Genomic DNA, 72,089 nt, shown 5'->3' on the forward strand with positions numbered 1-72,089 from the left:
AAGCTGATCTTCCGTTTGGTTCGGAGCGGATTGATGCGATGGGTTATTGAGGGCTGAGGACCCAGAGTTGGTCCCTCCGGAGGCTCTCGGGTTATTTGCCCCCGGAGCAGTGCGATTCGGTGAGCTATTGCTCTGGTTCGATTGATCGGGGTTAGATGGATTCGTTCCGTCTAATGGATTCATCCTTTAAGCTTTAGAGAAAGGGATTCGATTATTTGTCCCCACAGACGGCGCCAATTGTGAGAGACAAGGTTTCACTTCTTAGATTTAGGTTAGGTCAAGAGAGATGAATGAGAATCGTGGGCTGAATCCCGTAAATAAACTTGAAGAATGAATATGATTTTATTGATGAGTTGAAAGATGATGAATACAAAGAAATGTATCTTGAGATGATTGCTAAAGAATACGTAATGCTTTTAATCTAGTACAAAAGTTGATATATGGAAAAAAGATCCTCCTTGTCTTTTATCTTCTCCATCTTTATATAGTCTAGGTTTCGTTGGCAACCCTTCAACTGTTCTCCTAGATATTTGGCTTCAATTACGGAGCTCGCTTTAGGCTCCTCTTGACCGAGTCTCTTAAGGTGTTAGCTCACTTTCTGTCGTGACCTCTGCTATGATGTCTCCCAGGTCCAGTCGTCAGCTCGGCTTTCAGCTCCCTTTGTTATGATGGGCTTATCGCAACCCACATGCTAGCTCACGCTTATCGGTACCTCACCTGAGGGTCATATTCGGGTCCAACAGTCTTATCAAAACCGAATCTTTTTTGCCTGAGGAAGACGAAGCCCAAGAGGTTTGCTACATAACCAGTGTGGAGTCAGAGGCAGGAAGACTGCCTTCTCGGATGTGACCGAGGGAAAAGAAAAGCATAAGCCAGCGAGCCGCATGGTTCTTCATAAAGCCTGTTATGTTAACTTTAAAAAGTTTCTTCGTAAGACTTGGTCTGATTGTACGAAGGATTTTTCGCATAAGTAACGGGGACCGGTTTTACGAAGGTTGTAGATCAGTCATATGTAAACATATGTTAAAGTAGCGTTATTTCTGTGGGTTTCACGAGAAACGTTTCTGCTGTGATTTCGATCCTAGGTGAAAGTTGCTTGGAGTTACTCATGGAGTGTTACCGAAGTTTATTTCATTACGATCTAGTCGCAGAACGTTTTTCATAGGTTTTATGAAAGGATTCTCATGACACATTCCTTTCTGGAACGAATTGGTCGACCAGAGGTGGATCTAGCCACCATCGGGAGGAAAGCGCGATGCTACATCTATTCTCGAGTTTTCTTCGTCACAAACGTTTTCGATGCTTTTCCGTGACTCACTTGGTACAACGGAAACTGAAAGAAATGCTTTGGTGATAGAAGATTTCTCGTAGAAATTTGGCTAATCGTCGAGTTTCAGTTTGATATTGGTATATGTTTTTTGTACGCATGATTGCGACAAGAAATGATGTATAGTCTATGAGATTATATTCATGATCGTCTGGATATGTTGCTAGCGTTTAGACGAATTTTAGATTGTCGTTTGCCTATTTGAGACGATTTACAAAAGTTTTTGAAGTTTGGGAGTATACGAGTATAGTATACGTACCTACTCCCCTTTTTTTTTTACGAAAGAAAACAGTTGAACCGATACTTTGAAGGGTTGTGTACGTTTCTTCTTCTAAGGTTTGAAATGATCAATAATCCTGGACGATTTAAAGACGACGCTTGGACAGTGATTTGGTTTGTTTCCACTTTGACGACTTGGAATATGTCAGTTCAGAGAAAATTGCTAGAAACGAATCGGTTTTAAGACGACGTTCATGTCTCTAGTTTTCCCTCTCTTTAGGAAGCGAGCTTGATATGCATGGCGATCGTCTCTCGATTTTTGGAGAGTTTAGATCGGTTTGCAAGATCTGGCTGAACAGTTATGGAACGATATATCGAGACAAGAAAAATCGCCTAAGACTTAGTTCGCTAGACTGTCCACCTAGGTTTTACGTTCCCTAAAATTCTATGGCAGTCTCAAAGGCGTTTTTATTTCTTAGTAATTTCCTACGAAAATTCCAAGTCTGATTTCAAAAATTTCAAGTCGGAAATACCTTAGTTCTCTCGAAGACGCAGTTTTGTCTCTTCTCAGTTTTGCTTGCTTATTTCCCCTTCCTCTTCTCGTGTATGTTCGCCATTTTCGATATTGGTCTTTATCCTTTAAACTTGACATTTATCTTCCGAACTTGGCTGTTATCTTCTCCTTAGATACGATGTCAAGTTTTATAAAAAGGTTCAACGTAATCGTATAGTTGAGGCGGCTAAGGTGTTAAATTAACCGTTGCCGTTTTATACGATTAATCTGAATCCAAGAGAGAAAACAAGTCTTTGCGGTTTTTTTATCGTAAAGTTTCAATGGTAACTCCAATCAAGACAAAACAAGAGATGTTTCGATTGAGATTTGAAGGAGAACACAAAGATGGAGGTAAGGGCGAGTAGGAGCAAGCGAATGAGTTTAGACGAGTCTTACTTGCTTTTGTCGTAAAATCTCAACGGAAACCCCGATTGAGACGAAACGAAAAGCGTTTCGATGAGGATTCAAAAGAGAACCTAAAGGAGGACCTTTCTTAGGCCTGACAGGTCGCTATGTAGTGAGTGAAGGTCTGACAGGTCGCTACGTAGCGAGTGGAAGCAAGCCAAGAAGAGTCCTACTTGTTTTCGTCGTAAAATCTCAACGGAAACTCCGATTGAGACGAAACGAAAAGCGTTTCGATGAGGATTCAAAAGAGAACCTAAAGTAGGACCTTTCTGAGGCCTGACAGGTCGCTATATAGCGAGTGAAGGTCTGACAGGATGCTACATAGCGAGTGGAAGAAAGCCAAGAAGAGTCCTACTTGTTTTCGTCGTAAAATCTCAACGGAAACTCCAATTGAGACGAAACGAAAAGCGTTTCGATGAGTATTCAAACCATAACGCAAAGGAGGACCTTTCTGAGGCCTGACAGGTCGCTATGTAGCGAGTGAAGGTTTGACAGGTCGCTACGTAGCGAGTGGAAGCAAGCCAAGAAGAGTCCTACTTGTTTTCGTCGTAAAATCTCAACGGAAACTCCGATTGAGACGAAACGAAAAGCGTTTCGATGAGGATTCAAAAGAGAACCTAAAGGAGGACCTTTCTGAGGCCTGACAGGTCGCTATGTAGCGAGTGAAGGTCTGACAGGTCGCTACATAGCGAGTGGAAGCAAGCTAAGAAGAGTCCTACTTGTTTTCGTCGTAAAATCTCAACGGAAACTCCGATTGAGACGAAACGAAAAGCGTTTTGATGAGGATTCAAAGGAGAACGCAAAGGAGGACCTTTCTGAGGCCTTTCAGGTCGCTACGTAGCGAGTGGAGAGTTGGCTTGAGCTCGGTCGCTACGTATCGACCGAGCCGTGTGCGTGCTTGGTCGCTACGTATCGACCGAGCCGTGTGCATGCTTGGTCGCTACGTAGCAACCGAGCCGTGTGCGTGCTTGGTCGCTACGTAGCGACCGAGCTGTGTGCGTGCTCGGTCGCTACGGAGCGACCGAGCTGTGTGTGTGCTCGGTCGCTACGTAGCGACCGAGCTGTGTGCGTGTTCGGTCGCTACGTAGCGACCGAGCTGTGTGCGTGTCCGGTTGCTACGTAGCGACCGAGCTGTGTGCGTTCTTGGTCACCACGTAGCGACCGAGCTGTGTGCGTGCTCGGTCGCTACATAGCGACCGAGCTTGGCTAGAGCTCGATCGCTACGTAGCGACCGAGCTGTGTAATCGATTTGCTGCGCTTCCTTTTTCCGTGATTAACCTAGGGGTTTTCTGTGGTTTTTGGGAGAACAAGTTTTACCTTCCGAAGAGTTTTCGGAAAACGTGTTTTGGTAAAACCCTTACGCGTTGAAACTTCTTTAGCTCGGAAATGAGCCAAACTTACGAGATTTGATAAAATTTATCATTTTCCTTTATGTTTAGATAGAGAATTCGAAGCTCGTCTCGTAGCACTTCCTGTTGGCGAAAAGTCGCGGCTAGGTTTTTTTTTATTTTTTTTAGGCACTATGGCATTTGCGTAATCGTTGGCCATATGCGCAGTGGCGGCTGGGGTTGTCTTACCAGCGTTGTTGCGAGCTGCGATTTTGTCTTTCGTGTTTCCAGACATTGTTTTGATCAAACATTTTGTGGCTGAGAGTTAGATTGATCCGTACCCCCTCCTTCAAGTGCCAAACTGTGGGAACCGAAATTCGCACTGTTGATTTCCGTTTAAATTAGGAAAGTTAGGAAAACCCTAATTTCCCAGTGGTCCCGGATATCTGTTAAACCACACACCAAGCAATCAGAACACACAATTAGAGACGAAAAGATATAAGAAATCGTAAAAGAGAGCAAAAGGAGTTTTATTCCGAATCCGCGTATGAGCGATACAACAAGGTAGAAGCCTTGGCTACGAGAGCTGTCAGTGAGATTCCTAATTCTAACAACCTAAGACTGCAAAACCTAGTTGAGTCGCAGCTCGAAATAACAAAAACGGAAAGTTGCCCAATTGCTCTAAGTGCTAAGTTTGCTCTGAGAAAAGTCCTCCCATGACTCTCGCCTAGGACTCCTTATATACTGGCTCCTAGGTCAGTTTACGCTTTTCCTCTTCTGCCCTTAAGTCGTCATAGCATAAAAATGGAGATATTCCATTTTTTCCGATCTTCGTAATTATCTTCAAAATTTCGTATTTATCCGCGGAAACTTGACATTTATTTTTCCTTGCGAACCAAGCATAAACCGTCCTACGGTTTATGGGCTTTTGGTTAAGAAATCTTAAGTGGGTTTCGAGTCACGTCTTAGGTCTCTTTGGGCCGTTGTTTGACTCGAAACGTTTATTATCGTTTTTTTCGATAAAAACGAACTTTCTGCGGTTTTTATCGTAAAGTTCGATTGATGACTTCAAATGACGAGAAACATGAAATGGGTTGGCTACGGTCTTCGGGAGATAGCATTAAAGAGTAGACAAGAATGCATGGATTCATGTCGTATCGATTTTTAAGGAAGCACGGTAGCTACGTAGCGACCGAGCCGTGTACGTGCTCGGTCGCTAAGTAGCGACTGAGCTTCGGTGATAGCTCGGTCGCTATGTAGCGACAGAGCCGTGTACGTGCTCGATCGCTACCTAGCGACCGAGCTTCGGTGAGAGCTCGGTCGCTACATAGCGACCGAGCTTCGTGAATGTGTTTTCTCCGCAAGATTCTTCGTAAAAATAAATCGTTTTCTAAGATTTAATTTTCGTAAAAACGTTCATGCCGATTTTTACGGACTTTCAGACATTGATTCCGTTGTGACGGATTTTGACCCCAACATTACAACAAGGTAAGAGCCTGGGCTACGACAGCTGTCGGCGAGATTCCTAGTTCTAAAACCCTAAGACGGCAATAACCTAGTTGAGTCGCAGCTCGAATAACAAAAACGGAAATGTGCCTAAATCGCTCTAAGTGCTAAGTTTTCTTTGAAAAACTCTCCTTCATGCCTCTCACCTAGGACTCCTTATATACTGGCTCCTAGGTCGGTTTACGCTTTTCCTCTTCTACCGTTAAGCCGCCATAGCATAAAAATGGAGATATTCCATTTTTTCCGATCTTCGTAATTATCTTCAAAATTTCGTATTTATCCGCGGAAACTTGACATTTATCTTTCCTTGCGAACCAAGCGTAAACCGTCATGCGGCTTACGGGCTGTTGGTTAAGAAATCGTAAGTTGGGCCTCGAGTCATGTCTTAGGTCCCTTTGGACCGCGGTTTTTACCATAAAGTTTGATCGATGACTTAGAATGGCGGGAAACATGAAATGTGTTCGCTACGGTCTTCGGGAGATAGCATCGAAGGGTAGACGAGAATGCATGGACTAATGTCGTATCGACGTTTCGGAAGAGCTCGGTCGCTACGTAGCGACCGACTGGAACACGCGTTTGGTCACTGCGTAGCGACCCTTTTCGAGCTCTTGTCCGATGTCTAGTGTTTCCTCCGCAAAGCTTTTCGTAAGGAAGAATCTATTTCGAAAAATTATTTGTCGAAGAAGGTTTTTTCGTTTTCTTCTTCGGGAATTGGGACGTTAACTTCATCGTAACCGTTTTTGACCCCAACAGTTAGCACCCCAGCTCGTTAGGATCGTGGATTTCTAGTGAGATCCCAATGTGCGGTATGTTGAGTTCGGACAAGATTGGTGTATTTGGGGGAAGTTTGTGTTCGATAATCCGCAAGTAAATAGTAATTTCTCATGCCTATACGAAGGAAGGTAATTTCTTCACAATCTTTACACCTACTCATTCTCATAGAGAGGTTTCTTGAAAAATTATTTCTTCTTTCTCTTTCTCTCTATCATTTCCTTCTTGACAAAAAAAAAAGAAAAACACGAGATGTCGAGTAAGAAGAGGAGTTCGAAAAAAGAGTCCTTGCCCGCGAACGTTTCTTAAGAGCTCCGTGTACCAAAGATGGAATTCGATCCTCATTCGGTAGACCCGGTCGAGAACGAGGCATGGTGGGTGGCGTGTTATGGTTCGATCACGCCTCCCAAAGAGAAATCGTTCCCGGTCATGAACCGTCGCCCGGTGGAGGAAGGTGCACCAAGTAGGAGTACTAGCTAATTCCTCGAGGTCATGCGGTCGTTCTACCATATTTCGGATGCAGTGGAGTTCAGGGTTCAAGGAGAGCGCGCTAGTAGTCCCCCGGAGGGTTACTTTACTTGTTACAAAGCATTCGTAGTGCGCTGTCGTTTGTGGTTCCCGATTCCCGAAATTATCGTCCGTGTGTTGGATCGTTTCGGGGTGGCGATAAGCCAACTGAATCCTCTTGGCATCCAACACCTCATTGGAGTCCTGATCCTGAGCTACGAGCATGGTCTCTCCCTTACCGTCGATCACTTCGAAGCGCTTCTTCGGTTACAGATCATCAAGGATACGGACACGTACAGGCTGGTTCCTCGGAACTTCATGTCAGTGGTTAAGGGGTTTACTTCTAACTTCAACTTGTGGAAGAGGTTTTTCTTCTTTGTTCGTGTAGACGCAACGTCCGTTGAGGAGAGTTGTATCCCATTGTTCCGGAGGTTGCCGAACGATCGTCCCTTCATCAATCCTCTTGCTCCGTTTCCTGAGGACATTATTGCGGTGAGGGATCTGCTCAGGAACGGTCCTTTTTTCTGGACTTCCTTTACGCCGAAGAGAGTTCGAAAGGCGCTGAGGATTGTGTATCCTAGTCCTGCTTTGGGCAGAGAGACAAGGAGTGATTCCGAGCCTGATGACCAAGGTCCGGCCGCTGCTCCCACGATTGCGACGGGGCTGAATTCTTCGAAGGGGAAAGATATTGACCTCGGTGACCTGGAGTTTTCGGTGGACGATTGCATGCTTCCAAGATGGGATCCGGACCTTGCTTTCGGCGATGGAAGCGGTACGAGCGAGGTCCCTATTCCGGACTTCGATGATTTCTTCGCTGGTCTTCCGTCGGGCTTCGATGCTCCTCCGGCCACGAACGAGTCAAGGAGGCCGAAAGTCATCGCGGAAGGATCTCGTATCATCAACGGGGTATAAGCTTTAAGAATTTTGACGATCGTTATTATTATTTTTTTTGCTTATAACGTGTCAATCGGTTTTACAGGGCTTGAACTTGCTTGGATCGGCCATTGAGGCGAGCCATACAGAGGCCATGATCTATCGCTTTAAAAAGGAGAAGGCGGAAAAGGATCTTGCTCGCATGCGAGACGAGATGTTGGCGTGAGATGCTCAACTCGCTCGTGATCATGCCAGGGCTGTTCGAAGGGTAGAACGGAAGGGCAAGAGGGAAATTGTCGAGGTGATGAAGACTCACGTCTCTCAATTCCAGGTTGAGTACGGGAACCTCAAGGACGCTTTCAACTCGCTGGGAGACTTCTGTGAGTGTCGCGGCTCAGTCGAGAGCCTTTGGAAGACGCGGGCGGATGACTACGTTTTCGAGAGGGAGATGGAGTTAATGAAGGGTGGATGAAGGATCATGCTCACGCTGAGACGCTCATTTCTCTGATCGATGGGAAGATTCAGGGATTCTGGGATCCCATCCCGGTTTCTCCTGATACCGTAGAAACCACGACTGATTTTGCTGGTGACGATGAGGAAGTGAACTATCCCGCGGATGCATTCGGAGCTTCCTTTGTCTGGGAATTTTAACTTTGATCTGTGAGTGTTTGACGGGAAGAAGTTTTTCCCTTATCTAGTATTTTGCGGCCAAGTGTGGCACTTGTTCATATATGTCCGGCCGAGTGTGGCCTTCGAACTTTGTATGGGCCTGTTTTGGCCGTTTTTATCTGGACTGGCCGTTGGTGGCTTTGAACCCCTACCGCTATGCGGTTTATATAATGGATGTTTGTTTGAGTTACTTTGTTTCGAGTGGGTTTGAAGTAAACATGAGTTGTCTTCTCATATTTAACTTCGTTGAGGCGTTCAATCTGTTAGTTTGTTCGTGAGTTTTTTCGTAAAAATTATTTATTCTTACGGACTTTCGGAAATGTCAAGATATGAACGGAGAGACATGTTTTAGGATCTCGTATCGTTTAGATATCATGTCTTGAGATGTCTGAGATCAATGCGATGGGTTTAGGGCAAGACATAGGTTTACTCTCGGTTTTAAGGTTTGTGCGGTGACTAGCCGGCTATCGATTTTCCTGTTGCGATTTCTACCTGATTCGTACCGATTTAAAGTCTGCGATAGGTTCTCGGCTTATATGACTTGTATGGCATGAATCGAGCATCTTTCCAGCGACAATTTTTAAGCCAACTGGAAGTGCTAATCCAAAATTTCGGATTTTTTTTGTAGCGCGCTTTCGTCCTTGTGTTGGACGTTCGAAGATCAAAAGAGTGATCAAGTTGCGTTTGTTTAAGATGGCTGATGTGTTTGTCAGGGCCAATCGACGAGCGGAGTGTAAGGTTTTTGTGGTCGCGTTCGGACAATTTGTTCGTATCGTCTCGACTTTTAACTTGGCGACGTCTCGCAGTTATTTCGAAGACTATACGTATATTTTCAGTGCTGAAGAGAGATTGTTTTGCGATTTTGGGCCGTACGAGGCTGCTGACAAGAGTATTAACGTTTGTAGATTTTCTAAGCGTGTTATGAGACTTTTACATTAATTGAAGGGCAAGTGTCTTAAAAAGGAGCGACGCATATTGTAGTAAAAAATTTCGAAATCTCTAAAAACCTCGATTACAATAACGCATCTTTTCCTATATGGGAATATACGAGTATACGCACCCACTCCCCCCCCCCCCCTTTTTAGAGAGGGGGATAGCTGAACTCGTCTTTCGACGAGCTGCCTACGTACCTCTTTCGAGGATCAAGCCATCTCGTAGTTCTATTTTATGCCGCAAGCGTTTTCACTCGGTGATTGTCGCCGTGCTGACTGCCTTGATCGTGATGACTGTGGCCGGGTCAGCGTTCTCTTCCGGATGTTCCGGTTGAGTCGTAGTGTCAGCTTTGGACTCGTGCTGAGTTTCGACACCCGAAGCGTTTGCGTCAGCAGACGATGTTAAATCGTCTTTACTTGAAACATTTTCGGTCGAAGATTTATCTATCTTTGTGCATTTGCGATTTACCGTTGTAGATGTCGTCATCTGCCTTAACTTGTGCTCCGCGAGGAAGCACAGTCGCGACTGTTTCTGTCATCCCCAGATAGCTGCGACTCCGTTTGGGGTCGGAAATTTGATACCCAGGGGGTACGTTGATGGAACGGCTTGCATGGCGTTGAGGTATGGGGTTCCCATGATCACGTTGTAGATGGCAGGATGATCGACTACGCGAATTAGACGATTTTTGTGATCTCCTTGGCCATGACGGGTAGCTGAATCGACCCGAGGGTCATCGATACTTTGCCTGAAATTCATGTGAGCGGTTTCGGCGTTGGAGTTACTTCTCCAAGTTTGATGCTCATCCGATTGAGAGTGTCATGGAAAATTACATTGATCGTGCTTCCCGTGTCAATGAGTACTCTTCCGACTTCTAGATCTCGTATGACGAGGTCTATGACGAGCGGATCGCAGTGAGTTTGATCGATCCCTCCGGCTTCCTCCTTCGTGAAGGTGATCGAGCAATTCTGATCATCTCGGGTAGGAGACCATGTAGGCCAGTTTGCGCTCGACTCCGCCTTCCACTGGTAAGCCTTGATGGCCGAAACCGTATCGTTGCAGAATTGCAATCCTCCAATGATCATGTTGACTCTGTGACGATTGTTATCGTTCCCCTTGTCGTCTGGCCTCCTGCCGCGTTTATCCCCAGATCAGTTTCTTTGAGGAGATCTCTCCGCGGAAGGATTTCTGTCCGGCTTCGAGGGGCGATCGGTTTCCAGGATGAGATCTTTCACGCTTATCACTTCCGAGAGCTTTCCAGCTAGTAGCTTCGCGGCCAGCCTTGCACCCAAGACTTTGCAGTTAGTCGTGGAGTGTCCTCGAGACTGGTAGAACTCGCAAAAGGTGTTTTCATCGTATCCTTGATTGCGAGTCCACGAATTACTCATGGTTCGGCCCTGGTCTGAGCCGATCGCGTAATTGTGCGCTCCTTGGAGATCTTCCCCCTCGTGATGGACGTACTTGTCGTTACGAGGGTTCTTCTTCTTCGTTTTTGGATCTGCATCTTCCTCGATCATGATGCAGTCCGTCGCCTTGTGGAGGGCATCCTGGATCGTCCGCGGTTTGTCGAGGGATATCCATTTTCAGAATTTCAACTTGTACCAGAGCGCCTTTCTGAGCGCATCGATGGCCACCTTGTCGCTTATCCCGCTGACCCTGGACATTACCAACTTGAATCAGCTGATGAACTCGCGGAGCGGTTCGTCTTCCCACTGGGACAGACTCCAGAGATCGACATCGGAATTTTCTCTATCTATGAACATTGAGTATTGCTTGAGAAATTCCGATGCGAGCTATCGGAAACTTCCGATAGAGTTTCGCTTAAGGCACGCGGACCATTCGAGGGCTGCTCCTTCTAGATTCTCGATGAACAGGCGGCAGTAGCCGGCGTCTTTTTCGCCGTCCTTCAGCCTCGCTCTTCCCATCGTGATGTGGAAAGCCTGAAGGTGCGCTCTCGGATCGGTCGTACCATCATACTTCGGTACTTTGATTTTTCCTCGATCGGATACCCTCATATCTGAGATGCGAGTGGTGAAGGGGGTCTTCCGAGCCCCTTCCAGCAGCCTGTCGATTTCGGGGGCCACACTGGTAGTGTGATGGATTTGGGATTTTACGGCTTTTACTTCTGCCGCAGTCTTGGTGATATAGTCGCGAAGATCATGGATATCCGACGTCTCGCCAGCAGATTTCCGTGCTTGTCGGTGTTTACTACGAGTGAGCTCGGTTTGCTTTTCAGCCAGCTCTTCTTGTTCGTTCCAATAGAGGATTTCTTCCTCTTCTGTCATTGGTTTGTCGAACGGAGAGCTTTCCCGAGCGAATCGGCTTCTGGTCCTCCTTGGATGTCTGTCGACGTCCTCATCAGTATCGTTGGAGACTCGCTAGGATCCAGGTCGACTTGCTCGACTCCGTTGTCCTCCAAAGCCTTTGCGGGAGGCGGAAGACTTTCAGGGTTTCCCTTTTCGATGGGAGATTTCTCGCTAGGGTTTTGACCCGAAGGTCATTCCTGCGCGGCTCCAGGCCTGTCGAGTGGGGTTACGAAGTCGAGTCTTTTCCCGCGGACTTGAGTGGTTCCGCAGGGGTGGATTGCTCGAGTCCTTGCCGTTAAAGTTTCAACTTGTTTGGTCAAGGTGCTCACGAGCTTATCCTGTTCTTCCGACCTTTTTTCATAGGTGGCGAACATCATTTTAAACTCCTCGAGCGCCGCGGCGTTGGCTGGTGTGTTGGGCACGGATACATCCGCTGAGGGAGTGTGGAGGTCAGTGCCACTGCTTCCATTAAGAGGAGTTTGCACGTTATCCGCGTCGTTAGTTGACATGTCTGGTTGAGCGTGATGTGGTTGAGAGTTAAATTGATCCGTACCCCCCTCCCCCCTCCTTCTAGCGCCAAACTGTAGGAACCGAAATTCGTACTGTCAATTTCCGTTTAAATAAGGAAAACTATGAAAACTCTAATTTTCCAGAGGTCCCGGATATATGCTAATACCACACGCCAAGCAATCAGAACACAAGAATAACAACGATAAAGTATAAGAAATCGAAAAGAGAGCAAAGTAGATCTTATTCTGAATTCGCGTTTGAGCGTTACAACAAGGTAAGAGCCTGGGCTACGAGAGCTGTCGGCGATATTCCTAGTTCTAAAACCCTAAGACGGCAATAATCTAGTTGAGTCACAGCTCGAATAACAAAAACGGAAATATGCCTAAATCGCTCTAAGTGCTAAGTTTTCTCTGAAAAAGTCTCCCTAATGCCTCTCGCCTAGGACTCCTTATATATTGGCTCATAGGTCGGTTTACGCTTTTTCTCTTCTGCCCTTAAGCCGCCATAGCATAAAAATGGAGATATTCCATTTTTTCCGATCTTCGTAATTATCTTCAAAAATTCGTATTTATCCGCGGAAACTTGACATTTATCTTTCCTTGCGAACCAAGCGTAAACCATCCCGCGGCTTACGGGCTGTTGGTTAAGAAATCATAAGTTGGGCCTCGAGTCATGTCTTAGGTCCCTTTGGGCCGTCTTCTGACTCGAAGCGTTTATTACGGCTTCTTTCGATAAAGAACGAACTTTCCATGGTTTTTACCGTAAAGTTTGATCGATGACTTAGAACGGCGGGAAACATGAAATGGGTTCGCTACGGTCTTTGGGAGATAGCATCGAAGGGTAGACAAGAATGCATGGACTAATGTCGTATCGACGTTTCGGAAGAGCTCGGTCGCTACGTAGCGACCGAGCTTCAGCTCGAGCAGTGACCGAGCTTTGGCTCGAGCTCGGTCGCTACGTAGCGACTGAGCGGAACACGCGTTCGGTCGCTGCGTAGCGACCCTTTTCGAGCTCTTGTCTGATGTCTAGTGTTTCCTCCGCAAAGCTTTTCGTAAGGAAGAATCTATTTCGAAAAAGTATTTGTCGAAGAAGGTTTTTCGTTTTCTTCTTCGGGAATTTGGACGTTAACTTCGTCGTAACCGTTTTCGACCCCAACAGTGATATGAATAATCAAGTATCTCTCTTTCTCGTTTAACAATTGAATAATGGAAGAATCTTTTAATCATTACATGGGCATATATAATGATTAAATCACATATTGGTTGAGGGTGGGGAGAGCTTGCTGAGACCGGAGTCCTTCTTCCACTTCGTGAATCTTTATTCTTTCGTCCTTCGCATTTTTGTCCTTTTTTGGTAGAAGAAGATGCCTCATTTTTTAGATCCAAGGCCCCTTTTATCCCCCTCTATGGTTGTTGCAAGAAGCTAGTAATATAGTTAGTAATCTGTTGCACTTGCTCCACTTTTTTAGCTACGACTTATTCTTCTCCGAGATATGCGGAGGATGATTCTCTTGCTCTTTGACTAATTCACACTCAAAGAACCTCGGGCTTTATGGGCCCACTTCGGGTTACGAGTTCTCTTAGGCCTGTCTAAACTCAACTCGAGGTCGTCGTTAACCGGTTTCTTATCTTTTTGGTGGGAAGGATTTAGTGCTAAATTCTAGTTCAACATCTGTCCTTCATTCCTTCAAGTGAGGTGATGAGGTTGGAGAACGGTAAAGCTAATACCAATATGATTCTAAGTCGTTTTCCTGTAGACCGTTTGCGAAATCGTTTGCCTTTCGGTAGCGGGATCAGATCGTACAAGAGAATTTGCGTCGATCTTTTTTTTTTATCGTGATCGAAATAGTCATTGTATCCAAGCCACCAGATGCATTGAAGCTCGTTTGATGATCTCGTGATCAGTGTTGTTTATGTTTGTGGGTCGAAACAAGAGTTCGAGGTCGTCTGTTGTAAATGTCACGCCATGGATGAGAGTTGAATCGAGCTCGAGGTTTCGTAAATATGGGTCGAGCTTGTCACAGAGTGGCTGGTTTGAGAAGTGTGGAGAGTTACTTTGGTCTCTCGTGGTATAATCGATGAGCATTTTAATGGAGTTCGTTTTTTGTTTATTAGCTTTTGATGTGAATCTGGTAGTTTATTTTACGTCGATTCAGATTTATGTAAATATTTTGGTGTTTGTGTAAAGGTGTTGGAGATATATATATAGTCCCAACGAATCATTAAGTCAATGCAAAATGATGGGCAACACGTAGGGAGTAAACCGTTATTTTGGTTCAGCTATAGGAGCGATTTATATCACTCGTCCTCGAGATGTTTTGCGAGATGGAAGCTGATCAGGAATCCAACTCACGGACCAGTGATGGCCTAAGGACGTGGTCTATTAATGTTGGTTTTTTCGTTTTAATATGGAGGGTGGTTTAGGTCGATGAGAGCTTGGGTCGTTTGAGACCGCATGGTAAAACCCGCTAAGAGTTCGAGCTTGTGCAAGAAGAGTGTATAAAATGTTTTACAGCTGTATAAGTTTATTTATAAAGTTGTGATGCAATGTAATGAATCAATATGAATTTGATGACTTAGAAGATCGCAATAGCTATGCAAGAGTATGTATCATCTTATGCACTATATTGATATGCGTAAATAGATTATAAGGAATTGTTTACCGACATGGGTGTGTTTCGGTCCTGGTGACTTCGAGCTAACGGAGAAGTAAATGTGTTGGATGTTTGATCATGTGTTCCTCCTGTAGCTGATGAGAGAGCGAGGCGTCCGGGCTATGAATTTTTGATTTGGTTCGCATACAACTCGTACCATTGCGTATCATATCGAGCATCCTGTCACTTGTAAGTCTAGACATAGTTTGATTATAATCGTCTCAAGGAGACGTCGGGTTTGTGTAAACTGCATCGTATGGAGATGAGCTCATGTGATTGGCATGAGCTAGGTTCATTTTCGTTGTGTGAACGATTCTGGACTTTTAGCCAATTCGTGTTTATTTAATGAAATAAACATAAAGAAATACTCCTCGTGTTCTTCTCGTTCCATAATCAAATGGGGGAGGAATATTTTTGTCATTTCGCAAACGTAAATGATTTAATTATATAGAAGGATAATAATCTCTTTGGTCCCTCTTTTTCGTTTGGAAATATGCGTATCATTATGATTTGTCTAGATTCGTCGTTTGCTTTCAAAGAAAGTAACTTCATGGTTAGGTTCCTCTATGGAACACGTCCTTCGTCTACTATTCTTTCGTCAAGTTTGAACCTCGTTAAATAAAGTCGTTTCGTTTTAAGGAATCGTTTTTAGCCTTCCTCCAACGAATCCGAGTTCTGGGCTAAAATAGAGATGTCGTTTTTTCTTTATCAGAAGACGAGGCAGAAGTCTTGAGAGCTGTTGAATTTGTTGAGTTGTGTGTTGTTGTAAGATGGACCGAGCCGGGAGACTTAGGATTCGGTCAACATGTGGTTCGTAGAGGTAGATTGTTTTCGTCTTTGCAGAAGAATACTTCGAAGTTGAGACCTTCTAGTGGCTTTCTAGCTTTTTTTTAATTTTTCATGATCTTTTTTTCTGATGTTGGTGAGGTATGTGTTTTATAAATATCACATCCACCTCTTTAGTCGTCGGTGGAGGATATCGTCCTTCGGTATTCACTCTTTTCAATGTTACTTATGAAAAAGTTTCACATTGGTACTATTTCGCAAGTTGGTCGCTTCTGGGTTTGGGTTAGCGAAATTGTAGGAAACATCCTATTAAGCTTCCTCGGAGTCCCGTTATCTGGAGCTCGAAGGTTCGAGGGGTTTTCCTGTTTAAGTTCTCGGTCCGAACTTCGTCCAATCCTCTTAAAGTCAGGCTGTGGTGGTTTGAACCGGATCCAGGTGAGTCGTCTCAAAGGAGATGTCATTGTTTTTGAGCGATATGTCAGTTTCGTCATCTAGAAATGTCGCCTTCATCCTTCTTATTTGATACAAGGCAAATGAAGATACACTGTTTCATTATCGCGATCTCGTAAAGAGATCATGTAGCCCTCGTTAAGAAATAGGTTTATGGGCCAAGAAAAGCGTGTATGCGAGGCTTTAGTCTTGAGCTTGTCTTGAGTTCTCCTTTGTTTGAAGAGATTCTTAGCTTAGCAAATATGGACGTGGAATTGTTTTGTCGAGTAAACATAAAGAGTCACATGTCTTTTCTTTTTCTCGAACAATAAGTGGAAGAATTTTTTAATCATCATGTCATTTAGTGATTCGGTCACATGGAGATGAAATTGTCTTTTTCTCGGTTGTTGCTTTTCTGCTCGTTTTAATTATCACATGATGGTAAGCTGTGTCTTTGTTACACAATGAAGTAATAACAATATATTTTCTTTTTCATTGTCTCTCTTGCTGGGTGAGTGGTCTTTTGTTTGATTACATACGTGCATCTTTTTCTCTTTTGTATATAAGCTGTTTTTCTTTTTAAGTCTTTTGTTGATTGGAAAGTAGAACTCAGGTGCTTGCGAGAATGATCTCGTTATTCCTTTATAGGGCGATGTCACCTCCTATAAGTTTGGTGAGTTTGTTACACGTGTTCCTTACATTCAGCTATGACTTCTTTCTCGATTATTCGCGTTACGAGATACACAGCCAGATATGCGGAGTCTTTTTGACTTGGCCTTCGATCTAAGCCAAAGATCTTTTATGCGCAGACGTTGCTTTACGAGATTTCACGGGCCGGTTTAAGCCTAACTTGAGTTAATGCTGCCAGCCGGTTCTCTATTCCTTTTTGCGGGATGGATTTAGTTTGAAACCCAGTACTAATAATTATCCCCTCAGTTCTTCAAGTGAGGTGGCGAGGTTGGAGAACGGAAAATTCTTTTAGTAGCTGAAGCTCCAAGTCGACCTCGTCTGTTGCATTAAGCGTTTGATCTTGGCTCGTACATCGTGATCGAGGCATGAGTTTGATCTAAGCCACTAGATTCCGTTTGATAGAAGAACTTGTATCCTTGTCCATCTATCATAGATATAATATGATCTCGTCTCTTGTTGTACAAATACGGGGAAGTCCTTTCGTCATAGAAAGATCATAGCCAATGGTGTATCGCCAGCTCGAGATCTTGTTGGGCTGTGTTAACGAAGGATATAATGCATGTCCATGTCTTGTTTACTATGGTGATAGGAATATATGGTGATCTTTTTTATTGTATCTCTTGGGCATTGAGAACTCCTCTTCGCCGAAAGGTGAGAGACTGGTGCTTATAGTCGGGGCTCTCCAGCTTCTGAGCAGATAGTACCCTTAGATCATGTCTCATATGAGACATCGATATCATTGGTCTTGAACGAGACATCGAGTTTGGTTCTTGTCTAAAATGGGAAGTCGGTGTGTAGGTTATGAGTAAATAACGAACCCGAGACCTTGAGATGTCTATATTCGATCATGCTTCTTTCTACTTTTGTCGCCTCCTGTTCTCTTTTTATAATAATGGTAAGATATCTGGTGTTTATGGATTCTAAGAGCTCGAGCCCTTCTTTTCGCGGAGTTTATGTGTTCTCAGTCTTGAAACATTCGGTTTTGGATATGGTAAATTCGGGAACACCTAAAACTGTGTTCGAGACGTGAAGCTGTGGTCGAAGGGAGAGTAAATCTCTTCATATCAAAACACGTAAACTTATTTGGTTAATCGCATGTCGATCAGGATAGTAGCGACTTAGAGCTTGTAAGTACAAGTTCTTTTTTTTTTTCTTGTTTGGCATATCCATGGTGGAAGATCGTTTAGTCATCATATAAACATAATAGTGATTTTCTTCTTTGAAAGTGGAGAAGTCAACACATGGAAAGGGGTCTATCTTTTAGTTCTCGAGCTTGGCGAGCTCCGCTTCTTCCCTTCCATCAAACGGTGGTCAAGATATTTATGGTTCCTTTCTTGGTGTTGCTCCACTCGATAGATTCCCGTCTTAAAATGAGACATCGTTTGGTGACAAATATGTAACATGTTTGGGGCTCCTACATGTTTCAATACGATCTAGTACATCATGTTTACTAACAAAGAGAATTTTGATTTTGTTGGATACGACACGTAATCCAATTCGTCAAAGCAAGATAAATGAGTTGTCTTTTAGGAGCTCGTGGAATCTTGTGATTCCTATAATAATAATCAAAGCACGAAAGCATGATTGTGTTTTGAGATCGCAAGCCTAATGCTCTCTTATTTCGTGGAAAGTGTGGAAGTCTTGTTTATTGACGTCTCCTCGACCTCAAAATACAGATAATGAGATCTGGCGAATCTGGTGTATTTAGTCCTTGTGCACAGTCCGAGCGTGCTCGTGATATCGTGATATGGTCTCGTCAAGACTCTTTGTCACTTCTGATCATTTATTGATCAAGGACTCATGTTCGACGTGTAGCGAAGTCGTTTTCTTTGTCTTATTCTGAGCTGTCCAAGACAATACCGACGATTTCTTGCCTTTGCGATCTGTTAATCAGGACATTTGACATTCTTCTAACTCGACATTGATATTCGTTTGAATGCATTAGCTCGGTTGGCAAACTTTTCTCGTGTTGGGCAATTATTTGAATGGACCCGAGCTCGGGAGGTCGGGCTATCAGAACTCAGAACGTTATCGGTCAAACTCTACGGAGTGAATCATTTTTATCAGTAATAGAGATTCAATTTGGCTGATGTCGGGATCGAGTATCATGTTCTGTTTCTCGTTTAGGATCTAGTAAGATCGATGACATCGTGGTGTGATGGTTCGTTTGTTGCGGTACCTTGTCGCGGTACCAGACTCCATATGAGCTGGATCCATTTTCGTGCTTACAAGCCTTAGATCGGGTTCCTAGCAAGGATGTTTTTCGTTTCTCTTCCCCACAGTCGGCGCCAAAATGTAGAACCTAAAATATACATAAAGTATTTGATAGTGATCGGGGTTTGATCTAGGGAACAAATAACGTGGACAACGATATCCTCAAAACACAACGATATAATCAGGTCTGAGTCGTCGAAAATGGACTATATTCGTAGGTCGGATATCATAGAAATATCGGAAGAAAGAAGGATCGTGACTGAACTCGGGATCGAGTTGCCTACGTACCCGTCAAGGGATCAAGTCTAAACGTAGTTCGATTATCGTCATCTCGAATGAGATGTCGGTTTCGTTTTGGACGAGATGTCGTTAGCTTTAACCTCGGGAGAGATTCGTTTGTATGTTATAGAAAGACTCACAGCGGCTGATCTATAAACATGTCTTGAGATCGGTGTCAATCAATATGAACTCGCGTCTTTGTTCAATATAATCTTGTTGTTGGTGGCTTGAGAGACGTCCTAATTCAGGAGTGGCTTACGTCTTCGACTTGACCACGTGATATGAATAATCAAGTATCTCTCTTTCTCGTTTAACAATTGAATAATGGAAGAATCTTTTAATCATTACATGGGCATATATAATGATTAAATCACGTATTGGTGGAGGGTGGGGAGAGCTCGCTGAGACCGGAGTCCTTCTTCCACTTTGTGAATCTTTATTCTTTCGTCCATCTCATTTTTGTCCTTTTTTGGTAGAAGAAGATGCCTCATTCGTTAGATCCAAGGCTCCTTTTATCCCCCTCTATGGTTGTTGCAAGAAGCTAGTAATATGGTTAGTAATGTGTTGCACTTGCTCCACTTTTTTAGCTACGACTTATTTTTCTCCGAGATATGCGGAGGATGATTCTCTTGCTCTTTGACTAATTCACACTCAAAGAACCTCGGGCTTTATGGGCCGACTTCGGGTTACGAGTTCTCTTGGACCTGTCTAAGCTCAACTCGAGGTCGTCGTTAACCGGTTTCTTATCTTTTTGGCGGGAAGGATTTAGTGCTAAATTCTGGTCCAACAGAGATGGAAAAGCTTATCTCTGTACATGCATGTTTGATCTGTGAAGTTTACAAGCCGAGAAGAAATAACCGGAACTTCTTTGTCGCCGGAGCTCCATTTCTTGTGTCGGCGACTCGTCTCTCTCTCTCTCTCTCTCTCTCTCTCTCTCTCTCTCTCTCTCTCTCTCTCTCTCTCTCTCTCTCTCTCTCTCTCTCTCTCTCTCCATTTTAAAATCCTTGAAAGTTGAATAACACTAGATTTTAAAAACTGGATTTAAATCATTCACTGAATAACACTAGATTTCAAAATAGAATTTAGAATCATCATTTGAATAATATTGGATTGTGTTTAGATTTAAACTCCATTAAAATACATAATTGAATAACACCACCTTAGATCACTGAGGCTAAAAGAATACTAGCGCTAAATTTGTTTTAAATCTTTATCTTAGATCACTCAGGCTAAAAGAAGAAATAACGGTTTTTGTTGAGTCATCCTCAGTTTACCCTTCGGAATTAATATTGACAAGTTCAATGGGTGGACACAAAGGGCAGATTATCCTTTGGTTGACGCAGGAATCAGAGAGCTTTGGGCTAGTGGATGGATACATAACCAAATAAAAGAGTGATTGTTTGGAGCCTGGCCGTGAAGTTTCTTAGGCTTCAATAGTTCCATGCATATTATGAAGTACTTTTGGGATACTTAATGGATGATGATTTGAAAATATAGAAGGTTTTTTTTTTCGTGTAGTACATCATCTTGTAATTGCGAGGTTAGTAGACCATTTCCGATACTAATTTCGAAAAAATATAGAAGGTTTTTTTTCAATTTTTTTTTTCAGTTACAACGAGCTATCTCTCTTTATTATTCGTTTTTCGGAAACTATTATAACCTATATTTTTGTTGTTTTGCCCCTCCAAAAATATTTTTTTCTAATATTTATTTTTTAACAGCCATTTTGCTAATTTCCCAAATCTTGTATTAGAGGAAAAATAAAAATTAGTGTATGTGAGCTAGTAACAAAAAATGTTTTGTTATTTTGCACTAGAAAAAGAAGAAAAATAAATCAGATATCAATTTGAAAATAATTAATTTTTTTTATAAATCTGATTAAAGAAACCATAATAGAGTACGATTATTGAGAAAATAACCAAAACGAACCAAAGAAAACCTGATATAAGAAAAAAACAAAACAAAAGTTCCTAACAAAGCCCGGTAATTAAGGGAAATAAAATCTAAACAACAATTGTGTCCTTGATTTTCTCCGGTTCAGCTTCCCCGGAAAGATCCTCAAGCGATTTTCCCTTAGGCTCCGGAACAAGAAACAACGTCAACAACATGCCAACAAGACTGATTCCTGCCATGACTAGTAACGTGTTCCTCATCCCAAGAGCTTTCACCAAAGCAGCAAAACCGAAAGACCCAACCATCGCACCGGCTTTACCGGAAGCCGCCGAGATACCATGACAACTGGACCTAAGTCTAGCCGGAAAAATCTCAGCAGGGACAATGAAAGTAGTTGCGTTAGGTCCGAAGTTACAAAAGAAAAAAGTGAGAGAGTAGAGAACAATGAAACCAATCCGGTTATGAGGTAAGGTCCAATGGTGGTACGGTAAGGCTAGACCAATCAAGCAAAGCATCATCATGAAGAATCCAACGACCTGAATCTTGAACCGTCCCATCCAGTCGATGGTAGCTATGGTAACAATGTAACCAGGAACGGTACCGCAAAGAGCTATTAAAAATTGTGCCTTAGAGATCATGAAGAGCTCTTGGATTGCGTTCATGGTTTTTGGTGGGGGTAACCAACCAATGGTGGTGAAGATATCTTTCTGGAAGAGGTTTTGGCTATAGAAAGCTATGTCGAGGAGGAACCATGTGGTTGTTGTTGCGAGTAGGTGAAGTCCGTGGCGGCGGAGGAATTTCGCGGAGAACAAGCCAAACTCGTCTGAAGAAAACCTAGCTTGGTCATGCTTCGCGGAAGAGGCCTCAATGTCTACATTAAGAACCTTAGCCATATCCGAAGCAGCTTGCTCCGACTTCTTAGCAACTAGAGAAGTGTAACGAGCGGTTTCAGGCATCTTCACACGCCAGTAGTAAGTAAGGAGAGCCGGTATAGCTCCTAACATCAGGATGATCCTCCAAACGTAATCTGCCTGCGGGACGGTGGAGGTGGCCGGGTCGACCATATAAGCTGGAGATGGAAAATGAAGCTCGAAAATGTATGAGACGAGTAACGAAACACCTCCTGCTGCTAAGATCCCAACCCCTTGCATAGCGAAAACCGATGCTATGAACGCACCACGGGTACGCTTGTTGGCATACTCGGACATGATCGTAGCCGACAGAGGATAGTCACCACCAATGCCAAACCCTAGCCAGAAGCGGAAGAAGCAGAGCGTCGTCATGACAGATTTGGGGTCGGTGCCAAGTGAAAGACCAGAGCAAATGGAGCACACGGTCATGATCACGAGAGTCAAGCCGTAGACTCTCTTACGGCCCAGCTTGTCTCCTAGACACCCGAAGAAAATCTGTCCGAGAAACGTTCCGGCAAAAGCCACACCGCTTACTGTGGCAGAGATACCGTCAGGTAGGCTTCCCGGAGAGGAGGAGCCAGGTTTCTGATAGTAGATCCGCCCGAGGAGCTTCGTGATGAGAGATATCACAAAGAGATCGTATGAGTCCGTAAAGAAACCCATACCGGAGATTATGACCGTCGTAACGTGATACCATTGAGTCTTTGCACTGTCAAGAGCTCTCAAAATGCTGATTTGTCCTTCGTTAGCCATGTCTAACTCTGCAAGTGAACAAAAAAAAAAATTATTATTATTAGAGAAAGTTGTTATAACAAGATACGCTAGCTAAGCATTTGAAAGTAATATACGTTTTTGAAACACAAAAATCTATCAACAAACTATATAAAGAAGAAAATTAGGGAGTCGAGACTAGAGCGGCAAATAATACAAGAAAAGAGATTAAACACAGAAAGATCATGTGCCAAGGTTTCTCTCATGCAACATTCATGATTCATAGAACAAACTAGTTTCCGTGTTGAAACATTTGATAGTATTTTTTTACAAAAAAAAAAAAAAAAAACATCTGATAGTATTTGCAAACACAAATATGTATAAGTTTGGTTAGAAACTAAATAAAATTAGGAAGGAAGTGACTACAATGGGTTGAGATCCTGTTACTCTGTAGTTGAAGACTCTTGAGGAGTAAGTGTTTTGGGTTCGTTATATATATATAGAAATATAGATGAGTATATTCTCTTCCAAAAGGAGCATAATGCCATAACTTAATTATTTTGTTTAGTGTTTATTCTAACAATTTTTTAAAAAAAAATTATATTTTCAGATCTATATTTTTTTATATATATTGGGAGAGATTTTTTTTTTTTTTTTTGATATCCGATGGTAAAATACTGTTACTGAGTATATTCTTTTTTTTTTCATTTTCCTTCCATGCGGAAATTAAATCCTCAGGCTTACTTCCGAAAATGTAGGTAACTTTTGTTACGTTATTCCGGTTTTTTTTCATTCATATATGATAAAAAATATTGAGGTTTTAGGTCTGTGACCGAGAATGAAAAAATAGTCCAAAAGATCCAATAATTAAATATGTAATAAGGCCCCGGTAATGTAATAGGCTTTGAAGGCTTAGAGAGAGGGACTTAATTTCCAAAAGATCACAAAAGTTAATTAAATCCAAGATATACTGATATACTCGTATACATAAGCATAATGGACAAAAGCCACAAATAGAACATCATAACGTCAAGACCGGGGAAGAAAATAAAAACAAACATGACACTCGAAATAATATAATTTGAAAATGAAATACAATACTTTTATCGTGATCATTTCTCAACCTCAGTCTCACCGGAGAGTTCTTCGAGGGACTTTCCCTTGGGCTCAGGAACAAGGAACGTGAAGAGCATACCGACAAAGTTAATGACACCAAGCATGATCAGTGAGTTCTTGACTCCAATGCCTGGTGGGTACCCTGCGTCGGTCTTGGTCTTGTCCTGTGGCTGAGCTGCGTATAAGAACCCGAAAGCTCCCACGATGGCTCCAGCTTTACCTGTCGCTGCTGATATTCCATGGCATGTGGATCTTAGCCTAGCCGGGAAGATCTCAGCTGGTACAATGAAGGTTGTCGCATTTGGTCCAAAATTGGCAAAGAAGAAAGTGAGAGAGTACATAACGACGAATCCGATGCGGTTGTCTGGTTTGATACAGTGGTCGTAAGGGAAGGCAATGGCAAACATAAACACGGTCATCATGAAGAATCCCATTAGCTGGATCGCAAATCTTCCAATGATATCAATGAATGCAACCGTGAACCAGTCGCGATGAGAGTCTGTGCCCTAGCAATCTTGAAAACTTCATGGACGGCATTCATGGTTGATGCCTTTGGGATCCACCCGATAGCCGAGAAGATATCTTTTTGGAACAAATTTTGGCTGTAAAAGGCAATGTCAAGCAAGAACCAAGTGGATGTACATCCAAGGAGGGGAAGACCATGGCGTCTAAGGAATTCTTTGGAGAATAAGCCATAGTTAAGTCTTGGGTCTTTAACGATATCCTCCGCTCTTTCCTCCATTTCAAGCTCCACTTGTAAAACCTTGGACATGTCTTGTGTTGCTTGTTTAATATTTTTTGCCACAAAAGCGGTGTACCGAGCGGTTTATGGCATTTTCATTCGCCAGTAGTATGTCAAGGCTGCGGGTAGAGCACCAAACATGACGATGATTCTCCAAATGTAATCAGCTTAAGGAGGCGTTGAGAGAGCTCTGTTGACTGCATAGGTTTATGGCATTTTCATTCGCCAGTAGTATGTCAAGGCTGCGGGTAGAGCACCAAACATGACGATGATTCTCCAAATGTAATCAGCTTAAGGAGGCGTTGAGAGAGCTCTGTTGACTGCATAGGTTGGTGCTGGGAACTTCTTGTCGAATATGGAAGATACCGCAAGTGCCACAAACCCTCCGGCCAAGATACCAATTCCTTGCATAGCGAACACGGCAGCTTTGAAAGCACCACGGGTCTTCTTATTTGCGTATTCAGACATGATAGTGGCGGAAAGAGGGTAGTCACCTCCGATACCGAATCCCAGCCAAAACCTAAAAGAAAGATTGTTATATATATGTTAATATAAGTTTTCTTAAAGAAATATATGTTAGTAAATCTTGCGTATTACCTAAAGAAGCAAAGAGTGGTCATGACACCTTTGGCTTTGTTACCAAAGGAGAGACCAGAAGCGACAGAGCACAAAATCATCATGATTAAAGTGATACCGTAAACTTTTTTTCTTCCGAGCTTGTCACCAAGCCATCCGAAGAAGACTTAACCAGCAAGGGTTCCACAGAGGGCCACACCATTGACGGCCGCCGCAACATGAGGGGGAAGTGAGCCAGGCTTTTCTGACAACGGGTTGAAGTAGTAGAGACGGCCAAGGAGCTTGGTCACCAAAGAGACGCAGAAGAGATCGTATGCATCGGTAAAGAAACCCATACCAGCGATGACAATTGCCGTGAAATGGTAAAGCTGCGTCTTCGCAACATCAAGTGCCTTGAGCACTCCTAGTTGTTGTTCAGCCATTGCCCTGAGCTATATGTCCAATCTAGGTAAGAATTATAGATTTCAGTTAATAAATTCTGCTGTGTATAACCTCCACATATATAAGAAAAGTATATATATGTAAGTTATTAGAGATTTTGGTACGTTCTTTTTTTAAAAGGTTTTTTTTTTTTTTTGATGAAATTTGAAATTTATTGATCAACCTAAGAAATTTTACAGACCATTAAAGGTTGGTTATAGTCTTAGATGCTAACTAGAAACCAATCGAATACGAATACTAAAGAGTAACTTCGAACCATCTTCTAAGTAGCCCTTCCAGTTTGTGGCCATGAGCGTATCGCAAAGAGTAGATGCGGTTTCGCACCGCCTTGTCTATGAATCTTCTTAGTTGATCAGTCTGTATCCCTCCTTGCCGGTGACGCCTTGAATTTCTTTCCTTCCAGATGTAGTACACGGTTGTTTGGAAAAGCATCCTTGCGAGGATTGAGTCTAGGCTTTTCCCTCCCATAGTACGCAGCCGATTGACAGTCCATTCCCAATCGGGGTTGATGTTTCGTCCAACAAGTGGTCTTGCCAGAGATTCCCATATCGTGTAGGAGTATGGGCAGGCAAAGAACAGGTGTTCTCTTGTTTCATTTATCTCTCCACAGTAGCCACAACCCTGAGTTATACCCCACGTTCGCATACGCTGTCCTGTTGATAACCTGTTCCTTATTGCCAGCCATGTTATGAAAGAGAATCTAGGAACCCCCTGTGGGAACCATACCACTTTACTCCACTCAACCTTTGTTCCCTTTTTTCGTAGTTGATCCCAAGTTCTCGCTGCTGAATACGTGGTCTTGTAATCATCAACCCCATGCTTCCATAATATAATATCGCTACCTGTACCAGGGGAGGGAGGAGCCGTAGCCAAGATCCGGTCATAAACCTCCCGGTACCGTCGACTCCTCCATCCTCGGATGTTCCACGAATTGCCCCTCGCAGCATCACTGACTTTGGCATGTCGTGATATACCCAGATAAGTGGTGCCAACCGCTCCTGTAATATTAATCAATTTCCCAATTCCAAGCCAATTGTCAAACCAGAAGCAAGTATTCCCACCGTCGTTGATATCAAATCTAAAATACTCATAGGCCACATCTCTTAGTTTCAGGAGCTTCCTCCATATCCAAGATCCCTTTTGTTCTCCTCTTACATCCCAAAAGGAATTATACCTGAGTAAGTAATGTGTAACCCAACTTACCCATAGAGAAGCCGGTTTTGTGAAAAGTCTCCAAATGAGTTTAAGAGCGAAGGTTCTCGCTGTGTCCTTGAACTTCCTCACTCCCAGTCCACCTTCGTCCTTAGGTAAGGAGAGATCTTCCCAACTGACTTTAGCTTTGTGAGTTTGTGTAGGTGAGCCCGACCATAGAAACGCGCTGCACATGCTTTCAATGGTGTCATAACACTTGGCCGGTAGGATGAAAGCCGAGCTCCAGAAGTTAACCATGCTCGTAATTACCGACTGGATCAGTTGGAGCCTTCCTGCGAAGGATAGAAATCTGTTGGACCAACACATCATCTTCCCACGAATCTTCTCTATAAGTGGTTCATAGTCATGGCTGGTAAGTGTCTTCGTTGTTAACGGCATTCCCAGGTACCGGATTGGTAAGGTACCGACACTGATACCCAATGAAGCCGCCGTAGTAAGGAGAGGCGCGATGTTTCTTCCAGTAACATAGATGGAAGATTTAGCTACATTAATGTGCAGCCCGGAAACTGATGCAAACCGGCGCATTACGCCCAGTATACCCAATAGCGAGTCCGACGTGCCGTTAGTCAACACAAGTATGTCGTCCGCAAAGCACAAGTGAGTGAGTTTGACATCTTGACACTGCTGATGATAACCAAAATCACCCGCATCTGCCGCCCTGTTGAGCATTTTTGACAATACATTATTTAGGATGACATACAAGTAAGGTGAGAGTGAACAGCCTTGACGGATACCCCTGGCACTCTTGAAAAATCCCTCCAAACTTCCATTCACATTTATAGAAAAAGCAGCTGTGGAGATGCATAACCTCATCCAGTGGACAAACTGTAGCGGTATTCCCATTGCTTGCAGAACCGAAGTAATGAAAGACCACCTTACCGTGTCAAATGCCTTCGATATGTCAAACTTGATAGCACAATTTTCCTTGTTCGTGCTCCTGTGGTATCCAGTGACCAGCTCAGAGGCGAGGAGGACGTTTTCTAACAGTAGGCGATCCGTTATGAATGCACACTGGTTTGCTTCTACCGCATCCGGGAAAATGATATTTAGCCTATTGGCCAGAACTTTGGAGATGACCTTGTATAGCAGATTACAGCAAGCGATTGGCCGATAATCCTTGAGAGTCTGAGCAGATGTTGTCTTAGGAATCAGGGAGAGTATGGTTGCATTTACACCAGCAGGCATGAATCCAAATATGAAGAAAGATTGAACTGCCACAATGAAGTCCCTTCCTATGATTGGCCATGCTGCGATAAAAAATTCCTTTGTGAACCCATCCGGACCTGAGACTTTTCCATTTGGAAGTGAATGAAGCGCCTGTTTGATTTCCGTTGGTGTGATAGGCCGAACCAGTGCATCTGAATGATCCCTAGGACACCTGTATGGCAGTAAATCTTGCAGAGCATCCACAGAAATTACCTCGCCATTCGGATCCTGTCCTTGTAAGAAGGATTGGAAATATGAGACTGCCTCTTTTTTGATATCAGGTAACGAAGTGAGGACTTCTCCGGCTGTCGTTACAAGTCTTCTGATTGTGTTCTTTGCAATCTTCGTTTGGACCATACTGTGGAACACCTTGGTGTTTTGATCACCTACCGATAGCCAGCGGACACATGACTTTTGCTTGTAGAATTTTTCCTCCACTCGCGCTAAGGCGTTCCATCTGTCAGCTGCTTCCGCTGCCCTTGCAAAGTTTCCAGGGGTCGGGTCCAATAGTGCTCTGTTTTGACATTCACACAGCACGTCATAAGCATTCTTCGTACGAGCAGGTAGATCACCGTAGTGCATTTTGTTCAGCTCCCGCAGCGGCTGTTTTAGGAGCTTAAGTTTCCTATGGAAACGTGAAAGAGCTGCCCTAGAAGGGAACAGTGGCTCCGTTGTGTCCCAGACCCGCTGAACTGTCGGCATGAACTCTATGTGCTCAGTCAGGTAGTTGAAAAAACGAAATGGTTTCCTAGCATCATTTACAACCCCTGTCGTACGGATCAGACACCTTGCATGATCCGAGATTCCACCAGCGTTAAAGTGCGCAGCGGAGTTTGGGTATTGACTCATCCAGCTATGGTTAACTAATGCTCTGTCCAGTTTTTTCCCGATGGGGTCCTCCTCTCGATTGTTCCACCAAGTAAATAAAGCTCCCGTGTATGGTAGATCCGTAACCGAGCAGTCCACCACTAACTCCTGAAATTGATACATACCAGTCAAGTCTCTATGGTACTCCAAAGATCTTGAGTGTTCACTTGCCGCTAGTGTTTCATTAAAATCGCCAAGTAAGATCCAAGGGAGTTTTAGGTGACCGTAAGCATTTTTAGTGCCTTTGAGTTCCTCCCATAATTCCCTTCTTTCCAGTGGAGTGTTGTACGCATATATTGCCGAGCAGATATATTGTTCTCCAGTGGAGGGATTGTGTATAGCACAAGTGATCACCTGTGCACTCGTGTGCAATCTTGTGACGACCACTTCATCCGTCCAGCAAAACCAGATTCTTCCCAAAGGATGATATTCGTAGTTTGTAAGAGAGTTCCATCCCGGCATAGCTACATTCATACACCACTGATGGTTTGACTCCTGGACTCGTGTCTCAACTAGGCAGCCATAAGAAGGCTTTTCCTCCTGTAACCATGATCTGAGGGCTCGATGTTTGCGTGGTAGATTGAACCCACGCATGTTCCATGCAAAGAAAGAAGTCATAACTTCCTACCGGAAGTTTTTTTTGACGATCCGTGCTTGCCACCGTTGCTCATGAGTTTAGAACCAGTAACCCTCCCCCGTAGTTGCCTTGGCACCGAACCCTGCTGCATGTTTTTCGAAGCCACCTGCACGTCCTTCTCTTTTTTGCCATCCACTATATTTCCCCGAAACTCGCCCTCTTCAACTTCCGTTCCACTTCCTTCTAAGCAAGTCTCCTCCTCTTCATCGATGTCCTGTAAAGGGCTGAATCTTGACGGGGATATCATAAACTCCTTTTCTCCGTTCCCGTCGGTAGATGCCTTCACTCCTTTTCCGTTTACCCACACGTCAATGGTCTTAGAAAGCTCCTTAGTTGTTTCAGATATCTTGATCGCTTCTTTTTCGTCTAGAGATGCGACAGGTGAAAGCTCCTCCAGGTCCTTAATTAGGTGCTCCATAGGATTTCCCTCCTTTTGCCTTGTCTCCACCGCTTCCACAATCCCAGTCTCTTCACCCCCGCTTATCTTATCATCATTCAAACCCTTTACGTTGCTTACCTCCACTTCTTTGCCCTTGCCTCCACCGACAGCTATACCTTCACGCGGCATGGAAGTGTATGCGGTTTCCCCTGTCCTCTTACTAAGGATTTTGATCTCCTTACTCGAACAGTCCTGGCCCTTATGTCCCCACTTGCAGCAAACATTGCACCGGGGAGGTAGCCAAGGATAATTGACCAATACTTCGTGTGAAGCTCCAGCTTGGTCCGCGAAAGTGATCTTTTCGACGAGAGTCTTATGTAGATCGACTTCCACTAGGATTCGGGCCATGTCGAGCCTCACACATTTCTCTGTGTTCGGATGCAGTTTCACAAAATTTCCCACTGCCCGAACAAGGCACTTCAGTCCTTTATTGGAATAGAGGGTGTTTGGTACTCCTCTGAGGTCAACCCAAAGTGGCATGGCTGACAAGTCTGGGGGATTCTGAGCCGACTCTGGTGACCAAACATTAACCACTAACGGAATATCCGCTATATGCCAATACTTCCTTTGAATCACCCTGTTTCTCATCTGATCGTTCTCAATTCGGAACAACACCGTATTTTTCGCAATAAACTGGACATCAATCTTGGTACCCGCCTTGTGACCAGTCCAAATACGATTGACGGTTGCATGAATTGAGCCCACGTGTGGAGCGTCTCCAATGAAGTAGCCCACTACGAAACTTTTCCAAAGAAGCTCCGCCTCGTCAAAGATCGCATCTGGGATTTGCAGTGATGCAATCCCATCAACAATTTCAATAAACGGTTCCGCTACTCCTTTTCCGGCCAGGTTCTTTGACCAACGACCCGATCGGGCCCGCTCTGCCTGATTACCTCCGTTCCTCCCCTCCGTGTTTTCTCCATTTTTCCCGGTCAGAGAATTTCCCGGGATCGCCTCACCTTCGCGACCCTCCCAAGCTTCACCGCCGTCGATAGACTGAGCGGTCAGAGTGAGAGATATCTCCTTGATCTCCCCACCATCGCGTCCCTCCTTAGCCGCACCTCCGACACTCTGTGAAACTCGATCCGGTGGAGAGAGCTCCGTCGATCTGAGAAGAGTGTCCGTTTTCTCCAGTGACACCGACGACTCGCCCGTTTGAGCGCTCGCTGCGTCGCCTGGGGCCTCTGTCGTCTTGCTAGGATCGCCAAGCTCAGATGCGTTTGGTTCTTCCGGAGTGATCGTTGGAACGCCCGTGAATTCTCCGGTGGAGTCGCCCGTGACTGGATCTCCCGTCGTCGTTGACTCGCCCGTTGGATCGCCAGTAAAGTCGCCAGTAAAGTCGCCTGTAAAAGGTTTTTTTACATTGTACGTTCTTTCTAGAAAGAAAAAAACGGTATCCCCTAGACTATTTTTGCAAAGTGATTTATACACATGTAGTCACTAAAATCATTCTCGCTGGAAAAAAAAGATGACATGACACTTAAAATAGATGACATAGTTTTAGAAAATAGTGATATGGCATCATATTAATTGTGAGATGCAAATTTTCTTATAAAAATTTAAATTTTTTTGTAGGGATTTTAAATATGGTAATAAAAATAACTCATATATCATCATTAATGTCAATTTTCCATATAAATATTTATTTACGGTAAACTATTAAATATATTAATAATTCATATATCACAATTAAAATAATAATATATATGTATATATGTATCTCACATTAATAAAAATAAACTAAATAAAGTAACATTAATCCAAAAAAATTTTGATAGTTAAATATTTAAACATTATTTAAATTTATCTGTTCATCTTCATCATTTAAATTAACAAAAAGATTTTTCAGTTTAAATAAAACTAACAAAGTCTCAAATTTATTACAATTTATATTTATATGTAAATATATTTATATATATATATATATAATTAGATGGAAAGATATATATATATATATATATATATTTAAAATAAATAATCATTAAACACAATAATATAATTAAAACTATTTTTATAAAATCTAATTTTATCTTTATTAAAATTTAAATAAAATCAAATTTAAATAGCTATACCAAATCAAAAAAAAAAAGATTACAAAAATACGTTTATGATTTTTTATAACTATTGAAGTTAAAATATAAATTAATAATGTTGAAATATAAATCAAAATTTTCTTTTGAAATAAAAAATGGTATGTTAAAAAGAGAAAAAGACAAAAATAGCACTAAATCAAGTTTATGTTCCCAAACTAGCACTCAAGGTCAAAAGTCACAAAAATAGCACATAATGTTTTATCAAAAATCACAAACTTAGGGTTTAGAGTTAAAGGGTGGGGTTTAGGATTAAGGGTGGAGGGTTTAGGGTTTAGAGTTTAGGGTTTAGGGTTTAGATTTTAGGGTTTAGGGTTTAGGGTTTAGGGTTTAAAGTTTAGGGTTTAGGGTTTAGAGTTTAGGGTTTAGGGTTTATGGTTTAGAGTTTAGGGTTTAGAGTTTAGGGTTTAGGGTTTAGGGTTGAGAAATGAAGTTTTGGGGATAAGATTTCAAATTTTGAAAAATAAAAAAATTAAAATTTTCAAAGGATAAACTTAGAAATGTGCTATTTTGGTCATTTTAGTTTTTGAGTGCTATTTTTGTGATATAAATTTAGAAATGTGCTATTTTGGAGATTTGCCCTGTTAAAAATTACTATGTCTGCGCATGACGCAGGAAAACTCCTAGTTAAGTTTTAAAAATCATGGTACGATCATTTTTTTTGTGTTTCAAAGAAAAAATGGTGAAGATAATGTATAAGATCGAATAGCGAAAAAAAAACTATTTTGGTGATAGATTTTCACACTGAAAAAGCCCTACATGATAAGGTATATAGACAACAAATCATATGGAGGCAAGTAATATTCACCTTAATCAGCTTTGAAGGAGACTAAGAACCTCTATGAAAGTTAGAGTGTGAGAGATATGGGGGTGACTAGAAATGAACAATTATGGTTGCAATTTATAGAGAAGGGGAAAGCATACATTAAATAAAAAAGGGAAAGCGATTTCTAAAAAGAGAAAGAGATACAAGCAACGTGATCGCCTGCTTTTCTAATTATTCAAGTGGCAAGTCATTTATTTGGATTTTCGTCAAATATTTAATATAATTGGTAGCCGCAAAACAACAGCTTTTATTTAATTGATTTTTTTTTTGTCAAAGCGTTTTCAATAATTAAAAATAAAGTAAAAAGTGTTGTGAAACAAGAGAATATAATCTGTATATTTCTGTATTATTCATAAACATAAGGAGTCCTTTATATATAGGGAATTACACCGTCATAGAATAATAGAAATACTAGAATATAGAAATACAAATATGGAAAAAATACAAATCATAAGTCTAAAGTAAATAGAAAAGTAGCCAAAGGAGAAAAGGAAGTAGCCGACTCTCTCTCTCTCTCTAGGGTGCGGCCGTCTCTCTCTCTAAGATATGGGTCGGTTATGCACATCCACAATATGAATTATAACACTTCCCCTTGGATGCCATAACCATACAGAGTTTGTAATACGCTTTAGATGTTGGCTCATTAAAACCTTACCAGGAAAACCCAGTGGGACAAAACCATAGTGAAGAAAAAAGAGTACAACACGTATTACTCCCCCTGTTCTGAACATCACTGAAGGTCTTTCAACCTACGCATCCCAATCTGATGCGTGAGCTTTCTGAACATGCAGGTAGGAAGTGATTTGGTGAACAGGTCGGCTGAGTTGTCGTTGGAACGCACTTGGACGACTTGGACCTCGCCGACTTTCTGAAGCTCGTGCGTGAAGAAGAACTTAGGCAGTATGTGCTTCATCCGGTCTCCTTTGATGTAGCCATCCTTAAGCTGAGCAATGCAATCTGCATTGTCCTCATACATCACGGTTGGTGCGTCCTTGCCTTCGGTCATCCCACAATCGACTCGGATGTGGTTGGTCATGGACCGTAACCATACAGACTCGCGGCTGGCCTCATGAATAGCCAAGATCTCCGAGTGGTTTGATGAAGTGGCCGCGATCGTCTGCTTCATGGAACGCCATGAGATGGCTGTGCCACAATGAGTAAAGACGTATCCGGTCTGTGATCTAGCATTGTGAGGATCCGAGAGATAACCTGCATCAGCAAAGCCAACTAACCCTTCTTTGTTATGGTTAGTATAAAATAGACCCAAGTCATTCGTTCCTTGTAGGTAACGAAGAACATGTTTAATCCCGTTCCAGTGCCTTTGGGTCGGACAAGAGCTAAACCTAGACAGTAGGTTCACGGCAAAGCATATGTCTGGTCGTGACTAGCCAAATACATCAAAGCTTTTATGGCACTGAGATATGGCACTTCGGGACCAAGGACATCTTCATCGTCCATCTTAGGACGGAACAGATCAGTGTCCAGGCCGAGGGACCTCATGACCATGGGGCTAGACAATGGGTGAGACTCGGCCATATTAAATCTCTTGAGTACTTTTTCTGTATATGCCATTTGATGCACAAGGATTCCATCTCTTATGTACTCAAGCTGTAATCCCAAATAAAACTTTTTTTTTCCAAGATCTTTCATCTCGAATTCTTTCTTAAGATATTCAACTGTTTGGGAGATCTCTCCAGAGGTTCCTAGGATATTCAAATCATCAACATACACTTTTATAATCACAAAGCCCTGGACGAATTTCTTTCTAAAGATACAAGGGCTGATCGGATCATTCTTGTATCCTTTTTTCTCTAGGTACTCACTTAGCCTATTGTACCACATTCGGCCTGATTGTTTCAATCCATAAAGTGACTTATTCAACTTTATACAGTGTTGTTCTCGAGTACTCGATTTGTTTTTCAACTCTATACCTTCTGATACTTTCATATAAATCTCATTATCCAGTGGACCATATAGGTATGCAGTTACAACATCCATTAACCGCAAGTCTAATTTCTCTCTTATATCCAGACTTATCAAGAATCTATAAGTAGTAGCATCCACCAGTGAGGAGTATGTCTCCTCATAATCTATTCCTGGTCTCTGTGAGAATCCTTGTGCAACAAGCCGTGCTTTATATCTCACGACTTCACCATGTTCATTTCTTTTCCTCAGAAAAACTCATTTGTATCCAACTGGTTTAACATCATATGGTGTTCGGATTATAGGACCGAAAACACCTCTTTTCTTTAATGAATTTAACTCCACGTTTATAGCTTCTTTCCATTTGATCCAATCTGATCGTTGAGTGCACTCATAAATAGACGTGGGTTCATGATCCTCGTTTAAATCTATAAGTTCAAGTGCTACCTTGTATGCAAATATATCATCAATGTCGACATTCTTTATGTTCCATTGTATCCCAGACAAGACATAGTTTATTGAGATCTCATTATTATCAGGACCATCAGTACCATGAATCTTGGCGTCCCAAGCCCCATTGTTTGGCACATCAGGACCGGCCGCATCTAGGGCCTTAGGCTCGACCACGGCTATGTCTCGGGTTTTCGGATCAGCCGCGGCCGTGTCTCGGATATCATTAGCCTCAGTTTCATTTACTACACCTTTCTTTGTTTTTCGAGGGTTCTTATCTTTGGAACCTATTGGTCTACCAAGTTTCAAACGTTGTCGAGACTATGTAGCAACTTGATTGTGTCCTTCTTGAACATCAATTCGAATTGGTGCATTAGCAGCTGGTATATATGACTTTGTCACTCTTTTCGGGTCAGGAAAGGAATCTGGCAATTGATTAGCTAGCTTTTGTAAATGTATAATTTTTTGGACTTCTAAATCACATTCCTGAGTCCGAGTATCTTGCCAAGATAAGGATGTTTGATTCCATGTAATCTCTTTTACCAGCTTATTATTATCTCCCCCTAATGTTGGATGTTTGGATTCATCAAAGTGACAATCCGCATATCTAGCCTTAAATAAATCACCTGTGGTTGGCTCAAGGTATTTTATAATCGTGGGAGAATCATATCCAACATATATCCCCATCCTCCTTTGAGGTCTCATCTTTGTTCTCTGTGGTGGAGCAATTGGAACATAAACGACACAGGCAAATGTCTTAAGATGGGATATGTCTGGCTCATGACCCGTAAGCAATTGTGATGGGGAATATTTATGTTCACAAGACGGTCTTATACGAATCAGTTCGGCCACGTGCAAGACCGCGTGTCCCCAAGCTGAAGCCGGAAGCTTTGACCTCATAAGCAATGGTCTAGCTATTAGCTGAATTCGTTTAATGAATGATTCGGCCAAGCCGTTCTGTGTATGTACATGTGCCACGGAGTGTTCCACACTTACCCCCATGGACATACAGTAATCATTAAATGCTTGGGACGTGAACTCACCATCATTATCAAGACGTATAGTCTTTAAACAAAAGTCTGAAGAGAGTGCTCTCAAACGAATGATCTGAGCCAACAATCTCGCAAATGCCAAGTTACGAGTTGATAAGAGACAGACGTGCGACCATTTCGTGGACGCATCAATCAAGACCATGTAATACCTAAACGTCCCACAAGGTGGGTGTATTGGTCCACATATGTCTCCTTGTATTCTTTCCAGAAAGTTTATTGTTTCCTTAGTCACTTTGACTAGTGATGGCCTAACAATGAGTTTCCCTTGTGAACATGCCACACATGTTAGATTCTTAGGGACAACTCATTTCTCTTTCAAAGTATGGCCGTTTGTATTTAAAATCAACTTTCGCATCATGGTCGAACCGGGATGGCCAAGCCGGTCGTGCCAAAGAGTAAAATTCTTGGTGGCCACTCTGTTCAATACGGCATTGGCCTCAATCATTCCAACCTTAGCAAAGTACAGGCCAGTAGAGAACGCAGGTATAGTCTCTAAGACTTTCTTATAGCCTTGGCTGATCTCTAAGATCTGAAGGAACTCTTTGTTTCTTTCGCCCATAGTCTCAATATGAAAGCCATTCATTTGAATCTCTTTAAAGCTCAATAGGCTTCTCTTAGAGCTGGGTGAATACAATACATCAGATATCTCTAGATGCGTACCATTAGGCAACAAGATGTTAGCCTGGCCGTAGCCCTCTATAAGACTGGCTATACCTGCAATGGTATTGATATTGGCGTTTTTCAGAGTTAGATTTATGAAATATCTTTTGTCTCTTAAGATCGTGTGGCTTGACCCACTATCCACAACGAATACATCCATATCATCTTTCATTCTTCAAAACAAGATAGAATGATACTTTAGAGACTTTATAAAACTTTCATTCATTAAGATTCAAAATAAGTTCAAAGAAATCAAAACATATAAAACACAAAGCAAAGCATAGATGGCCGAAATCAACTTTGATCTTTTAAACAATCAGACGTTTCATACTCCATGAGATCGTCTTGTTCATGATTGAAATCTTCTTCACCATCTTGATAAGTCATATGAGCTTCAGGATTCTTCCCTTTCAAACTCTCTTGGTAGAGGTCAACGAGATGTTTGGGAGTCCTACATGTCTTAGCCCAATGATTACCCATACCACATCTATGGCACACGGTTTTGGTCGAGTTCTGTGGCTTGAATGATGTACCACAGCTTCGGCCATGTCCACGGCCTCCATAGGAGCCACAGCCATATGAGGTTCCTCGACCTCGACCAAACGAGTTTCGGCCTTGACCACCACGTCCATGCCATTTTCCATGACCACGGCCGTGTTGGCTATCACGCTGGACATGGTTTGACTCTTTCTTAGCCTCTACGGTCGCATGTGCCTCAGGTAATGGGTTTGTTCCAGGAGGTCTCAATTCACGGTTCCTCATCAACAGTTCATTGTTTTTCTCAGCAAGCAAAAGACAACAGATCAGATTAGCATAAGTAGAGAAGCCCTTCTCACGGTACTGTTGTTGTAACAACACATTGCTTGTGTGGAAGGTGGAAAAGGTTCTCAAGCATATCTTTATCCGTTATATCCTCACCACACAGTTTCAATTTTGAAACTATTTTAAACAGGGCCGAGTTATACTCATCCACGGACTTGAAGTCCTGGATTCTGAGATTCCTCCAATCATATCTAGCCTTTGGTAATAACAACGTTCACTGGTTATCATATCTCGTTTTCAACTCTGTGCAAAGGTCTAGATGATTCTCAATAGTTAAATACTGATCTTTGAGACTCTCAATAAGATGATGGCGTATAATCAATATAGCGTTGTATCTATCTTTCTCACTTGCATTATTTCCCTCGGTGACACATTCACCGAGTCCCTTGGATTTCAGGATGATCATAGCATCAAATGCCCATTGCAAGTAATTATCTCCAGAGAGATTTAGGACAGCAAAATCCAAGTTGTTGATTTTCGACATTTGAAATTATATGTTTCAATCTTAGGATTATAATGTTCAATGTTCTATATGATGCAATCAAGATAAGCTAAACGGATATGCAACAAGCCGGACGGCCAAAAGAGATATGATGCAAACGCAAGCCGCACGGCCAAGACAAGGGATGATCAATCTTATCAAACGGTTTCTATATGATCTTAATGAAATCGGTTATTCATCCTAGCAAGACGGTTTTTAAGAGATCATGGAAACATGAAACCTCAATCAAATAATCAAGCAATTCATCAAGGGATTTATTTACTATCAACCTAACGATCATATTCATGTGACTAATCTAATTAGGGTTTAAATATTAACAAGGCCGGTCAGATTAAGTTATAAACAAGATGAGAACAACTTAAACCTAGGCGATTTTCTAAACCTTAATTCATTCAATTGGATCATCAATTCGAACAACCAAATTCAAGAATGAGTTTAATCAATCCTAGCAATCGGTTCTATGTGATTATAATCAGATTCAAAACATTCAATCACATAAACAATCAAATCAATTTCGATTTCAAATTAAGTTTTGCAAGGTGCATATATGCGACTAGGCTTTAGGTTATTAGGGTTTCAATTTAGATCAAACAATTAGATTCAAATTCAAGTTTTAGGGTTTGGATCTATTGCCTTAGGGTTTGGTTATTAGGTTTAGTTTTACCTTAACCTCAAGATGGGTTGAATGGACCTCCAACTAGAGAAGAACCGCGAACGGATTGCTTGTTGATCGTCGCGAGCTGGAACTGATCGGGTCGCGAGCTGGAGCTGAGATCGTCGAACGGTATCGAGCTGCTATCGGGTCGCGAATGTGCTGAATGTTGAGATCGTCGCGTGCTGGAGCGGACTGAGGTCATCTATCGCGAACGGGAGCAAGCTGCTATCGGGTCGTGTCGAGCAGGCTGAGATCGCGAGCTGGATGGGATCGGGAACGGTTTGAATGCGGGATGAGATGTTCTCGATCGGGTTTTGGTTCAAGCCGGGATGGAGGATCACGCCGGCTAGGGTTATCGCAGTTAGGGTTTAGGGTTTGAGCTCGGGACTTTATCTTAGGGTTTTAGAGTAATCGTGCTGATAACGTGTTGTGAAACAAGAGAATAGAATATGTATGTTTCTGTATTATTCATAAACATAAGGAGCACTTTATATATAGGAAATTACACCGTCATTGAATAATGGAAAGACTAGAATATGGAAATATAAATATGGAAATTATACAAATCATAAGTTTAAAGTAAATAGGAAAGTAGCCAAAGGAGAAAAGGAAATAGCCGACTCTCTCTCTCTGCGGCGCGGCCGTCTCTCTCTCAGAGCGTTTTCAATAATTAAAAATAAAGTAAAAAGTACGAGCTATGATATACATATCATATTTTGACGAAATAAATATAAAGAGAACTTGTCATACATGCTGGTTCATATATTTTAACCATATCACGACACGCGATCAACATATAAATAAATAATAATTTACACCTAAAATCTTCTAATTTTACATTTATATCTTTAATTTTTTAAATCTTTCAACTTTGAATATGTACATTGATCTGTAGAAATCTTTTAGCTTAGCAATTGAGTAAACATACTTCTACCTTACATTAAGAAGTCGGGAATTCCATATATTTCCAAAAGTGCAAATTCAAAGATTAACGAAATTAAACTAGGTTTATACGAAAGCTTACAAAATAATTGTTCGTAATATCTAACATATATAACTTTTGTGGAATAGATGAAATTTAAAAAATAAATCAAATCAAATTATAAAATTTGATATTGAATATTTAGATTTCTGAAAAAAAAAATATTATTTGACTTGACCAAGATGTGTGCTTTCTAATAATAAATTTTTTATTTTATTGGGTTTTTTGTCGGCTAATTCTTGCACTGATATTCCAAATCATAACGTTGTTTACTACAATTTGAAGGAAATTTGAACAAGCATAAAAGGATATGAGAAAAAACTTTCTAGCTAATATATATATGCCCTATTTACTGAAAGAACAATCGCTAAAAAATTAAAGAAATTAACTTAATCAGCACACAAAATTAAGTAATATGATCAGAAGCATGTAATCTTTTTATTATTACTACCATTTTAAAATATCCAGCTTGCCCTTTTTAAATATCAAATTAAAAATAACATTTGCAATCATTTTTGTTTGTTCTCCGTTTTTAATTATGATAACCCACGCGCATGCGCGGAATAAGTATTTATAATAATGTTTATTTAATAAATGGTTTTAACATTTTGCAACAATATAATTTTTATCGATTATAAAATGACGAATACAAATGTTCGTCTCTTAAATATATCATCGTTTAATTATTTTAAGACTTCGTATGCACAAAAAGAAATTAAGTTTTGCGGCGGACACAAATCACCAAAATCAAATAGGCAGCATTGATTGTATAATGACAAAAAAAAATTAATTTTTCTGCTCTCGATTTTTTTATTATTGACTCTCCATAAGTGATTTTATTTTCTACCCCTATACAATTGTGCTTTAGTTCTCGTATTTGTTTCATTGATATGAGTTAAGTTTCTTTTTTAACTTCTTCTATGAATTCGGTGAATTACATAACTGTCAAATTTTTTTAAAAAAATGGACATCTGTAAAAATTAGTTTCACTCCAGATACATATCTAAGAATCAAAATTTTGAAAAAAGACAACCGGCAAACTATATTAACAGGTTAGTGTTCAAATCAGCTGTTATAGAATATAAGTGCAGACTCGAAATATAAATGTCTGTCTAGTATATATTCACCAGTTCGGTCTAAAAATCACATAATTCTAGAACAATAAAACAAATTACTTATTTTACCAATTCGGATAATATTTGAATCCGAAGGGGTAACATTCGAACCCGAATGGATATCCGAAGATAACCAAACTTAAGTATACTTAACCCTATATTTCTAGTTTACTTCTCTTATTTTATTCAAAATATTTATATTAATGATGCTTATTACTCAAAATTAGATAATATACATATAATTATGAAGAAAATCATTTGCTACTCACTTAAAATACATATCAAGCTCGTGTTTCTTGCATTAACATAAATTGCATCTAAAATTTCAAAACAATAATTAAATTAGTGTCTTTCTATTTTTAAAGTATTATCTCAAACCTATTAATAGTTTAATTTTTTAAAAATTAGAAAACCAGTTAAGTTAAAATATATTTTAAATATAAGAAACTTAAACAATGAATTTTCTTCAAAATTTAAATATCTGAACCCGGACATAAAATACATGAACCCGACTCGAAGTGTAGAAATACTCGAACGGGTTCTATACCTTTATATTGAAATACCCGATACGAAACCGAACGTGTATCCAAACGCCCACCCCTACGATATATAATCATTTGTATCTTTCTTGAACAAAAAAAAGTTAAATCATTGATCACAAATTTTAAAGTGAGACTTTTACCATTTTCTGTAATTTATAGTTGTTTTAAAAAATTCAAAATATAACATATAATAAAAAATCTAATTTTTTTTATTATATGCTTAATGTGATTGTTTATTTTCTTTGTAATAGTATAAAATTAAACAAAAAGAGAGAGGTTAGAAAAATTGTTATTAAATATGTATTATTCATAATCATTAATTGTCATATATATGTTAACCATATTAGGTAATTCCGTAGCTTTTATTTAAGGAAAAGAAAAATATTCTTTTATATACTGCTAATTAATTTGATAGTTCGTTTCATAAAAAACATAGTATATGTTTATATGGACCAACTTATTTTTCTAACAATTCTAAGAATCATTCTCATGATGACACGTGGCTACGATAACATATTGTAATGCTCCAAAATTAATATATAGGGGATTTGTCAAAACGAACTTGGAAATACAAAAACCAGCAACTGATTTTGATTTATATTAGAGTATAAGCTCAATACTGGTTCAGTGTATTAATTGGTTTACTTATTCCGGTTAGAACAACAGGCCTATATAAAAAGGCATTTTACGTTGTAACAGAAACTTAACGAGAATCAGATTTATATTTTCAGTGTAACAAACTCTCTCTGCTCTCGATTCTTTGAATCTAACATGGTATCAAAGCGTTGAATCAAAAGTTCAATGATCGCAATCTCCAGCTTTTGATTCATCGATTCATCATCTTCTGTTCATCTTCCGCTTCGATCTCATTTCACAATGGTCACTCTTCGTCGTTCGACGCGACGATCAGTCCGTCTTGGCGGATCAGCTGCAAAATCAGCTAATCCAGCTCGCACATCTTCATCAAACACCGTTCGGGTGCAATCACATCCTGATCCACCTATTCCGGTGACAATATCGGCGAATCCAACACCAACGCAAGCTCCGATTCCATCATTTCCGACTATCAACACTTCATCAGATTCACTCGATTTCGGAGGGATTCAGTATTCACCATAATTTCTCACAAGCGGTGACAATCCAGGAACGTCTTTAATCTCTGAGGTACTCAATGGATCTAACTATAATACTTGGAACATTGCGATGACTATAGCTGCAGATGAGAAGAACAAGATTTTGTTTGTAGATGGTCCTTTGCCTAGGCATTCTGAATCGCATCCACATTATAGGATCTGGTCAAGGTGTAACAGTATGGTTAAATCTTGGATCATGAATTCTGTTTTGAAGTCGATCTATGGAAGTACCTTGAGGTTTAATGATGCATCAGAGGTATGGAAGGATCTGATAGCTCGGTTTCATATCACGAACTTACCTCGTTCCTATCAGTTAACACAACAATCTGGTCTCTCCAACAAGGTTCTTTGGATCTTTCTTCCTATTATACGAAGCTCAAAACTCTATGGGATGACCTTGATGGAGTAGATTGTGTGAAAATCTGTCAATCTTGTGAGTGTTGTAAGGCTACAGCAAAGAAGATAAAGCATACGAAGGTTATTAAATTCTTGGCTGGCCTCAATGACTCATATTTTAGTGCACGAGGTCAGATCATCATGAAGAAACACGTTCCGGATCTCTCAGAAATGTATAACCTATTGGATCAAGACTTCTTCAATCAACAGAATATTTCTCCTCTACAGAATGCAAGGGAATATTTTAGTGCACAAGGTCAGATCATCATGAAGAAAACGGATGTAACAAACTCTCTCTGCTCTCGATTCCTTGAAGCTAACAATTTACCTTATCATCTTGGAGCAAGATTAAGTAGAGATCTCCAAATTTATTTTTTGCCTACAGAGACTGATGAATAATGAGCCATAGTCTTTGAAATCGCACTAACAAACTCTGTCTCTATAGTCACCACACTTATTTTGAGATCTCTATCAGACTTGACGTTGAACCTTTTGAGATTTTAGGGTTTAGGAAATGAGATTTTTCATGATCTCGAAACCGATGTATTTAATTGTGGTTTAGTGCCAACCATTTATAAAAAGCTTGTTGTTTCTGTGATATGTTTTTTTGTTTTCTTCATTTAATAGGGCATAAAGACAAAACTCTTTGGGTTTAAACGTTGTTAACAATAGAGAGTTAATTTTCTAACAGATTTTAGTTAAGGAGTTGTTTCATTATCAAAATACTTAATGGCTAAAAACTGGATGGGCTGAAAGTTAAGGGTTTATTTCATTAAAATCCCAAAACGTAATTATAAGAATGACATTATTTTTTAATGCCACGCCAAAAAAAATCAGGCGCCATGTAAGAAATCGCTAACGTGTATTAGTGAAGCCAGCTGTTATGCGCTACGACGGTATTGACGGCTGAGTTATGGTTATATTGCGGCTGATTTAAACAACACGGCTAACTTATGAGATATGGGCTAACTTACGAACATAAATCAGATGTAAGTTACGGTTGATTTACAGAAATATGGCTGATTTATTAGATAATGGCTGACTTACGAACACAAGTTCCGGCTAACTTATGCATTATCAGACTGATTTGTCGAAAATTTGGCGGATTTATAGATAAGACACGGCTGAATTATGTTTCCCTGGCTGATTTAGTGATCATTGAATTGCTGAGTTATTAAATTTACGACTAACTTATGCGATATAGTTAAAGCTGATTTACGTATACAGCCGTAATGAGCTGGATTAACTAAACTAAACATGGTTGTCCAAACCCAAATAGTATAGATACAATTTAGTTTCAACTTCTTGGCGTTTCCGTTGATTATCAGATTGATATTCAAGTTATCACTTTTGAATTCCACTTTATCATACCTCTAAAATGGAATTCATACTCACACTTCACCGATATTTATAGTGAGTTGTGCCATTAAATTTGGTTGAGTCGATTTATATTTTGAATTCCATTCGACGTGTCTGTTTTTACCTTAATGAAGCATAGATATCCAGTACTTCACGTCATCACTCGCTCCCTTAACCATATCTTCCAGGCCCGTCCCTGCAATAAGGCAACTAAAGCATCTGCTTTAGGCCACAAAATATAAACAAAACATTAATACCATTTGTTACTGAATAATAGTTAGGTCAAATGGTTTAGAAGTTTGATCTGAGTTAGCATACCGTAGTTTGATTCTCTTTTTGTCCAACATAATTTTAATTTTTACCATTCGATAACTCTATACCTTTTTGTATTGGCTGACTGTTACTATTTATTGTTGGTATTTATATAAGAGGCCACATAAATATTTTTTGTGCTTTAGGCCACCCCAAATTATGGGACGGCACTGATATCTTCCATTGTTACATTCCTCTATTTTAATATTAGATCATTCTGAATTTTCCATATGACATATTACCCAAACCGTTAAATAATGGCTTTCCGTATGGGCATTGGTGTTGGTGTGGAAGGAAAAAAACGATTTTATATTGTCAATGGTGATTGTTGGGTAACAAATAATATGTGTGAGGTGGATTGGAGAGATCCGCCATATTACCTCTGTGTAGGGACAGAAAAAAAACTAACGGTCCCTTGTTTCCTCTCTTGTGCAACATAAATGTTAATTCGACAGCGTCTTAGATTTGCTTTCACTGTAATGGCATGCAAGGATACCCACCATAAAAAGTGTTGAAGTTTGTGTGCAATGTCTGGAGCTCCAAATGAAGCACTAAATCCGGATATGATGATCATAAAAGTTGTGGAGGAAGAACAAAAACACATAGTGATTTAACGCAAAGTGGTACTCCGATTCAGGGCCAGGTGTCTAGTTTTTTTCTAATTGAGAGCTGTCTAGGAAGAACAAAAACATAGTAATTATGGTTGTATCGCTTTTTTTTTTTTGTTGTGCGACGAATTATGGTTTTTTTTTTTTGCGACAAATTATGTATAGGACTATGAAAAGTATGTTTATTATTAGAGCATATGAGAAGTATATATACTTGTACAAGAGAGTATTCTAGGTTAACGTATTTACAAAGTAGTCCATAACTTTATACTATCTATATATGTTCTATACGCCCACTCAAGATGGAGGGACTGGAGCCACGCCAATCTTGTGACAAGCATGTTGAAACTGACTCCTTGGAAGTGGTTTTGTTAGTGTATCTGTTAGTTGATCTTTGTGAGACATGAGAGACCCGGAGCTGTCCCTGCTTGAATCATATTGCAAGTAAAGTGATAGTCCAAGACAATATGTTTCATCCTAGAATGAAACACCGGGTTAGCACAAAGATAAGTTGCACCAACATTGTCACAGTATATGACAGGAGGGTGATGAATATCAATGCGAAGCTCCGTAAGAAGCGAACAGAACCATGTAACCTCTGCAGCCGTATTTGCTACTGCTCGGTACTCAGCTTCGGTGGAGGAACGTGCTATGCCTTTTTGCTTCTTTGATGACCATGAAATGGGGTTCTTTCCCAAGTAGATAATGTAGCCATTTGTCGAGACATAGTCATCAGTATCACCAGCCCAATCAGCATCTGAAAACGCATGTAAGGTAAGAGGAGTGTTCTTGTAGAAGAAGATACCATGTGTTTGTGTTCCAGCTAGATACCACAGTAGCCGTTTCGCTGCTTGCCAATGGTCTTCTGTAGGTTGATGCATGAATTGTGAGAGTCTTGTTACCGCATATGATATATCTGGTCGGGTAAAGGCAAGGTAATGCAGGCTACCAACCACTGAGCGATATTGAGACCCATCAGATAGAGGTCCTCCTCCTCGTAGAGTGAGTTTTGGATGCGCTGGAAGTGGAGTGGAGACAGGTTTAGCGTCGGCCATATTCATCTTGTGTAGAAGATCTCTTATATATTTGTGTTGCATCAAGTGGATTCCTTGTGATGTGCGTCTTGCTTCGATCCCAAGAAAATAGTGGAGATCCGTGGGATCTTTAATGCAGAAACGGTCAGCAAAGGAGGTGAGAACTTGTTGAACAAAATGATGATCATTCCCGGTTACTAGTATGTCATCGACATAAACCAAGACATATGTGAGTGTGTGAGGCGTGCAATGGACAAACAGAGAGGCGTCAGCATGCGAGTTAGTGAAGCCGGTTTGAAGTAGGTGTTGCTTGAGTGATAAGTACCAAGGCGCCTGTTTCAGACCATAAATGGGTTTGCGAAGGCGACAGACATGATGTGGTTTATCCTTGTCAATGAATCCAGAAGGTTGCACCATATAAACCAGTTCAATGAGATCACCTTGCAAGAACGCAATGTTGATGTCTAGTTGTTTAATCGGCCAGGCTTTAGTGACTGCAATTTCAATAACCAGACGGATTGTAGTTGATTTTATGACAGGGCTGAAGGTCTCTGAGTAATCAACTCCATACTTCTGTGTGTAACCCTTAGCAACTAAGCGACCTTTAGGATGTTCTTCACGGCCATCAGAGAGATTGACAATATGATGGCCGTTGTGGTGGTTCTAAGTCCCATGTATGATTGACAATATGCGCATCAAATTCAGCCATTGCAGCAGCTCTCCACTTGTCATCTTTGAGAGCTTGGATGATATTAGCTGGTTCTTTTTTGAGTCTGTTTACCACCTGCAACTGTAAGAGTCAATTTCTGGATGGGTTTTGATATTCTATTTTTGGCTCGAGTTTGCATTTTTTGGACATTTTGTAGTTGGTCAGTATTTGGATTTTCTGGTTCAGTTGGTAGATTAGGCACGGTAGGTAGGGTAATGGTTTGTGTTTCAGTGGTTTGTGGCTGAGTCTGGGGTTGAGACTCATTTTGTTCTTGAGCAGTGGGCTCAGGGGAAGAAGGTTGAGGCTGAGTCGTTGAATTTGACTCATTTTGAGAATGAGCAGTGGGCTCAGAGGTTGCAGAAGAGGGGGAGTTTTGAGAGTTAGAAGGTAATACCTGAGATTTGGAGTGAAGGTTCATGCTCGGGGATCCCATTGTTGATAGTGGTATGAAGGAGACCGGCGGTTCTTTTGAAGACTCAGCAGTAGATGTCGGTGTCTTTTGTTGATATTCTGTTTTGAATGGGAACTCTGTCTCAATAAATTGAATATGGCGTGAAGTATAAAGTCGACTTGTGTCCATATCAAGACAGAAGTAGACACTTTGAGTTGATGAGTAGCCAAGAAAGGCACATCTTGTGGATCGATCTTGCAACTTGTTTGTGTTATATGGTCTTAACCATGGAAAACACAAGCAGCCAAACACCTTTAGTTTCTCATAGTTCGGTTTGTCTCCAAAGAGCTTGTAGTATGGTGATTGCATTGAGATTGTTGGAGATGGTAACCGGTTTATTAAATAGACCGCGGCTGCGAATGCATACGTCCAGTACGTCTTAGGCATCGAGGCAGAAGACAACAAGGTCAGACCAGTCTCCACAATATGTCGGTGTTTGCGCTCAGCCATGCCATTGTGCTGAGGTGTATGTGGTGGTGATGTGAGATGTGCAATACCATGTTGAGAGAGGAAGCTCCTGAGAGGAATGTACTCGCCTCTGTTATCTGAAAAGAGAGTTCCAATAGAGAGATTGAACTTCTTTTCAACAAGAGACTTATATGCCATGAACACTTCTTTAACTTGTAATTTTTGGCGTAAGGGATATAACCAAGTGTATCTCGTGTAGTGATCAATAAACACAAGATAATATTTGAAATTGTCAACTGAAAGTATGGGTGAGGACCACACATCTGTGAAGATTTATTCAAGTGGCCGAGATGAAGAGATAGAAGAATTTGTGAAGGGTAAACGATGGCTTTTATTAATCATGCATTCAGAACAAGATAACTGTTTATTGGAAGTTGAAATTGGAAGGGAAAACTGAGAAACAATAGAGTTTAAAACAGATAAAGAAGGGTGGCCAAGTCGAGAATGCCATGAAAGAAGAGATGTTTTGGGATTGGATGAAGTGATCATGGCTGCTGCTCTAGGAAGAGTAACCAGCCATTCATATAGCTGATTTCTAGTCTTGCCTTGGAGCAATGAGACCCCCGTTCTGAGATCCTTCACCTGAAATGATGCAGGAAAGAATTCAACCGAAAGTCCATTAGTATTACATAGTCTATATACCGAGATGAGGTTCTTGTCTATATTCGGTACACATAATATATTTTGTAATGCTAAATTGCGAGATGGAGTTGAGAGAGTGGCTAAAACAGAGTGTGAGACGGGTAAACTTGTACCATCTGCAATGAGTACATCATCACTACCATGATATGGTTGATGAAGCGCCATGTTGTTGAGATCGGATATGAAGTGATGCGTGGCCCCTGAGTCAAGCAACCAATTCGCAGCAGTGTAGGGCGAGTTCATGACAACATTAGCTCGAGGTTGCCATGGTTTGAATGGATTGACATTGCCTGGAGTCATCTGTTGCTGCTGGAGACCTTGAAACTGAGGACATCTCCTGGCGCTATGTCCTTGAGTGTGACAGAGTTGACACTTGCCCAAGTAAGGCTTGAAAGGGTGTGGGTTTGTCGTGTTGGTGAACTGATGTCCGGTTTCATTTGTGGAGTAAGAGTTGCCAGGTTTCTTGTTGTTGGATTTGTTGTAACGGTAGTTGTTTTGACGATGTTGGACTGCATTTGTGGACGTCGGTATCTCGATGGAGGTGGTATCTTTTGACGCAAGTAACTTGGCTTCATGGTTGAGGAGTCTCTCGTGGACTTCAGTGATGCTTGGTGGGGTGTCTTTTCCTTCTATCTGATCCACAACAGTCTTGTAATCGTCAGGAAGAGAATGATCTCCACTCGATCCTCGTGATCATAAGGTTTCCCAAGGATTGCAAGTTGATCAAGCTTGGTCATCACGCCTTGTATGTACTCATCAATTGTTTTGTTGCCCTTGGTATTGATCTTAAGTTGATCCTTGAGTTGTTTGAAATGGCCACGGCTCGGCTTCGCATACGTAGCAGCCAGCTTCTCCCAGATCTGAGAGGCGGTGGTGGTGCGAGAGACCATAGGTTGAATGGAAGGTGATATCGCACCCAACAAGGCGCTGTAGATCAACTTGTCTTGTCGTGTCCAGAGAACAAACTCTGGATTTGGAGTTACAGTATCACCATTGGTGATGGTTGCGACTGGTATGTCCGGAACCGCATCAAGATGGCTTGCAAGAGCATATCCATCGAGCAACGCGTGGACTTGGATGCTCCACATCAAGTAGTTGGTGTTGGTAAGCTTAGACACATTCGACATGTTGATGTGGAGGATCGAGTTGTTGTTGTTGAGGGAGATCACCTCGTTTGCTTGTGTGTTGGATGATGAACTCATGACGGCTAGAGTGCTTGAGAGCATAGAAAATTTTAGGTTTTAGGAGCTATGGCTCTTATACCATATAGGACTATGGAAAGTATCTATCTTATTAAAACTCAAGTACAAAATTGGAGTGTTTGGAGACTTGAATAGGACTATTAAAAAAATTTGGAGTGTTTGGAAATATGAATTGTAGTCTTTTAAAAAATTAATTTTGTTTGGAAAAAAGGATAGTAGTATTAAGAAAAAAAATAATGGGCTTATGTTATTAAGAAAAATTAAAAGTCCATCATATTATAAGAAACTATTTATCTGGCCCAGATTTAAAATATACGAAAATGGGTCAATCTAATTGCCTAAAACTTTTTTTTTTTCTAAACTAATTAACCATAAAACAAAATTTAAAATTTATACACATATTTCAAATCAAAATAATAATTTAAATTTGATTTATATCAAAAATTGATTAAAAAATAATACATATATTCAAAAATGGATTTTTACTAAACTATTTTTCAATAACCATTATAAAAAAATGTTGTCAATATATATAATAAAAATACAATACAAAGCCCAATTTAAAATACCAACTCAAATTATGGTTTTTATATTTCATATTAAGTTTTAATAAGATAGATATATGTAATTATTTATATGATGGTACGTATAAAATACTATTAATTATATGATTACTTATATGATGGTACGTCTAAAATACGATTAATTATATGATGACAGTATACGATATATAATAATGAATAGGGATGAGATTTCGGGCACCAATACAGGTTTGGTTCTGATCGGTTTGTGTTTACGGTTTTCAGGGTCAAAGATTTAAGCCCTGTTAGGATGTTTCTAAATTTTGGTTTGAGTTTGATACGGATCTTTGCGGGTTTGATTCGCGTTTGGATAACAGATTTAAATTATTTTTAAAGTTTTAAATCATTATCTATTTTAAATTTCTCAAAATCTATAAATAAAATAATATATTACCTATAAATTTGAATAACATATGTCAGAATACCTAAGCTTAACATATCAATTGGCTTGATTTAAAATTTTGGATACGAAATCAATAATTATTTTAAGTATTTTTGGTGATTTGAGTATACTTTAACTATTGCAGATATTTACTTTTGACTATATATATATATATTCAAGTATTTAAACCAATTTAAAAGTATCATTCTTAATGTTTTATATACGTTAAATCTAAAAATAATTAATATATATATAAGTATATAAATCTATTTTTAGATAAATTCGGGTACCCGAATACTTCGGTTCGGATCAGATTTGGTTTTCTAAATAACAAAATTTCGATTAATTTGAATATTTAATCAATATATGTTCGGGTTTGGTACTATATTTTCAGATCGGTATCAATTCTGTTCTTTGGATTCATTTTGTAAAACCCTAATAATTACATGAAAAACAAATATCAACATATTTTTCAAAATATACATCCGCGCGCCTGCTAACATTAAAGTTGAAGTTGAAGTACACATTGGGATTGTTTGGCAATATGAATAGTAGCTAAAAAAAATAGTACTATTTAGAAACATGGATAGCACTAAGTTACAAAAAAAAATGGGATTATGCTACTAAAAAAATTGGAAGTCCATTATATTAAAAAGTAATGGGTCTATGTTACTTGATATATATATTCAAATCAAAATAATAATTTAAAATTAATTTATATAAAAAATTCATTCAAATAATATATATATATATATATATATATTCAAAATTTGATTTTTACTAACACATTTTCCAATAACTATTATAAAAATGTTTTCAATATATATAATAAAAATACAATACAAAGTTCAACTTCAAACACCAACTTAAATTATGGTTTTTATATTTCACATTAAATTTTAAAATATAATATATGTGATTATTTATATGATTGTACGTATAAAATATTATTAATTATAAGAAAACTTATTTGATGGTACGTATAAAATACAATTAATTATATGATAACACATATTTTGTAACCTATGATGACACATATAGGATATATAATAGTGATTAGGGGTGGGCGTTCGGGTTCGTTCTCGGGTCTTTTTGAGATTTCGTATTCAGTTCAGATCTTTGAGGATTTGGTTCGGATTTGGATAACCAATTTAAATAAGTTTGTTTTAAATATTTGGATAGATAATTAATAATTATTTAAGTATTTTTTGAGTTTTTAGTATTTTTTAACTATTTAAGATATTTACATTTAACTATTTGTAAATATTTTCAAGCATTTATGTGAACTTAAGAGTATCATATATATTCTGGATGTTTTTATATATATTAAATCTAAAAATAATTAATATATATAAGTATATAAATCTATTTTGGATACCCAAAATATTTCGGTTCGGATCGGATTAGGTTCCAGTTCTTCAAATACCAAAATTTTGAATAATTCGGATATTTAATCAATTCCGGTTCAGATTTAGTACTACTTATTCGGATTGTGATCGGTTTGATTCTTCGAATTCGAGTTTTTTGCTCAACTCTAAATAGTGACATAAAAAAAAAATAGCATTATATTTTTTAAAAAAATACACCCGCACGAGCGTGCGGGTCAAAATCTAGTGTTTATTATTAGAGCATATGAGGAGTATATATACTTGTACAATAGAGAATTCTAAGTTAACGTATTTACAAAGTAGTCCATAACTTTATACTATCTATATATTCTATATTATGGTTGTATCGCTAGTAACGCAAATGACCCACTAAAGCCGTTAGTCTCATTCTCATTCAGACTTCTTTTTTTTTGCTTAATGGCCATCTTTATTTTGTTTTATCTTTACAATTTCACTTAGTTTTCTTAGTTCTATTTCATGGTTTTTCCTTAGATTTAGTTTGATTTTAATATAAACATATAGAATTAGAAAATATTGTTTAATTATTAGATTGTTAAATATCTATTATTTAGTCATTTTTTATCTGTTTCTTTAGTTTATTGGTTTCTCTTATGTTGCTGATAAGTTTTTAAATTGAAAGGGCTATGATTAAATAACACAAGCGTCCCGTTTGAGACTTTGAGTTACACGAAAGAAGTATATATTAAACATGATTTTAGTTTCTCCCGTTAGAAATCACATGCACATATGGCATTACTTGTGACCAATATTAACTAATTACTAGATCTCGATTGCGCGGATTTTTGTTTTCATTTATTTTTATATAAACATTTTGTTTTCAATTCTAAATTGGTATATATTATAATATATGTGTCTATCAATTTTTAAAACATAATAAGTTTACGGTATATTTTTTCATTGAATAGATTGTTTCAAACTTTCACATGTATTTGTATCTTCTTCTATATATATATATATATATTTTTTCGGATTATTATTCATTATTAAAATCGTAACTATATCTATAAAGATTAGTAAAATATTGTTTTATTGTCATATTCCAAGATATTGTAACATTTCACAAATTTAGAAAGTTTTTAAAAAATTAAAATTTTTGCTTCATAGATTTATAGCTTAAAATTTGTTTAACTTTTAAAATAAACTATATAGCTTAAAATTTGTTTTCATTGGTTTAAAGTAGTAAAGATTAATCACTGTTAGATAATCTGATTTTTGTTATTTAAAAAAAAATCTTTATAAATTTAAAAGTTAACATCGACAAATATTTAACATATGGATGTATAGTATTATAACATTAAATTATATCTGTTTAATTTATACTATCTATAAATCCAATGGATCATCTATTGTTTAAATCTAATTATTGATAGTCCAATAAAAATTTCTAATAGGCCCAAAATTTAAATAATAAGATTAGAGATTAAATGTAACATGAATTTCTAGGAATAGGTCCATTAGGTTAATTTAAAAAAAAAAATCACACATGAATCAGGGTTGTGACTTTTGTTTTAATATATAAGATATATAAACGATGATTGATTTCAAATTCGCAGTTATTACTTTCTGCAATATAAACAATCATTCTCTTAAATTAATTAAGAAAAGAATTAAACAAGGATTATTACCATTTATAGGTTTTTTTATAAGCCCTGCCGGTTGATCCGTTCGGACCAGACATGAACGCACTTAGTGATTCAGAGTGGACTAACCCAAAAGCGTACTACATTGTCTGAATCGAGTTTGGTATACTTTTCAACTAATGTTAAAAGATTTACCGATCGTCTGTTACGGTCTACCGTGTTAACTACTTGTACCGAAACTCAAGCCCATACGGAACAATTTACTAACATTTATGGTTTTATGCGGAGTTTTGATTATAAGGTATTTTAGTGCCGACATAAGTCAAGAGGTTACATATTTCTCCATTTTCATTGTAGTCGAATCATTTAATTCTTCTAACATAGTTTGCAGCTCAAGCTAATCTAAGTTCAGATCCTTCAAGTTTCAGTTTCTTTACATTAAAGCTTTGTGTCTATTTAAGTCTAAAGAAGGACCACGCTTGATGTGACAAAACGTTTTTTAATTTGAGTAAATTTTATATTCAATTCGAAAAAGAATCGGTTAACTCTAATAGGTTGATAAACGTTTTTTAATTGGAATAAATTTTATATTCAATTCGAAAAATAGTTGTTCAACTCTAATAGTTGATGTTTGAGGATTGACAATCTGGATACATATAGCAATGAAGATTAGCTATCATTTGGCAAAAGTCAAAATCATTGTTAAAGCAAAGCATATTCGATATACGTAAAGATATCCGAAAGAACACTGGCAGATGTATTTCCATTTAATATGTAAGTTGATGTCTTAGGGGACTTAGTTTCTATCATATATCATAGAAAATATTTTTCAATCCATTAATCCAACTCAGACCAAATCATATCTATTAGTTTCAGGTAAATCATTTAATTTAAACTAATTTCTCTTGTAAACTAATTTTGATATTAAAAAATGATCTTTGCGGATACCTGCATAAGCTATATGGATAAATTCATGTTTTCAAAGATGTAGACACGTATAAACGAAATATAAACATCATAACAATAATAAAAACTTAAAAATAAATTAATAGCGTGTTATGGACATAAGCAATCAACATAGCAATATGACCAAGTGATTGATCAAACTTTTGTCACACAATAAAAATGCAGAGGTGCACCAATACAAACAACAGATCAAGCATCCCAAAACACAGTAAATTGTTAAACAAGAGTTAGTTAACCGGAAGCAATAAAAATAACTGTAAATATGACGCCTTAATCATTTTTCAACTTCAGTCTCTCCGGAGAGCTCTTCAAGGGACTTGCCCTTGGGCTCAGGGACGAGGAAGGTGAAGAGCATACCAACAAAGTTAATGACACCAAGCATGATCAACGAATTCTTGACTCCAATACCCGGTGGGTATCCTGCGTCCGTCTTGGTCTTGTCTTGTGGCTGAGCTGCGTATAAGAATCCGAAAGCTCCCACAATGGCTCCAGCCTTACCTGTTGCGGCTGATATACCATGGCATGTGGACCTTAGCCTGGCAGGGAAGATCTCGGCTGGGACAATGAAAGTGGTTGCATTTGGTCCAAAGTTAGCAAAGAAGAAAGTGAGGGAGTACATGACCACGAAACCGATACGGTTGTCCGGTTTAATCCAGTGGTCGTAGGGAAAGGCAATGGCAAACATAAAAACGGTCATCATGAAGAATCCCATTAATTGGATTGCAAACCTTCCCATAATATCAATAAACGCGACCGTGAACCAGTAACCAGGGACGGTACTGCAAAGTGCAATGAGGGTTTGTGCCCTGGCGATCATGAAAACCTCGTGGATTCCGTTCATGGTTGCTGCCTTTGGAATCCATCCGATAGCGGAGAAAATATCCTTTTGGAACAAGTTTTGGCTATAGAAGGCAATGTCAAGCAAAAACCAAGTCGAGGTACATCCGAGGAGGGGAAGGCCATGTCGTTTGGCGAACTCCTTGGAGAACAAGCCATAGTTAAGTCTAGGGTCTTGAACGATATCTTCAGCTCTTTCCTCCATCTCAAGTTCCACTTGTAAAACCTTGGACATATCTTGTGTCGCCTGTTTGATGTTCTTGGCAACCAAAGCAGTGTAACGAGCAGTTTCTGGCATTTTCATACGCCAGTAATAAGTCAAGGCTGCGGGTAGAGCACCAAACATGACGATGATTCTCCAAATATAATCAGCTTGAGGAGGCGTTGAGAGAGCCCTGTTGACTGCATATGTTGGAGCTGGGAATTTCTTGTCAAATATGGAAGATACTGCAAGCGCCACGAAACCTCCAGCCAAGATCCCGACACCTTGCATGGCGAACACGGCAGCGATGAAAGCACCACGGGTCTTCTTGTTAGCGTATTCAGACATAATGGTGGCAGAAAGAGGGTAGTCACCTCCAATACCAAATCCCAGCCAAAACCTACACAAAATTGTTTATTATGTTAATATATATATTTTGAAAAATATAGAAAAATGAGATCAAACTATAAACCATGCATGAGTAATGATGATAATTATACCTGAAGAAGCAAAGAGTGGTCATGACACCCTTGGCTTTGTTACCGAAAGAGAGACCAGAAGCAACGGAGCACACGATCATCATGATCAATGTGATACCATACACTTTTTTCCTACCAAGTTTGTCACCTAGCCATCCAAAGAATAGCTGACCAGCAAGGGTCCCACAGAGAGCCACACCGTTGACCGCAGCCGCAACATGAGGGGGAAGTGAGCCAGGCTTCTCTGACAGTGGATTGAAGTAATAGAGGCGGCCAAGAAGCTTGGTCACCAATGACACGCAAAACAGATCATAAGCATCTGTGAAGAAACCCATTCCGGCTATTACAATCGCCGTGAAATGGTAAAGTTGCGTTTTCGCAACATCAAGTGCCTTCAGCACTCCTAGTTGTTGTTCAGCCATCTCAGTTTTTATTGTCTCTCCTGCTTTCAGGAGTTAAAAGTTAGTATTATATATTGAAATTTTGCCTTCTAGATACAAGTGACCTATATGGGGTTTTCAACGTATCATTATCCAGCAGAAGTGATATTTCAACTGTATTGTTTCTATTTATACTAATCTACATTTATACTTATTCTAATACTAATCTACATTTTCGGTCTATTAACTGATTAAGTATCGCCTTTGCACGTGTTAACACATTATGACAACTTTAATTTATGAATACCATCTTACAAAAAGTCTTGTTAACCGAGTTTAATCTTCAGTGATCAAATAATTTAACAATTTACAAACTATATCTTAGGTTATACATATATGTTTGTGAATTTGAATGACGAAATATTATAAACTTGTGGTTAAAATCTCACCGTTACGGTACGTTACGTGAACAGGAGCGGAGGAGCAGGAAGTAGAGAGAACTATTGATATCGAGATTCGAGAGGGACAGAGAGAGAGGGGTCGTGGTGATTGTGGTGGCTTAGACGGCGCCAGTTTATACAGGATGTCTAAGAAGCAAAGTCTCCGGAATCTTAAGGGTATATCCACATCTTAAAATTTTCACTCTCTTGCTTCTCTGGATATGATTTGGTCCATTTCATTTTTATTCACTATAATTAGCTAGTATCCATGATATCTATCAAATTGCTATCCATGTACTCATTCCATCTTTTTGGGTCCAACTAGTTAAATAAACTATCGCACTTTTAAGGGGATAAGTACCTGTAAATATATTCTATTATATAAAAGCGTAGCTCTCCACATAGGAGTCTCTAGGTCTTTCATATAAGTCGATCCAATTTTAACTTGGAATTCTGCAGACATAGATATTCTTGTTGAAGAATGCCCGGTTCCCACCGACTTTGTTATGAACTTTGACTAGGAGCGTAGCTTCATACACTTTTGTTTTGTTTTTTACTTTCTTTTTTTTTTGTTATTTTCTACAATTGATAAATATTCAGATATAAATGTATTTTAGGACATCATCATCTTACCCAGTTTCTGTCCAAATAAGTAATTAAAAAATTAAAAGGTATGAAAGAGACACAAAATGAGAAACGTTTCTGTAAGAAATTTTAAAGAATATAAGAGATTATATATGTATAATCTCAAAATGTCCATATCTCACTAGTTTATATTCTTACAGTTTAAAATTTAATTTTTTTTAGTAAACACCTTTTACTTCATAATATAAGTTGTGTTAGAATTATTATTTTTGTTTCAAAGTATAAGTTGTTTTGACATTTTGTATTTCATATATATATATATATATTATGTAACCAATTGGACTATCTCCAATGTATTATCCTATTTTCTACTATAGACGAATTTAAGAAAAGTGATGTGTTTATTTACAATATATTTTTCTTCTATAAGAAATATTTTTGATATATTATATTTTGATTTTACAACTAATACCTTATAGTTATGAAATTTAAAAATTAACCTTAATATTTTCAAAAAACTAAAATACTATTTAAACTAAACATTTATTACACAAAGGTACATTATACAAAATAATAATACAAACTAGACATTATTATGCAAACAAAATTGTATTTTAAATCTGTATAGAATATTTGTATTTCTCTATAACTATTTGTTTTACTTATAATTATAAAAGGTTAAAAGGGAAAGAAAATTTATGAAAATAAAAATATGACTCTATAATAAAAGAATACTATTTTTTTTTAAATATAGAAGAAAATAGCAATCTCTATGTAGGAAATAAACATATGTGGGTTAGAGTAAATTTTCTCTATTATAGTATTTAGGTCATGTTCGTTTTTGTATCTAGACACTGCATATCAATGCAAATTAATATTCAGATGTTGTGTATTTGGACATAATTGCATCAGCATCTAGATGCAAAATCTATAATAGCTAGATATTTAAAATTTAACAAAATGTAGAGCTTGAAATCTACATTTGCATCTCAAAATCCAAAAGACTTAATACCTTTTAATACAAATATTAAATTTTGTTATATTGCTTATGATATTAGTATATAATATTTTTAATCAGAAATCAAAATTTTCCATAAAAACCGGAAAGTCAGGTTTTTCGACAAAATCAGAAATCAAGTTTTCCCGCCAAAACCAAAAATCAAGTCTTTTCATAAAAATTTCTTAATTATATTTCTCCATCAAAACGAAAAAATGCATTTCCCACAAAAACTACAAAATTGCGTGTTCTCGCGAAACTGAAAATTGAGTTTCTCGCTGAAACAAAAAATTAAGTTTATCTGCTGAAACCGTTCAAGTTTTCTAGCCAAAAATCAAAAAAAAAATTGAATTTTTTTAACTAAAACCGCAAAATCAAGTTTCACTCCGAAACCAAAAATTTGTGTGTTTCCCGCTGATGCCAAAAAATTATGTTTTTCTGCCAAACTCGAAGAATTTGAGTTTTCCTGCCATAATTGAAAATGTGTTTTCCCATCAAAACCGCAAAATAATGTTTTTCCGTCGAAACTAAAATATCAAATTCTTTCGCCGAAACCACAAAATCGATTTTTCCTGCCAATATCGCTAAATTAAGTTTTCCTGCCAATACCGCAAAATCGTGTTTTATCAAAAAAAAATGCAAAATTAATTTTATAAATATTCTACATATTATAATTAATTCATTATTAGTAATTTAAATTATGTTATTTAACTACTAATATTTAAATGCTATTTTAAAATCCAAAGTGAACAATATAGCATTTAGATGTTTCATCTGGATGCAACATACATATGTTGTATTCAAATGTCGCATTTAGATGTTGCATCAAATATAAAACGAACAAGGCCATAGAGATAAAAAAAATAACAATTGATTGGAAGTACTCTAAAGTTATGCATATTTTTATCATTGATTTAATTAATTCTATTTTATATATTAAATGCTACTTTTAAATATTTGTATTTCCAGCTAAAACAACTTAAACTATGAAATAGAAGGATAATAGCAAAATATAGCTGAAATATTTTAGAAAGAATATTTCCCACTAATAACACTCTTAGAGCATTCTCATTAAGGAGTTTTGAAAAAAAATTCTCAATATTATAAAACATAAATATTACAAACCATTGTGTTTGGGTATCTCAAAATATGAAATATTTTATGCTGAATTTCCCAACATTGTATAATACCAACAAATAAATAATATATATGGAACTCAAAGTTAGAAACTCTTATTGGAAGTGTTCGTAGGTCCTTATGTAATTTTTACCAAAGCTCGAGTTGGATATCACTAAAGCATAAGACAAGTTATCATGTCTTTCCGTACTAAAGTCAACTTTGTTTTTTCTTCTATTTTGAAAAAAATTGAAAGATTTTTACTATTTTATTCTGAAATTTTCTTGTTAATTTTTTCAAGTATAAATCACTTTTAATATAATCCTAAACTTTATCAACAGAAAAAATGGGGAGAAGTAAAAAAAAAATTAAAAATAAAATAAAAGGGTAGAAGACAAAGTAAAACAAAAAGTCTACAATCTGTAGATATAAATATGGTTAGGCATTTTATCCGTTACATTTGATTTGATTCGATTCGTTATTCGTTTCGAATTGATCCGAAAATTCCGGATATCCGTAGACTTTCGAAGCAAAGCAAATACTAAAAATCAATATCCGTTAATATCGAAGCAAATCACAAATATTAAAATTTTGGGAAGCGGATATCCGATCCGATCCGGCAATATATAAATACATGTATATCTTGATTATATTTAAAGTTTTTAATGTATAAAATTATATAATTATTATTCTAACATATCATTTGATAAATTATATTCACATTATTACTTATATGAAAGTATTACATAAAAGGAAGATAACACATTTATGACAATTATAATTTTTTTGTTAACTTTTGTGTTATTATAATTGTTAACTAAGTTCAAACAATTTACAAAATATGTAGATTCAATACTTCTTTTAATTTTTATCATATATATCATGCAAAAAAATATTTTACAAAACAAATTTGTATCAAAATTTTAAGATTATTTGTATTAATCAAAACATATGATATATCCGTAAGTATTCGTAAATATCCGCAAATATCTATTTATTTTTCGGATATCTGTTTTTCCGAATATCCGTATTTTTTTGAAACAAAACAAATCAAAAAATTAGATATCAATGACATACGAAGCAAATCATAAATACCTTCAAAAATCCAGATATCCGATCCGTGCCAAGGCCTAGATATAAATAATTTTTATATTCTGAATTAAATCTACATTATGCGGATATCATTGAATGATTTTTAAATTGTTTACTAAAAACCATCAAACAAGCTATCATGTCTTTCCTTACTAAAGTCAACTTTGTTTTTTCTTCTATTTTGAAAAGAACAATTGAAAGATTTTACTATTTTATTCTGAAATTTTCTTGTTAATTTTTTTCTAGTATTAAACACTTTAAATATAATCTTAAACTTTATCAACAAAAAAAAATGGGGCTAAGAAAAAGTAAAATTAAAATTCTATAATATGTAGATATAAATAACTTTCATATTTTAATAATATTTTAAATGATATTTGCTTAAGCTTATGAATCCGAATTATTATTTTTTTAAGGGAGAGCGTGAACAGCAAAAACAATTGAACAGAAATTTTGTAGGTCAAACTATTTCAAGTGGTGGAAGCTCCCTTTGTCCAGTGGTTTGAGTAATGGTTCATTAATGCTTCTACACCAAGAGGTCTGAGTTTCGAATCCCAGCAAAGGCGAATTATGCAGATTTATGGAGAAAAGCATACAGGAGATCTTCGGCATGATACAAGGAGTACCGTCATGCATGGATCTCATAAGACGGCTCAGGATGATGCAGTCAGACGTGAATCTTCATAAGGCAGGTAGAATTGTCGGCTGTAAAATCGTCTTGTAATATTTCTCATAGTTTGTAATAGCGTTATTAACCATCGACCCAAAAAAAACTATTTCAAGTGACAAAGCTCCCACTAAAATGACTTATAACTTATAAAGTATATGTTGTTTACATTTGTGTTGGAAAAAGAAAGTGTTCGATAAAAAAATGTTGTTTACATTTTATCCCGATGATCAAAGAAGAACAATACTTACGTTGGTTAAATTCATCCCACTCTTTCTAACCAATCAAAGTGACTTGTAGGAGTAGTTTTAAAAGGTAATAAAAATAAAAAAAATTAAATAGCTGAAAAAAAAAAAACAATTCCGACATTAATTAGCGCCATCTGTAAAATTCTAAATTCTAAAAACTTAAACTCTAAAACCATAAACCCTAAACTCAAACTCTACACAATAAACCCTAAATCCTAAAATCTAAACCCTAAAACCTAAATCCAAAACTCTAAACCATAAACCCTAAATCCCAAAATCTAAACCCTAAACCAAAAACTTTAAATCTTAAACTCAAACCCTAAACCCCAAACTTTAAATCTTAAACCCAAACCCTAAACCCAAACCTCTAACCCGTAAACCTTAATCTTATTAACTAGCAGATAGGTTTACGGTTTAGAGGTTTGGGTTCAGGGTTTAGGATTTAGGGTTTAGGATTTAGGATTTGAAGTTTTAGGTTTAGAGTTTAGTATTTGAGTTTAGGGTTTAGGATTTAGGATTTATGATTTAGGGTTTAGATTTTAGGGTTTAGAGTTTTGGGTTTAGGGTTTAGATTTTAGGATTTAAGGTTTATTGTTTAGAGTTTGGGTTTAAGGTTTAAGATTTAGGGTTTAGATTTTATGATTGAGATTTATGGTTTAGTGTTTCGAATTTATGACTTATGGTTTTAGAGTTTAGGTTTTTAGACAGCGTTAATTAATGTTGGTGTTGTTGTTTTTTTTCAGATATTTTTTTTTATTGACTTTTTTAACTACTCATACATGTCACTTTAATTGGTTATGAAGAGTGTGGTGAATTTAACCATTCACCATAGGGGTGAACCTAAGTATTCACTAGACTATATTTGCGAACTAATTTTACCAGATGTCTTTTCTACAATCAATTTCACTAAACAAATATGACATGCCTACAGAAATTGATGATATGTCTTATAGCTTAATATGACATGTACAATTGCATTTAATTTTAATATTTTTGTTAAATTTTTTAAAATATGGTAATAACTCATATATTACATTTAATGTCAATTTATATTTTTGATTTTTTTTTTAGAATATGAGAATAACTCATAAATCATCATTAAAATAAATATATTCAAATATGGTATTATAAATTTCGAAATATAATTTAATTATATATTTTTAAATTATACAATTTTATTACTAAAATTTTTAAAAATGTATACAATTTTTTTGGAAAATTATAAAAATTTAATCGTAAAATCCTTATTTTCTTATATATCTACAAATTTTATAAATATTGTTTAATTTTAATTTCTGGTAATTATGCAACTTTTACAAATTTATATAATATATTTAATTAAAATAAATAGATAGAAAAATCTATCTAAGATTATAATTTTAAATATATATATATATATATATATATGCATATTCTTAAATATAATTTTTATGTTTAATTAAATCAAATTTATATTAAAATACTGATACGAAAAAGAAAATTTACAATATTATTAAAAGATTTATTTTAAAATATAATTAATATTTATCTGTTAAAAAATATTTTAAATTTTTTTACTGTACATGGTGCAGGAAGACACCTAATTGTTCATTAAAGAATATCTTCAACATAAATATAAATGAAATAACGTAATAGCATGATAAGTAATGCCCACCGGCCACCGCGTATGATTTATTTAAGGAGCTACAAGCCTACAACGATCACACGCATCATTATTCTTTAATGTAATTTACACTTTTACAGGTTCTGAAGTGACAATATTTATTAATAACCAAAAACATGTTTAGCTTATCGAAAGAGAGTGGAGAAAGTAGAGGGAGAAAATCCTCTCAAGCCCTTGTGGGCTCTAGTTATTATCCAGTGGGTTTTAAGGTGTGTAACATCGAGCAGTGCACTTTGCTAGTTACAACACGTTTCTGAAGCAAAATTGTCAACCTTTTCTTGGGTTCCGAGTGTACTTTGCCTTCATTTTCGAAAATCTTACCTGTTTCTCTCTACTGTTCTTCATTTATTAAGAACAAGCAGGTAAAAGTGGGTGAGGAGTTATTGAGAAAAGGAGAGTTCTTAAGAAATAAATCATGTCGTTAGCTATGGATAAAACACTGATGGCTTTGTCTTTGGATGAAGAAGATACACCATTTTTCATGTCGGAGCTTCTAGGGTTCAGATGGCGGAGGAGAACAAACTAAATTTGATTGGAAGGATCCTTAACCCTCAATGTCAAAAGATGTCAATTTTGATAATGAGGATGCCTAGGAAATGGGAGAAGGAAGGAAGAGTGCGGGGGTATAGCCCTATCTCAAAAAATATTTCAGTTCATCTTTGAACGAGCACGATATACTAGATGTTCTGGAGAAAGGTGTTCACACATTCAATGAATGGGTAATAGTGGTGAAAAGATGGGCCAAAAATCCACCGGATGATTATTTGCAGTATGTTCCAATTTGGGTTCAGATTAGTAACATTCCGGTTAACTGCTACACCTCCGAAGCGCTTACGGCCCTCAGAGATCTGGTTGAGAAAACAGTAGTTGTGGCGTTCGATCCGACAAAGCCAATAACCCAAGACTTCATTAGGGTTCAAGTGAAGTTTAATGTGGCTAATCCGCTCAGAAGATCAAAGGTTATTACTCTAAAAGGGGGAAAGTCGGCGGTGATTCTCTTCCATTATGAGAGAGTACAAAAAAGATGCTTCCATTGTCAAAGGCTGAACCACGAGAAGGACTTCTACCCGCTTGTGGTGAGACAGAGACAAGAGGAATCTAGGTTGAGAAAGGAAAAGATTACAGAAAGCTTGAAGAAGAAGCAGAGTGTTATACCAGAAGATGACATTCTATTTGGTATCGTTGATGAATCCTTGGTTGGTACCGATCCAGCTACTGGAAGATGTAAGATAGCGAAGGATGTCCTTGAAGAAATGAGGAGATACATGAGGGATGATACTGGAGATAGTCGGCCGATCAAGATAGACAGAATTCAACAATCTCTAAGGGAGGCGTCCAAGGACATTATGACTCAAAGATCAGCTCTAAGGTTGGAAGCGCCCCCGATGATTACATCAGATCTTAACAAAGGCAAAGGTCTGGTGTTCGACTACTGTGAAAAATCAGGAGACTCCAGAGCCTTAAGCTCAAACAGCAACCCTGAAAAACTGTTAGCTGCTTTTTTTAAGGCCCATGCTGCGGCTTTGTATCAATCAGCTCCTGCTCAAAGGTTGTTGTTTGAAGAGGAAGATTCTGCGGAGAGTTTAAGCTCTCATTTTTTGATTACTCTATGGTGTTCAGGGATGGCAATTATGCACCATGTTCTTCCGGGGTAGTGAAGAAACGACCAGTGGTGAGAAGAAGACCTCCGAAATCAACCAGAGATCAGCAGAAGCGAGGATTCGAACATAGAGGGACACAAAAGAGAAGGGAAGGAGGCTATGGGAAGTAAGAAAAGGAAGTGTCATGGGAACGATGAAGAGGTGAGTACAACAAGCAAGGCTGTGTGCCTAAAGGTAGTCCCAAAGGATGGACTGCCCAATGCCCAATGAGCTTTATGAGCTGGAATTTCCAAGGATTGGGGCGGCCTCAAGGCTTGACAATTCAAAGACTGTGGGAGATGCGTCAACACCACTTCCCGGAGATTTTATTTTTAATGGAAAAAAAAATGTCGGAATGTAGTAGTAGATCTTCAAGTTTGGTTGGGTTATGAGAAAGTACACACTATCAATCCTATTGGCTACAGTGGTGGGCTTGCTGTTTTCTGGAAAAAGAATGTAAAAGTTTGTGTTAAGAGTTCAGGCAAGAATATTGTGGATCTTTTTGTTCAAATTGGAGATTTAGCCTTTTATTTGACCTGCGTGTTTGGTGAACCGGCCACTGACGGGATAAGTGTTGTCTGGAGAGATTGAGCACGTTAGGCATTGGGAGAACATAACCATGGTGCATTTTTGGAGATTTCAACAAAATATTAAGCAGTGACGAGAAGACAGGGGGTCCGATGAGACCTGAAGGGTCTTTCAAATTCTTTGCGGATATGTTAACTGTTTGTAACATGAAAGAACTCACCAGCAAAGGAGATGGGTTCACATGGGGAGGTATGCGATGGAAGAAATTGATTCAATGTTGCCTGGATAGATGTTTTGGAAACAAAGCTTGGCGTGAGATCTTCCCGGGATCAAACCAAACTTTCTTAGAAAAAAGAGGCTCCGATCACAGACCTGTTTGGGTGAATCTTCACGCAAGTCCAGAGCTTCAGAGGGGTCAATTTAGATTCGATAAACGGTTGTTGCACCACCCAGATGCAAAAAGAGAAGTAGAAGGAGCGTGGAGGAGCCTAATGACGAATGCATCTGTGGCGGTCATAATAAGGAACTGTAGAAGCATTATGAGCGCTTGGAAGCGGAAGAGAAGGTTTAATGCCAAGAACAAGATTGTCAAACTGCAGGAAAGACTCGAATGGTTTCAATCCAAATCTTATCCTTGTTAGTTCATCATTAACGCGATAAAAAAAGAGCTAATGCAAGCTTACAAAGAGGAAGAGATGTATTGGAGGCAAAAAAGCAGAGAAAAATGGCTAAGGTTAGGGGATCGTAATTCTAAGTTCTTTCACCTGTCAGTTAAAGCAAACAGAGCGCGGATGTATCTTCTTAAACTCAAAGACAAGATGGGTCAAGATCAGTGCTCTGATGCAGCAAAAGCTGAGGTGGCGGTAGACTACTTTACTGAGCTTTTCACAACATCCAACCCCCCTCGTATGAAGCAGTCTTTCTGAGCATGACACCAAAAGTGACCCCAAACATGAACAGATGCCTAACGGCGAAGGTGACTAAAGAAGAAGTACGTGAGGCTATCTTCTCCATTAAGGCATAAAGTGCACCGGGGCCCAATGGTATGACTGGTGAATTCTTTCAGAAGTTTTGGTCTACCATTGGAGAGGAGGTTACAAAAGAGATCCAGGAGGTGTTTGTGAAAGGAGGAATACCGGATGATTGGAACTTTACGTACTTATGTCTGCTCCCCAAGATCCCGAATCCTGATAACATGTCAGACTTAAGACCCATAAGTCTCTGTTCCGTGCTCTACAAAACAGTCTCAAACATCTTGGTGAAACGAGTGCAACCCTTTCTCAGTCAGATTGTGTCGGTTAATCAATCAGATTTCATCTCCGAGAGGTTGATTCAAGACAACGTTCTCATCACTCATGAAGCAGTGCATGCTCTCAAAACGCACAATGTGTTAGCGGCTGAAAGTATGGCGATCAAGACTGACATGTCAAAGGCCTATGATAGAGTGGAGTGGAGATATCTAAAGGACATGCTCAACGCGTTAGGCTTTGAGGATCTGTGGGTGTCTTGGATTATGATGTGTGTCGCATATGTCTCCTTTGCAGTACTAGTTAATGATCAGCCTCATGGTCTCATTACACCGACTAGGGGGATCATATAGTTAATGATCAGCCTCATGGTCCACTGTCGCCTTTTCTCTTTTTGCTTTATACGGAGGGACTATCTCACTTGTTGAACGCGGCTGAAAGAAACAACCACTTGAAAGGAATGAGTTTTGATGCGTCGGGGCCATCCATACATCACTTGTTTTTCGCGGACGACAGCTTATTTCTATGCCAAGCTACGGTGGTTCAATGTCAGAATCTAAAAAGGATTATGAACTTCTACGGCGAAGCGACATGACAGTCCATCAATTATCAAAAATCCGCAATTATTTTTGGGAACCTGATCCCTGACGAGGTGAAAAGGGAAGTGCAGAACATTATCGGGATTTATAATGAGGGAGGAACAAGTAAGTACCTCGGTCTACCGGAATGCTTCTCTGGATCCAAAATCAATAAGCTGTCGTATTTCAAAGACAAGACGCAAGGTAGATTGGAGAGTTGGTACCTAAGAAAGCTATCTCAAGGCAGTAAAGATATCTTATTAAAAACCACGGCCTCGGCTCTCCCGGTCTTCCCCATGTCGTGTTTCAAAATGCCAAAAGCTCTCCTCAAGAATCTCTCAAGCCAGATGGCCAATTACTGGTGGAGTTCTCAGACACATCTGAAAAAGATTCATTGGGTGGCCTGGGACAAAATGTGCCTTCCAAAAGCACTTGGTGGAATGGGCTTCAAAGACATGGAGAGCTTTAATCATGCATTGTTGGCTAAACAAGGGTGGGAGCTTATCAATCAACCGGAGAGCCTCTTCGCAAGATTCATCAAAAGCAGATATTATCCTCATTCCGAATTCCTTCAGGCTACGTTGGGGTCATGCCCTTCGTTTGGATGGAGAAGTATTGTGTTTGGCAGGGACCTACTTCAGAAAGGACTGAAATGGCAGGTCGGTAATGGTCTCAACACAAGAGTGTGGTTAGATAAATGGGTTCAAGATCCAGAGATTGGTATGAGGGCACCATGGATCAAAAATATCACTTTTGATGTGAACCTAAAGGCGAGTGAGCTCATTGATAACACCACCCGTAGATGGAACATTCAAGCACTGCAAGAGATATTTGTGCCTAGTGATGTTGTGCTGATCAAGGAAACGCAGCCGGTGGTATCTAGGAAAGATTCCTATACTTGGAAGCTAAACAGAATTGGGAACATGTCGGTTCAGTCTGCATACTGTCTAGCCAGAGAAAGGAAGATAGAGGAATGTCACAAGGAAGTCTTAGCTTTTCCTTCAGTGAACCCAATCAAAGAGAGAATATGGAAGATTTCGACGGTGCCAAAAATAAGGGTCTTCCTATGGAAAGTATTGAGTGAAGCTATCCCTGTTGCTGACCTGATTTTAAAAAGAGGTATGAAAGTGGATGAAAGATGCCAGTTGTGTGGTGTGGAGGGAGAGACTATTCAACACACCTTATTTCAATGCGCAGCTACAAGACATGTTTGGGCTATTTCTGGAATCCCACAACCAGAGTTTGATCTGCAGGAAGGTCACCTTTTCTCCAACTTAAACTACTTTTTGAATTTAAAGTCACACCCGCGTGGTGAAGTGGAAGACAAGAGAGTGTGGCATTGGATTGTGTGGTTTATATGGAAAAGTAGGAATGATTTCCTATTCAATGGAGTTAGGTGGACACCAAAGGAAATTGTGCTGAAGGAAAAAAGTGAAGCTGATGAGTGGTTCTTGGCCCATGAAGTTGATAGAGAAGTGAGTCTCGAGACAAAGAAGGAAGAAGTGGTAACAAAAAAACGTTGGGTACCGCGCCTGATGAAGGATGGTTGATGTGTAACATAGCCTTTGAATGGAACAAGGAGAGGAAGTTGCTTGGAGGAGCTTGGGTTGTTCGGAATCATAGAGGAGTAGTACTAACTCACAGTCGAAGAGCGTTCTCTGATATTAAATCCCTGGCTGAAGCGAGACTTAAGACGGTACTGTGGGGGATTGAGAGCATGACAAGTATGCACTACAACAGTGTGATTTTCACTGGAGACTTTAAAGAGTTGTTCCTCGCCTTTCAAAATCCCCATCAGTGGCCAGCTTTGAGATATCAGGGAGATGAGATGAGGAGAATGCTTGAAAAATGAATGAGTTTCAGCTCAAGCAAGTCTTGGTGGAGGAAAACAGAGGGAGCGGCATTCATTGTTCAAAGTGTACGAGATAGAACAGAAGACAATCATATGTGGCTGGGGGCCATCCGTCTTGGCTGTTTGAATTCTTTGTTAATGAAAGCCGATCCCTCTAAGCTCCCCCATATGTAGATGGGGCGTTTATGTATGCTGTCTTTTTGGAGAATTTTGATCATGGGAGGGATCAAGTTTGGGAGTATTGGTAGCTGAGAGTTTAGAGTTTGTAGCTTGTATTTTGAATGTTGTATTCTTGAGTTCCTTAACATGCTAATGAAATATGTTTGACGGAAAAAAAAAGTGACAATATTTTTTTTATTACAGGTGCTATTACAAACGAAGCTTTATATTTATAGGCTAGTTGCAAAAGTCAATGGGCGATCATATTGTATGGGTTGAATTAACCGTACAACACATTTCTAGATAAAAGGCAGAAACAGGGTTGGTTCTGAAAATTTGGGAGGCCCAATTTACAACAAAATATTTATTTTTATTTTAAAGTATTTTTTTTACAGTTTTCGTTGTTTTTAATTTAATGAATCAACTAAAACTCAAAACATTACATAAATATATAGATTTGACATTGTCAACCATTCTGTTTTCTTTTTTAATCACTTAGGACTACTTTTATATTTTATTATTTATTTGTTTTTATAAATGAAAATAAATGTTATTATTATTTATTAACTTATCATAAAATTTACTTTCTTGGAGCAAGCTATTTTTGATGGGGACTTAAAACCACTTCAATTGTTTATGCCCACAACTGCATCTTGTGAAAAGAAGAGATCGCTTTCGAATATAAAATATGAGTTTACAAAGTACTAACAACATTTACACCAAAAAAGATACTAACAACATATTATAGATAAATATCAGAGTTGACTTTTTGTTAAAGGTTTATTTTTGACAAAGTTGAGATTTTTTCAGATGAAAAACAATCTTTTGTTGTTGGAAGTATTCCGTATTTGTATTTTTTTTGTCAGCATTTGAATTAAATTTATAATGTAGTGATCAACCATTTTCCAGCAATATTACATAATTTATCGAAGGGGGTGCTATTCAGGATATGACTGGTTTCTCCGGTATGATCCGCAAACGCAGTTTTTGCGGTTGATTGCGGTTGTTGGCATTTAGCAACAATCACTCAAACCGCTCTAAACCACTCCAAACCGCTCTAAACCTCATAAATTCAAAAGATGGCTCTAGCTAGCGTTTGCGGTTGCAGGCGGCTGTGGGAGGACAAAATTTTTTTTTCTAAAAACAATATAAATACAAAAATAAAAATATTCAATAAAAATTTTAAATTGGGATTGCAAAAGCACTCAAATATATGTATTATATTTTAATTAATATAATAAAAGTTTAAAATAAAAATATTTTCTATAATTTTTTAAAAAATTTAAAACTATAACTTTCTAAATATATTTTTTATATTTATTATAATATTATGATTTTTGATATTTTTATAATTATATTAATATAAATATTGTTAATTTATTATTTAACCGATGTTGCGTTTGATAGTTAACCAGTCATAAATATCCCGCAAACGCACAAATTTCTAACCGTAGAACCAGTCATACAAATCTCTTATAACCGCTAGAAACCGCAACCACCCGCGTCCGCAAACTCCCGCAACCGCAACCGCTGCGTTTGAACCAGTCAGGCCCTCAATCAACGATTTAAAATCAATTGTCAATATTTTGTAATCAATTGAATTTAAAATTTTAAAGATAGTTTTAGTTGGTGAATTCTAAAATTTATGCAGTATACATTGGAATTTAATTTTAGTCATTTGTTCATGAGATTCCAGAGTAAATGATTTGAATATTATGATGTGTGAGATCATTCTATTGTGTTTTTTACGTGCTCCTTCGATAGATGAGTACACCCTACTTGTCATCATCAAAACTTTTAGCATTAAACCAACCTTTATAGAGTGAGTAACTTATTTAGATATTTTTGTCTTTATTTTTGCCCAAAAAGGATACTTATTGCCTAAGACACACAATTCCCAGAATCCATGGTGATTGTGAACAATTATACCCTTACCTTTGGCCTTTAAAAAGCTAGTTGGGCTTTTGTTGGGGAAATATAAACATAGTTTTTTAATTAGTTTTAGTTTAGTTTGCTTATTAATTATTGTTAGGTTTATAAATCAGTGGGATTAGATTATAGCTACACGATTTAGAAAGCATTTTTAGATCTAATGGTTGTTGTGGCTTATGTGTGCTTGAATAAAGCAGACAAGTGACGTGACTTATTGTTTGTGTTGGTGGTTGACGAAGAAGAAGGTATCTCTAGTCTATTTTTTTGGTGATTGAGTTATGTTTGATCGTGTCAACTTCTGTCAACTTCTGTCAACTTCTGTGTTTTTTGAGATAGTAGTGAACGTGTTCGTTTTTTGTTGCCTGATAACGCAACGGAAGAGAAATGTACAGTGATTTGTGGGGAGTGGCTGTGTGGAGGCGAAGGGAACTGGAATTTCGTCGTCGACAAGCATCATATGGCGGTGTTGGTGCTTGTTTATGAGGAAATCAGCTTGAAGGAGCTTCAGAGCAGTTTTTTACCTAAGTTCAATGTTGATGAAGCCCTTTGTCTAGTTTCGCTAAGCTACTGGCCCGCCTAGTTCTTTTGAGCTTGCCACTGGCATGAAGACATCACCGGTGTTGTTGAAAAGCGACGAGTCTATAATGCACTCGTACAAGTACTTGCAAGTGAAGAAGCCATGAACCTTTCTGCAAGTTTGATAATAGGGTAATCTTTAAAGAAAAGAATAATGTGGATGATTCCGGTTTAGTTTGTAACCCCATCTATAGTGAGAAGGAAGATGTCAACCGATGTTGACGGGAGCTCATCAAAAGGGGTTTATGTTTCATGGTTGGCTCTAAAACACATGTAATCAATTTGGATGATGTTGAGATTGTACGTGCGGTGGA

The 72,089-nt window shown here is 38.6% G+C and overlaps 4 protein-coding genes and 1 pseudogene across 5 annotated transcripts; 1 reads left to right on the plus strand and 4 right to left on the minus strand.

Moving 5' to 3' along the window:
- Window positions 1-20,629: 20,629 nt before the first annotated feature.
- On the minus strand, window positions 20,630-22,929 carry LOC106378256 (probable inorganic phosphate transporter 1-6). Of its 2 annotated transcripts, none has more exons than XM_048747581.1 (2): window positions 20,920-22,618; window positions 20,630-20,696 (listed from the first exon to the last, which is right to left on the minus strand). In XM_048747581.1, the coding sequence occupies exon 1, from the start codon at window positions 22,510-22,512 to the stop codon at window positions 20,959-20,961; it is 1,554 nt and encodes a 517-aa protein (XP_048603538.1). In that variant the 5' UTR covers window positions 22,513-22,618; the 3' UTR covers window positions 20,630-20,696; window positions 20,920-20,958. The 2 variants fall into 2 exon arrangements, with proteins under 2 accessions (XP_048603538.1, XP_048603539.1); XM_048747582.1 differs by lacking the exon at window positions 20,630-20,696 and adding an exon at window positions 22,897-22,929 and having other exon boundaries at window positions 20,797-22,520.
- Window positions 22,914-34,674, minus strand: LOC106378255 (annotated as a pseudogene).
- Window positions 25,583-26,307, minus strand: LOC125582398. The gene is made up of 2 exons (XM_048749077.1): window positions 26,194-26,307; window positions 25,583-26,056 (listed from the first exon to the last, which is right to left on the minus strand). Exons 1-2 carry the CDS (start codon window positions 26,305-26,307, stop codon window positions 25,583-25,585), a joined length of 588 nt encoding a protein of 195 aa, XP_048605034.1.
- Window positions 34,675-53,512: 18,838 nt separating the features above from the next.
- On the minus strand, window positions 53,513-62,125 carry LOC106379632 (probable inorganic phosphate transporter 1-3). The gene is made up of 2 exons (XM_013819541.3): window positions 56,097-62,125; window positions 53,513-55,996 (listed from the first exon to the last, which is right to left on the minus strand). The coding sequence occupies exons 1-2, from the start codon at window positions 56,495-56,497 to the stop codon at window positions 54,832-54,834; spliced, it is 1,566 nt and encodes a 521-aa protein (XP_013674995.1). The 5' UTR covers window positions 56,498-62,125; the 3' UTR covers window positions 53,513-54,831.
- A 1,553-nt stretch (window positions 62,126-63,678) lies between these two features.
- On the plus strand, window positions 63,679-65,034 carry LOC106378258. Its single transcript, XM_013818414.1, has 3 exons — window positions 63,679-63,761; window positions 63,916-64,812; window positions 64,884-65,034. The coding sequence occupies exons 1-3, from the start codon at window positions 63,679-63,681 to the stop codon at window positions 65,032-65,034; spliced, it is 1,131 nt and encodes a 376-aa protein (XP_013673868.1).
- The last annotated feature ends 7,055 nt before the right edge of the window (window positions 65,035-72,089 follow it).

The sequence above is a fragment of the Brassica napus genome, chromosome C2, assembly GCF_020379485.1.
Source record: "Brassica napus cultivar Da-Ae chromosome C2, Da-Ae, whole genome shotgun sequence".
NCBI lineage: Eukaryota > Viridiplantae > Streptophyta > Magnoliopsida > Brassicales > Brassicaceae > Brassica > Brassica napus.

Excerpts from the sequence above, each read along its gene's own strand:
- LOC106378256 (XM_048747581.1), bottom strand. The coding sequence starts at position 22,512 with ATGGCTAACGAAGGACAAATCAGCATTTTGAGAGCTCTTGACAGTGCA.
- LOC125582398 (XM_048749077.1), bottom strand. The coding sequence starts at position 26,307 with ATGCCAAAGTCAGTGATGCTGCGAGGGGCAATTCGTGGAACATCCGAG. Across the intron at positions 26,057-26,193 it reads TACGGCTCCTCCCTCCCCTG|GGGGTTCCTAGATTCTCTTT; the intron begins GTACAGGTAGCG and ends TGGTTCCCACAG.
- LOC106379632 (XM_013819541.3), bottom strand. The coding sequence starts at position 56,497 with ATGGCTGAACAACAACTAGGAGTGCTGAAGGCACTTGATGTTGCGAAA. Across the intron at positions 55,997-56,096 it reads ACCACTCTTTGCTTCTTCAG|GTTTTGGCTGGGATTTGGTA; the intron begins GTATAATTATCA and ends AATTTTGTGTAG.
- LOC106378258 (XM_013818414.1), top strand. The coding sequence starts at position 63,679 with ATGTCGTTAGCTATGGATAAAACACTGATGGCTTTGTCTTTGGATGAA. Across the intron at positions 63,762-63,915 it reads TTCATGTCGGAGCTTCTAGG|TTCATCTTTGAACGAGCACG; the intron begins GTTCAGATGGCG and ends AAAATATTTCAG. Across the intron at positions 64,813-64,883 it reads CAATCAGCTCCTGCTCAAAG|GGATGGCAATTATGCACCAT; the intron begins GTTGTTGTTTGA and ends TATGGTGTTCAG.